At 40.3% G+C, this 72,089-nt stretch overlaps 1 protein-coding gene and 1 long non-coding RNA gene across 2 annotated transcripts; both read right to left on the reverse strand.

Moving 5' to 3' along the window:
* Positions 1–14,997: 14,997 nt before the first annotated feature.
* On the reverse strand, positions 14,998–58,697 carry LOC131216867 (condensin-1 complex subunit CAP-D2-like). Its single transcript, XM_058211466.1, has 3 exons — positions 58,146–58,697; positions 57,859–58,050; positions 14,998–15,125 (listed from the first exon to the last, which is right to left on the reverse strand). The coding sequence occupies exons 1-3, from the start codon at positions 58,497–58,499 to the stop codon at positions 15,033–15,035; spliced, it is 639 nt and encodes a 212-aa protein (XP_058067449.1). The 5' UTR covers positions 58,500–58,697; the 3' UTR covers positions 14,998–15,032.
* Positions 17,006–18,560, reverse strand: LOC131216869 (uncharacterized). The gene is made up of 3 exons (XR_009157072.1): positions 17,689–18,560; positions 17,261–17,428; positions 17,006–17,167 (listed from the first exon to the last, which is right to left on the reverse strand). It is a non-coding gene; the product is annotated as an uncharacterized LOC131216869 (long non-coding RNA).
* Positions 58,698–72,089: the final 13,392 nt, after the last annotated feature.

The following is a 72,089-nucleotide window of genomic DNA, read 5'->3' on the forward strand; positions in this document are numbered from 1 at the left end:
TCAAACTTTGCGGGTGTGTTTGGATCAACTATTTGAATTCAGATGACAATAACTATTAGTCTAGTATAGTGTGGCTCCAGATTGCAACTATCTTACTTGAAGTTGGACTTAAGAGACCTATAACTAGTACTACAATATAAGAGTTACTTCCTCATCACTTTTTAGTAATTCATGAGGCACTGTTCATGATTGTCTTATTCTATCATATTAATTCTATATTCTTGTCTTCTCTCTCTCTCTCTTTTTTTTCCTTTTCATAAGATCAGTGAAATGAGAAGTTCTCTGTATAATTACCTTTAATAGAGGAACTGGAGGTTTGTCTTCCCTAGGTTGAGGCTACCATTCAAGCAACACCCCTTTTCCGTCTACAGCCTTGCGAATATGTGGTGGATACATATTCATTGCCATCCTTGAATGGAAATCCCCACCAGCCTTGAAGGCATTCAACATGCTCTGACAGTTTGCAAGATGCATAAAGATCTGAAGCTCCAGTTACAAGATAAAGTTTGTTTCCATAATTAAATCTAATGTGGCAATTTTAAAATACGCTAATCACCTCGCTGACTCAGCTAAGTCAGCCTAGTTTGGCTGAGCTCCAAGTACCAGCCTGAACTCAAACCTTATATGAAAATGGCTCTGTGGATCAATTTTTATTCATGATTAGCTTCCAGTTTTAAACTAAATATATTCTAAATTCAAGGGTCCATTTGGATGCACTATCAAATTTAATGAAATTGTAAGCATGATGGAGCAGAAGTAACCAAATTGAAGGATCCTTCCTCATCATTAATATTGGAGCAATAAAAATGAAAAAAAAATGTCCAATAGACTTCCACGAACAAGCCTTACATCCATCCCATATGGTTTGTACATATCCATAAAAAGTCTAATCAATTGTCGCTTTTGGTGATCCAATTAAATTTGTACAGGCTGCACTCCAGTTAGATGACTGATTTTAGTCTGATCTTCCACCGGCCAACTGTGACCTGTACAACCCATCTTAGGATCCCCTTTTGACAGATGGGTGGCTTGTATGTGTCATGAGGCCTGTGTTTCGGTTACCGAAGCTGTATATTTGATGGGTTCCAATGTGGATGGTCTATAAAACCAATATCTCGTAGATTGGAAGATCATATCCATTGGATCTCTGGTTTTGTCTTGGCTGAATGTGGATCAATGCGGCACTTATTTTCTCAACAGCACATGCTGGACACATATTGAAGGGTTAGGATTTTCCCATGGGCCATCGCAAAGTGGATCCAGGCATACCAACAGTTGGACCACTAAACCAAGGGATCCCACTTGTACAAAGTGAAAACTTAACTATACTTGAATGCTTAAACCTATTTCCTAGATGAATAATGCTAAAAGAAAATAAAACAAGGCATATTTTACAGCAATATGCATCAATGAATCCATGTGTAGAACTATTTCAGAAATATCAACCTTTTTGTTATAGGTAGGTAAGTTGGAATTGAACCCACAACCTCAAGGTCACAACATGAATAAACCCTCATTGGAGCTATGGGCCCAACCCCAATTAAACAAATGGTTTGCTGGACCTCAAATCAAACAACCAAATGGTTTGCAAAAAAAGCAAAAGAATACGAGTCATGAAATACTCAGTAATGTTATTCCTCATACCGCAACACAAATGTCCAATTCAAAAGGCTTATCGACTAGAGAAATAAAGCACAAACCTGCAAATTCGGTCTTCTGGCTGACAACCGTCTAGTCTCCGTAGAGATATTTAAAGAACAATGAACACACCCCAGAAATGTGACTTCCCAGTGGCCACAATAAATCAACATCATCGGGAGTTACCTCATAAATGTTAAGCTGAAAACATCTTTTTAAAGATCAAGCTGAAAACATCTTCTGAAAATAGAATTAAGAAATCTAATGAGAAAAGGAACACTAGAATGTCATAGCAATGTAAAATTCAAAATATGTTCATTGCATTCCGAGGACTAGTTGCAGTTAACAACTAGGCCTCATATAAGGATCTGGAATAAGAGGAAAACTAATGGCTACCACTACATACCAGCAACAACCGTCATGATGAGTAGTTCAAAGACAAACAATAGCAGAAAGAATTGCCTGAAATATCCATTCTATTCTATAACATTTAATGGGAGATATAAAATTTTCCATTATGTAGTGACCATTGTTTAAGGTGTGTTTGGTTGCACCAAATCAGAAATCTCATTATATTCAATGACTAATCAGTCTAATTTGGTGCAGAATTTCATGACATTTGATGCAAACAAACACACCCTTACGAGAAGCCATGTTTTCAATTCTGTAATGACCTCTCTCTCTCTCTATAAACTCGGGAAGGGAGAAGAAAAAAAGTTTCTGTTTCTATATCTTTTTTTTCTCTCCCTTCCCGAGTTTAGAGAGAGAGAGAGAGAGAGAGAGAGAGAGAGAGAGACAACATGGTTACATTAGAAACTTTGCAGGACACAGAAAACCAACTACAAAAACACAAACCCCCCAACCCACTTACCAAGAAAGCACACTGAGGGCCTATTTGGTTTTGTATAAAATGACCCAAATCCAACCTGTTGACAACCATTTAAAGAAAGTTCTCCAAGAGGTTTGTTATGCCCATGCATGGATAAGGCATGTCGTTTATAAGGCATTGCATGTGTATACTAATGGAATACAAAATATCTCCATCAAGTAGGTTTGATAGTCAATATATTATCAATAAAAATCAGGTTTATGAATTCACCAAGTGTGTCATGGTCATGTGCTACTTCAGATTAAAATCTCAATAGTGACAGTTCCATAAAGATCATAATCAAGGGTGAATGTCTCTCCCAAAGATTTTCTTTGGTGTGGCCCACCTGTATCACATGTTAAACTGAATTTTTTATCCCTAAGCTTAACAGAGGATTACCCATCTAATTAGATGAACTAGAGTGGATCTCGCATAGACTTCAAGATAGGACCTATAAAAAATCAAGGTCACTTTTTTATGACCTTGATTACATATTGAATGGTCAAAGCATATTTCGCAAACACATTAAGTTGGCACCCTAACAAATCAAGGGTGAGCACTGTATAGGACTAATATATTTTTTTAAAGAGAGAGAGAGAGAGAGAGAGAGAGAGAGAGAGAGAGAGAGAGAATATCTCAAGTCCAACCAGTTCGACATAACTTCTGACCTGTTTGTTAGTGCTAGCAAAATCCAATCTTCCCAGTAGGTTGGCCTCACCATGAGGATAACCTAGTGCAAACATCATTCTATCTACTTATCAAGTGACCCAAAAAATAAAAAAATTAAAAAAGAAAAGGTGTATAGCCATTGATAAATAACAAACTTGATTGGTGGATAGGAAGTTGCTTACTATGGGGGAAAGGCTTGAAGGTCGCATTGTCCGAGTCACATCAGTTTTCAAACTGAAATGAAATTAGTCAGCACACTGAGACAGGACTAAAACGGACCAAGTTGGGCAAGTCGTCAAGTTTCAGTCCCCAGGTGAATCACAATCCAAAATCGCTACTTAAATCCATTGTTGGTAGACATGGGGTCCATCTTTCAGTGAGCTGAACTGTTAATTTGATCGGCCTTTAGTCGATAGCTAATAGAACAGATTGGGAAAATCTGAACCCATCAAATGGTGGTCAGCAATGCATGGTTGAGAACAAAAATGTAGCAAAGTTCCACATTCAACCAAGAAATAGCCAAGGATATCTTACAACATGCAAATGGTGGTCGGCAATACATCCGCCACCCATTTAGAACCCCCACAGATCATCACCAATATATCAACAATACCAGGCCTCACACTATACAACACCAGATAGCCCAAAATATGCAACAGAGAAACTAGAACAACCTACCTCCAAGAAAAGAAAATGCAGCAACACCGCTACCGGGCCTCTTTTATTCATTCCATGCTATATATTAATTGGATGTTTATAATCATCCAATTGGTGTTGTTTTTGCACCATGGGTTGCCCCTATTTGTATGAAGGAATGGACAGTCCAAATGGACGATTGGTCATCCTTGTGTCATTTAATAGTGCCGAGGATGTTGCTAACCTCCCAATGAAGGTGGGACATTAGCATTTCCTATTCAGTGTTTTAAATAGCGAATCGTGTGCAGCATAGCGTTCACCCCTTTGAAGTGTGAGGTGTAAGCTACATAAGCTACACACAACTTCTAGATTTTTAATCAAGGCACTTGGTTGCACCAATGTCATGATATTCTATACTAGATTAGATTGATTAATAATGAAATTTAACAAAATTTCAAGATATTTGACACAACAAAATGCAACCAAAAGTAACAGGAAAGGGCAATGATTAAGTATAAAGGTAAAGAAAGAGCAGGCGCTTGTTTGCACTAATGTCATGATATTCTATACTAGATTAGATTGATTAATAATGAAATTTAACAAAATTTCAAGATATTTGATGCAACAAAATGCAACCAAAAGTAATAGGAAAGGGCAATGATTAAGTATAAAGGTAAAGAAAGAGCAATGAAACTAATTTAATGTTGTTATTTATATTATTTTACTAAAAGTATTACAAGGGTTAATTAATATTTATTGGAAATGGAAGAATGTAACAAATCATTGAAAACATGATGTGAGCTACATAGCGTGTAACGTAATCTACATAACGTGTAGCATATGCAAATTAAGATGTAGCATAGGCTACATGCAACTTAAGATATTTTCATGAGCTACGTATCATTGGGGCTATGCTATGCTACGTAGCGTAAACTACACACTATATAGTAGAGCTATTTAAAATACTAGAAGACATATACCAAACAAGGAGCATCAAGACAATATGGTGTTTGATCTCATAGATACCTAGGTGATACATGTTTATTGGGTGTAAGGTGTTTATGTTAGCCTGGCTAAGATGATGCTGTCTGGAATCTGGATTAAAGTCCTGTTGTACTCTGATTTTAGTTCCTTAATAAAAGTTAGTTTTAGGCGATGCTAGCTGGACTAATATCTTGTTGTACTCCTATTTTAGTTTCTTAAAAGAAGCTAGTTTATCTTTCCAAAGAAAGAAGAAGAAGAAGAAGAAGAAGAAGAAGAAGATGATGATGATGATGATGATTGCTCATATGATATTACAACAAGGAAGATAAAATTAGTCACATAATTGAATTGGAAGAGGCATTTGATACATCTGATGATCCATCATTTGTGCATGCAGCCACTGTACATGCAGCAAACATGTGCACCTCTATCCAAAGCTTCCAATCCTAGGCTTAATTCTAAATGTTGCATGATTCAAATATTACGCTGAACGAAACCATCTAATTGGTGATCGTCAAATGGACTCTAAAATGAAAATTAAGGAATGAAGAAAATTCAAAGAATAAATTTCCATTAGTAAGAGGTTAAAACTTACAATTTCCCAAACAATCTGAATTTGAGGCCCTGCCCCGTCTAAAGATGGCCCCGTGATTTGAGTTTGGATCAATACATGTATTGTAAGACCCGAGGCCCCAAAATCTGGTTTGTACACTGGATAGTTGTTGACTATAGGTCCATTGGCCCCGATAATATTTTGACTTGATCATAATGTTGTTCTATTATCGAGCCACAAGCTGTATTTCAACCTAATGTCCGAATTTTAAGATACGGACTTAAAATTAAACAATCTAAGAAATGACAATTATGTCCTTATTTTATCTGGTGGAGCCCCACCATCGAGTTTTTAAAATCCGTTAGGTTCGAGAGCCTAACCGTTGTAACCGTACTCGAGTTACGGAATTAATGACGAAAACGGTATGTCAATAGGACACCCGGATTGTAAGTTATGCATAGAGATGCACATGTATATTTTGAGAAAATATACTCAAATAACCTCGATGTTTTTAAACTCCTTGGAATACGTTACTTTAAATTACTTAAATAACATTGTTATATTGTTACTATAAGTTTAAACTTTTTAAAAATCATCACAAAATATCCAATAACTCTCCATTTTAGACAAAAGCTAATTTCAAACCATTTTCAAGTCCATACATATGAAAACCCTTTAGCAACATTCCATTTTCCAGCACTCTTTCTTGTTGAGTGTGAAGTTGAGAAGAAGAAAAGGAAGAAAAGGACATAGAAGTTGAGGTTGGGAGCCAATCCTTTGATAGTTACAGGTGAGTGCATAGATTAGGAGTACGCATATGTGTACGTTAGGGTTTCCTTCAAAACCCTTTTGCTGGATTTTCTGTTTTAGGGTTACGTTTTTGCTGGCTTTTCATTTAGGGTTAAAAGATTACTGGAATTTCTGGTTAGATAATTGCTGGATTTTCTGCTTTAGGGTTAGGTTTTCGCTGGCTTTTCATTTAGGGTTAATAGATTGCTGGAATTTCTGTTTTACGGTTAGATAATTGATGGATTTTCTATTTTAGGGTTAGGTAGTGCTGAATTTTCTGATTTCAAATTAGGTATTGCTGAATTTTCTTAAAAGCCCTATAAAAGATGAGATTTCTGATTTAGGGTTAGGTTCTTACTGGAATTTCTGATGGAGTTGGTTAATTTGTTGCTGAATTTTCTTTTAAAGCCTTAAGCAGACTAGCTTTTCTGATTTAAATTCATTAGGTTATTGCTGGATTTTCTTACAGGTATGGCTGGATTTTCTGAGTTAGGTGATTAGGTTATTAATGGAAGATTAGATGATAGAGATGATTTAGTTTTGTTTAAAGTCATACGTATTTCTAATGGTTTCTCTCTTTGTCCCTTACAACGTTCGCCCGCTACCTGTTTGACAAAATGTTTAAAAGAAATATCCTTTATCCTTTTGATGTAGTTAATTCTTGAGAAAAAGCTAGGAAATATGGAAAGTTGTGGAAACGTTGAAAGAGTATGTATGTTACAAGTGGGTAAAAGTCCCACCTCTGTAATTAAAAATGATTTGGAACATAAAAAGTGGCATAATACATTGTATCTTTAGTTTATTGTTATCAATTCAGAAAGCCTGTGCATTCCTGTGCATTATATAAGCATAACATGAAACATGCATTTTCACTGCACACACATACTCACTGGGCTTAGTAGCTCAAGCTTTCCTTTCTAATTTTTTCAGGTGAGAGTAGGGAACTGCAAGAGTAGATGCTACAGACTCCAGTTATCCTTTTTGTTTTGTACATATCAGTATATATATTTGTTTGTAATACCCTATATATGTACATCAGGTATAGTAAATATGACATGGTTTATGTTTTGGTTTTGCCTTGATGTGCTCAGTTGTACACAGTAATATATGTTGAATATGATGAAATTTTGAAAAATGATACGTGTTTGTCGTCTTTACTTTCAGAAATCCTCCTTGTGGAGCCCTGCTTATAGGACTTAGTATGTGATAGTTGGAAGTCCCACAATCTGAATTCTACGGAGGCTGTCAACCAACATTTGGTGTGTAGTAATCATGGATTACTAACACTAGATTTAGGGTCGTGACATGTATGCCACATGTCGTGCATATGGATCATCATTCGCCATCCTCATCCAAAGTATCAATGAATTTGACTCTTCACCATATGGACCAGACTAGTTTACTTTAAATGGAAGAAAATATCTTGAAAAAATAAAGAATCATTATAGTCTCATCATGAAGTTTTTTTTAGCAAGCACATATCCAGCATTTTATTTTATTTTTTGGTAATTTTACCTTTCCCATCTAAGGCCGCTCCTTCAATTTGGCAAGCCTATTCCGAATATGTTAGACATCTCCCTAGCATTTCAATGTGTTTGCAACATCATCAAACCTCAGTAGATACTTTTCTTCAGTCAACGAAAAGGATCTCTATAAAACAATGTCCATCCATAAATGCATATTCCTTCAACTGGAAAATATGAAGAGAAACATTGGAAGATCAAACAATTGCAATCAAGAAAATTGGACTGTAGAATAATCTTATATTCTTTTAGCTAGCATGGTAATCTTTCAACAAATTCGAAAGTTTTGACAGAAACCAGGTAATGTCTATTTTAATATCCTCTTGCCCTTTTAGTAAATGGGTTGGGCATGGGCTGACACTGAACAAGGCCAAACCCAACCCACTGTCACCCCTCTAAGGAGGGTGGCAAATGGACCATGCTTGAGCGGTGGCCACCACCAAATCCAAGCATATTTAGGATTATTTCATGAAATGGATTGAGTTTAAGACCTAACTAGTAAATAACCCACACCCTGACTTGAATTTTACCAATGGTTAAAAGATAAACCTATGCTCAAAAAACATAAAATTACTGAAGTGCATGTTTCTAGACTCCCAACAAATCCAAACTTGGCCAAATTTGCAATGCAAATAACTGCACAACACCATCCCTCCCAATAGGATAATTCTCCAAAATATAATTATGTTGCAACTGTCATGGGAAAAACAAAAACTCACGGGTATGAGTCAGGGTCATTCATCCCTCAGCTTTTCATCGACGGGCAACTGCCCAAACTTCAAACCAATCATCTGATTCTGATGGTCCAACAGAACTTTCCATAACAGTGAATGCTCCAAAACTCATGCATCTTACTGGGGGAAATGCTCGTAAAAAATAGACTGAGAAGCTCTGAGCTACAAAGTTAAGGAAGACGGCTTCAACTTGAAATTCAAGATATCAATATCATGGTTGATCAACCCATTTAGAAAAAAAAAAAAAAGGACATTCAGTTGTGTTAAAATCAACAATCCACTCAAGGAGAGGGGAAACCTCTTTTTTTTTAAAAAATAATAATAATAAGAAAAAGAAAAAATAGAAATGGTTGAGGCATACTGGAGCTGCTCACCGTTGTGCTCATCAAGCAATGATCCAAACTTTTTATCTGGAGGCTTTCGCTATAGGGGGGCTGTTTGGAAAAAAAATCTCATTCATCAGAGATCCCACTGTCCATATAGAGGTCATCTAGAAACAGTAGCCAAGAGGATCAGTTCCTAAATTTCCTTTATCATGGAAGTTGTATGGACATAGAGGATCTCTAGTTCGGGTGGGGTTTAGGTCAGTTGTCGATGCACATCTAGATGTGCAGTTGGAAATAGCACTTTTCGTGTAGGGAGGGATAGACGATAGAGATTAATTGGAAAGATATTGGGGTCATCCTGCATTGTGGTTGCAAAGGTCCTTGTCTCATTTATTGGACCTAGGATATCAGGTTGTATACCCGAGTTCATGTGGGGTCACGTTGGCAGACCTGGTTATAGTGGGTCAGGTCTAGTCAGGTAAATTTAATAGCAAAATTGTACATATCGACCATTCTAATAAAAGAACTAAGGGGTTTTATACCATATGCATATACAAGAGGCCATTTAAGAGCCTGTTTACACATCATGTGTCTCATCCGTTGGGTGGGCCCAACCATTTAAATGCTCTTAAAAACTAACTTGAGCCTATATCCGAAGACCCACTGGGTACTCGTTGAGTGCTTGAGAACCTAATTGGATCTGGTTTGAGTATTAAGAACTAGACTTGGACGATGGGTCTAACGAGTCCTTAAATGTCAATTGATTTAAAATGTCCCATACAATAAGTAGGGCTATCAAATGGTGTTGGGTTCTAAACTGTACCAAGGCTAACCAGGTTAGAGCCTTGTTGGGTTTGAATCCCGTTCAGGCCTAAGTCTAGTTCTTGAGGATCAAAACCTGAATTCAATTCAGGTACCCATGGGATCATGGGATCGTGGGATCTTTAGATCTAGGTTTTGAGTTAAGTTTGGGACAAATTAAGCATTTACGATGGTTGGGCCCATCAAATGCATGGATTACATTGCGCATCTGTTGCATGGTTTATAAACATTAAACAGGCTCTCTTACATGTCAGTGGTGTTGGAAACCTCAGTTCTTTAAGTTGAGAATTGTGTCCATACCAAACAAGACCTAACCCACCCAGGCTCAGTATCATTGGGCCTAGAGTCAGTGAAAGCGGACCAATGACTTCCTGTTGGAAGATACAATATGAAGTGGGGCACAACTTTGGTGGACCGTATCTTTAAGGGTGGACGATCCTATCCAATTGGTGCAACTTTTGATTCAGGTGCGTCACCCATGCTAGGTCTAAGGTGCACAAATCAGCCTCATCCATGATTCAGGCAGACCATACAATTTGAAACAGTGTACAAGGCAATGCACACCCTCTTCCTTTTGTGTGGCCCACCAGAATCACTGTTAGAGTGGTTTTTATATAATCATGATGGTGGGCCCATAAAAATCATGGGGATGTCTTTATTCCAACAATTTCCTTTAGTGTGGCCCACCTAAATCACATGTCAGCCTGATTTTTTTGACCTTGGTACTAAAGTGATGAGATTACATGTCTAATTGTCAGAGTAGATCTCATGCACACATCCAGGAGAGCCCCATAAAAAATCAAGGGTGGGCGGAAAGTGTTTTTAACAAGTCCAACCAGTGAGTTATGGTCCACACATTGGATAACTTTCAACCTATTAATCTAATGCAACATCCCACCCTTCCAAATAGGTTGGCCCCACAGCAAGGATAATCCTATTGAAAAATCTGCCCCATCTAATCATACAGTTGGCCAGACCATCAAAAACAACTTTTACTACTGATAAATAGCAAGATACAAGTGAGGTCCAATAAATTTGTAAATGCCACTGATTTTTGCATGAAGAATCATATGGTGATTACAGCCTATTTGGAGGGCTCCTTAAGATTAAAAGAAATCAACTTGACTTGTGATTTCTAGTGGGCTACACCAAAGGAAACATTTGGGATGGAGACGTCCATGCTTGTAATGTATAAAACCACTCCAATTCTATAAAAAAAAAAAAAAAAGAAGAAGAGGCATAGGGCACAAAAAAATAAGACCTATCTGGGATTTCGGTGGGCCACATAAAGGGAAGGGTAAGGATTGCTTGTACACTGTTTCCAATCATTTGATTTTGTACCTTGGATTTTACAAAGCACATGCCGGCCTTTCATTAGGGTTGTTAACAGGTAAGGCTCAAGGCAAACACATTTAAAATTTTGAATAAGTCTAACCGTCAGGCCTGGTCCAACAGCTAACCCCAGGCCTTGCTCATTAATAGTGCTACCTTTGATCATCAAACTAACTAGCACTACCTTCAATCATCAAACTGCCTATGGACCCCACATGAGCCTAGCACTACCTTCAATCATCAAACTTCATGTGGACCCCACACAATTAAGTGGCTTTGCCAAAATTGCCTGTGGCACCCTGTTGTAGAAAGTTCCCTACACGAAGCTAGGTGGGACCGTGGTGTTTATAAGAATTCATCTAGACTGATTATCCATTTTTCTAGATCATGTTAAGAAATGAACCAAAACGAGGTAGATTCAAAACTCTAAGTGGGCTACATGACAGGAAACTACGGGGATTGAATATCCACCATTGAAATATTCGTGGGGCGTTAAAACATTCACAGGGCCACAAAAGTTTTCGATTGGACTAATATATTTTTATGTTTTCAGTTCATCCCAATAGCAATGACCTTATGAACGATTTGGATGGGCACATAAGGTCATTCCTATTAAAAACTTTTTGTGAGGCCACAAGTTTTGGATATATGTGTTTTCTCTTCATCCAGGTGCGACTTTATCAACAGGTTGTTCGCAGGTAAACATTACACTGAACCCCAGTAAGATTTTAATCGACCATTGTTTCCTGTGATGTGGTCCCAGTCTTGTTGGTCCTCAGTCAGGGTATACCAACTACGTCTCTAGTTCCGAGTCTCAAATAAACCAAAACGAGGCAGATTCAAAACCTCTAACTGGGCTACATGACAGGAAACTGCGGGGATTGAATATCCACCATTGAAATATTCGTGGGGCGTTAAAACATTATAGGGCCACAAAAGTTTTGGATTGGACTAATATATTTTTATGTTTTCAGTTCATCCCAATAGCAATGACCTTATGAACGATTTGGATGGGCACATAAGGTCATTGCTATTAAAAACTTTTTGTGAGGCCACAAAAGTTTTGGATATATTTGTGTTTTCTCTTCATTCAGGTGTGACTTTATCAACAGGTTGTTCGCGGGTAAACATTACAGTGAGCCCTAGTATGATTTTAATCGACCATTGTTTCCTGTGATGTGGTCCCAGTCTTGTTGGCCCTCGGTCAGGGTATACCAACTACATCTCTAGTTCTGGGTCTCAGCCAAGCCGTGCCCATCAGCATCCACCCGTGGTGTGGGTAGGGATGTCAACCGACTAGGGCTGGGCCGCCAAGCTCTTTTCAAGCCCAAGGCCTCATTGTTAAACGAAGGCCCGGGCCCCACCAACTTCATACGTGTATATGGGTGTCCCCCAAAAAGATCTCAAAATGGGTGATTTTGATTTATGACCCTTTTATATCGGGTTGAGGGGTGCCTGTATTGGACCCATTGAAGAATCCAGTTAGAGTTTTGGATGTATACCTGACCCATTAAAATTAGGGTCCGGTCTACGTTGGGTTGAAATCTAAAGCGGCTGACCCATTTAATCGGTTGATACTAGCCCCCAACCCAAATATGATCTGTTTATCACATGGATCATGTTAGGGTGGGTTGGTAGGGTTGTCAATGGGCAGCCGATGAACCCGACCCGATTTTAACAAGTTCAAGTTCAATAAATTGGACCCATTAAGATTTCAAGGACAAGAGTACCCGATGAACCCAACCCAATTTTAACAAGTTCAAGTTCAATAAATTGGACCCATTAAGAAATCTTCAGGTCTAGACAATGGACTTACCAATACTTTTCTTTATTTTGTTTCGGATTTTGAGTCGGGTCATCTAGCCCAACTCATTAATAACCTATGCGAGTGGGTAGGGTTCAAGTCAAGCTTGACCCATTTAAGTAAATGGCCATGTCTAGCCAGAACCCAACCTCCTACTCAATAGAATAGTCTGAATCTACGTCAAAAGCAGGTTGGGTCAATTGACCCGAAGGCCAGCCCGACCTAGCGTACATCTGGCCTAGGCCCATCAGCGGGTCTAGTTAAGGTCCAAGCCCAACTCATTCAAGTTGGGAACTCGAAACCCACAGGCCAATCTGGCCTCTTCATTGCCCTAATATAAGGTAAGTAGTAAGCAAAGTTCAAAAGAAAATGCTTTCCTTATCTTCATGGATTATTTCATACCTCGTTGTCTTCATGCTCTTTAGTAACCCCACACTAGAAAAAAGAAAAGAAAACAAAAGAAAGTTAAGTATGCAATAATAAGAACAAGAACATATGTTGGTAACTCAGCAAGTTGGCATGTAGTGCATTAACAAAGAAAAAAAATGCCCTCATTATTGTGTTTTGACTTAGCAACTCCAACTGACTCATTTGGTCCTGATTCCAGATGAAACTTGGATGAGTGACTTGGGTAAGTCATCAATCCCTGGTCCCCATCCCTCATCAATCAAAAGTAAAAATCACATTTAGTAGTAAAAATGAACATATGTTACCATTATTCCCTTGGATGAAAGCATCGCCATGTTTATTTTTCAGCCGTCCATTGGCATATTCTTTAGTTTGCTCATATGTCCATACCGACAAGCTAGAATACCTGCACAATGATAAAGGCACACCAAAAGGACCACTCTTGGCAAGTGATACCAAGAACATACATTGGTAATTTGGCAAGCTAGCATGTTTCTGATGTAGAGAACTACATCAACAGAGAAAAAAAAAAAATCCCCTCATCATTGTATTTTGACTTAGCAACTCCAATTGACTCATTTGGTCCTGATTCTAGACAAGACTTGGATGAGTCGCATGTGAATTGGGCAAGTCATCAATCATATTATTTTTTGGTACACTACCTGATGAATGAGCCAAATTTTTTACCTTGGTTGTTCAATAGTTATTACACTTTTTGAATGTCCACATAAGAAAAAAGGGAAAAAAAAAGGGTTGTGCACTCCGGTGTGGGTGGATCCGCATGCATCATACACATAGTAACACTGACAATCTCAGTCATGGAGTGATCCGGGGTTTTATAATTTATTCTCTCTCTCTGTGTCAGGTTCCAAGCTTGACAGGAAGACTCTTAGGAGGGAGTAGAAAGTCTCTCTCTCTCTCTGTTAGGTTCCAAGCTTGACATGAAGACTGTTAGGTTCCAAGCATAATCCATATGGTCTATCAGGCTCTACCTCAAATCAACATGTGATCTATCACACTCTGTCCTAAAATCGGTGGTGGGATACATGACTAGCTCAAGCATAATCCATATGGTCTATCAGGCTCTACCTCAAATCAACATGTGACCTATCACACTCTGTCCTAAAATCGGTGGTGGGATACATGACTAGCTCGACTTGCCTTTGAGTTGTGCATAGAACTACTAGCTTGGCCCGAAGTTTCTTTTGGCCAGGCTTTGCTTTGCCCATGGGTAGGGTAGAGATTCGTAACGACACCGATTGCGTCAGGATCGAAGAAAGCACAACATTTTCCACAGCACGGATCTTATGTGAGCCCCATAATGTATGTGTTAGATTCACACCGCCCATCCATGTTTCCAAATCATTTTATTGCATGGCATAAAAAATGAGACAAATTTGTAGGTCAAGTGGACCACACCCCTTTGAAAACTTCTTGGGACCACAAAAAGGCTCAGATCAATTGTTTCTTTGGTGTGGCCCACCTTAATCACAAGTTAGCTTGAAAGGCCTATGAAGGACGATGTGTATCTAACACGTACATTATGGGGCTCACTTAATGAAAGGTTTCGATGATGTATACAATATATAGTACAATGGGTCTCTTATAGAAACCAAGGACAAGCTAAATGACAACCATACAAGGTGATCCAATTGTTTTCTTTGGAGTGGCCCACCTGAATCACAAGTCAGCCTGATTTTTTGGCCCTGGGCCTAAACTAGGATTAGGCATCTAATGATGGGAGTGGATTTTGCATACACATCATGGTGGACCCTACCAAAATTCAAGTCTCCAACCATAAAGATTGTTTAGAAAGAAGGGAATTGTACGCACAACTCTTGATTTTGATGGGTCCCACCATGATGGTCATGTAAGATCCACTCAGACCATTAGATATTTAGTCCCATATTAAAAACTCACAACAATTGGATGGTCGAAGCCTTGAATCACTGGGATTTTTGGCAGAGTTGAGCCACACCATGGCCCACTAGATGAACAGTCTTGATCAGCCCATGTTTGCCACTTGCACCATGCAGTCCCTGTGCATCGCACCACATACAAGCATTCTTCAAGGAAAATATGACTGAACTCGGATCATGTGTTGCATGCGTGCAACCAAATTGGTTTCAAAAATGGGTGGTTGCAGGCACGACACATGCATGCCTCTATTGTGCATGTGCAGGCACATGCATGCCTGTGACGGAATGTGGTTGTGCATACCTCTCTTGTGCATGTTAGAAGTGTTCCATAGCAAAGGAGAAAAGATCACCATTTTCTTCCCCACACTGTTAAAAACAAAGTTGAGCAGAATCTATGACTCTAAAGGAACACTACAATCCAAGGATAAAAATTAAGCAGAATCTATGGCTCTAAAGGAAGACTGGTAATACTGTTAAAAACAAAGTTGATAAGGGAATAAAACCAAACTGCATTGTATCCGTAGAATATTACTGAAAGGCCTCTTTTGTGTCATGCTTGCAATTCAAGATGAAAATATCCTTCACATTCTCAAGTTCAAAGTACTCGAGAAGAATTGTAAAAAGAAAAACCATTCTATCCACGTCTATTTGCCAGAGAACCTCTTCACTGTCAGTGTGCATTATGGACAAAATAAACTACTCACCAGGGTAGGACATCCATACCAAAGTTGCATAAAGATCAGCTACACACGTTAATCTTAAAAGTTTCATAACCAGAAATGCCTGTATTGATTGATCTACAAACAAGCATACTGACCATAAAACTGAAAATAAAATCAGTTTACCCAAAATAAAATATACATTAGTTACCATTATTGTGTCAGTTTATGTTAGAGACTCAATTTACATCAAACAGAATCAGCATAATAGATCATCACAATCCATACAATTGAAAGCTTAACCAAGTAATACAACTGTTAATAAATTTCAGTGTGTCTATCTTTTGAATCTATCTTTTGATTTTGAAAATATAATTATGTATCGCCATGTCTATTTTTCAGCCGTCCATTGACATATTCTTTATTTGCTCATATATCCATACCGACAAGCTAGAATACTTGCACAATGATAAAGGCACACCAAAAGCACAACTCTTTGCAAGTGATACCAAGAACATACATTGGTAATTTGGCAAGCTAGCATGTTTCTGATGTAGTGAACTGCATGCATATCTAAGCACTAGTTCTTTTATTTATAGTTCTTGCATTAAACATCGCGGTGGACCCTAGGGAGGTTTCAAGAGTAGGCAGTTCCCTACCCACTATTTCATTTCGTGCAGCCCACTTGAGTTTCGGATATGCTTCATTTTTTGTCTCATGTCCTAAATATGGAAAAACGAGTGGACAGGGTGGATTTCTCATAAACATCATGTTGGGCCCCATCTAGCTTCCCATTGCAGGAGCTTCCTGTAAAGGCTTTCGAAAGAAATCCATTTGCAAGGTGGATTTCCTAACAGGACACCTCCGTGGGTACCGTGTTGATGTAACAAAGTTCTGTGGGCCCCACCATAATGTATGTGTTAGATCCATACCGTTCATATTTTTTTAGGTCATGAGCCCAAAAATGTAGTAGACCCAAAGTTAAAGTAGACATCACCACAGAAATCATTGGAGATTGATCGCATATAATTGAAAACTTCTAGGGGGCCATGAAAGTAATGGATCAAGCTGATATCTGTGTTTTCCCTTCATCCTGGTCGGTGTGACCTTATGAACAGGTTGGATGGCAAGAAAACATCATGATGTGCCCTAGGAAGGTATTGTCCCCACACTTTATGTGGTGTGGAACCCAGCCTGAAACAACTTATTCACATTAATAAAAGCATAAGGTGTAGAAAAACTATTGAAATGAACAAAATTATGTTAGAGGTACATAACTAGTACGTATAAAATGTAAAAACAAAGGCGTTTTTAAATGGGTCTAAGGATGAAACCTGGTAATCACAGATACCAACAGAAACGGAGATGACAACAAAAATAGAGAGTGTAGGATCTGACACCTTGCCTCTCTGAGTTCTCTGGACCTCATAACCCTTTTCCCATTCTCTATTGACTTGTGAAAAGAAATGACCCAAAGACGACCACAATGCCATAGGAGGTAACCTGTATAAGTTGTTCAATTTTGTTAGGCATGTAGTGACTGGAATATGAAGAAGAAAGATTTATAACTACAATGAAGAGAGTAAAGAAGCTAACATGGTGTCAACTTGAAAGAGTGAGAACAGTCTCAACTGCTGACTTCCTTAAATGTGGGTGGACAACTGCAGCTCTGGCAACAAAACCACCCATAGAATAGCAGATAGAAGCTACACTTCAGGCAAGTTTCCAACACTTAGCACCTTCCATGGATCAAGAATCACATGACTCTTGATATTGATCCAAAATCTTCACACATACAAGCAGGATCAGACAACATACTTACAGTATGCATCAGAAGTGCAGAGAAAGAGAACAAAATACATGAACAGATTAGTGGAAGAAAATCTGCAACATGTACACGAGTAGATATTGATGTGGAGTGCATGCCTCCAATAATATAAGAGTCCAATACTTATACGCAAAATTGTGCTCCAATAACATAAGATATTGATAGGCAAGTAAATTTCTTGTCCATGTTTAATAACATATATAATGCCATTACATTCCTCATGTAGCGTATTCATATGATAATCCAAACCGTTCTTACATCGTGGACAATCATGAACTGATCATGGGACTAGATTTTAGGTGATTGGACAATCGTAGTTATTAAAAATGATCTGCACATCATCATATACCTCACATATGGTGTAAACAAGGATAAATTTTCCATCCACCCAAGTGTGGACTAGATCTCCTTCCTGTATAGGTGCATGCTCGTGATATAGTAGTGGCAGTTTCTGACAGTTTCCTAGATTCACAGCAGAGCTTGCATATATCATAACAGTCCATGTTAGCCAGGATACCACCAGCCAGTGCAAATACTACAAGAGTTGTGCTAAGAAGGAAGACTTCTCTCTAAGAAAATTCAGTCCCTTGCTTACAAATACAAATGGATAGCTGACATGATAGAGCCTCTGGAAGTAGATATTGCAGAGTAGATAAAATTATGTAGAAAGATGAATCCAAATAAGCTACAAGAAGTTCATGACATATTGGAATAAGAAACAGTTTGGATAAAGAAGTTGAAGAAAAAAATTCCTTTTTAATTAAATCATATGAGCATGATGCTACATTAGGGTGCAATTCGGGCGGATTGAGTTGGGTCGAACGCAAGCTGGGCCCATTCATACTTGAAAGGATCCAATCCGCAACCTGACCCGACCAGAATTCTAACCCAAGGTGCCCAGCCTGAACCCAACTCAATTCGGCCTAATTGAATGCGAAATTCAACCCTTCCAATGGGTTGGCCTCACCATAAGGATCAACTAGTGCAAAATATTAAACCAGAAGGGCTACAACATAGAACAATGGATTAAAACTCACAACAATTAGATGGTCGAAGCCTTGACTCACTGAGATTTTTGGCAGAGCTGGATCTCAACGGCAGAGTTGATCCACACCATGCCCCACTAGATGAACAGTCTTGATTAGCCCATATTTGCCACTTGCCCCATGCAGTCCCTGTGCATTACACCACATACAAGCATTCTTCAAGGAAAATACGACTGAACTCGGATCATGTGTTGTGTGTGTACAACCAAATTGGTTTAAAAAATCGGTGGTTGCAGGCACGACACATGCATGCCTCTCTTGTGCATGTGCAGGCATGTGCATGCCTGTGACGGAATGTGGTTGTGCATACCTCTCTTATGCATGTTAGGAAGTGTTCCATAGCAAAGGAGAAAAGATCACCATTTTCTTCCCCACACTGCTTGTTAAAAACAAAGTTGAGTAGAATCTATGACTCTAAAGGACGACTGGAATACAAGAATAAAAATTAAGCAGAATCTATGACTCTAAAGGAAGACTGGAAATACTGTTAAAAACAAAGTCAATAAGGGAATACAACCAAACTGCATTGTATCCGTAGAATATTACTGAAAGGCCAATTTCATTGTGCTGGAAACAGCCACATTGGTTGTAAAAATCAAAACAACTTATTAGGAAAGATCTGAAAACATAATCATGCACTCACCGGTAAACATATTAAGCTCTTTTTGCGTCATGCTTGCAATTCAAGATGCAAATATCATTCACATTCTCAAGTTCAAAGTACTGGAGAAGATTTGTAAAAAGAAAAACCAACCTAAAGAAAATATGATAATTCATTCTTAACTTGCACCAAACAAGCCTTGGACTTTCCCTAAACAAAATTTTTAGGGATTGAAATAACCAAAATAGCCTTTACCTATTTTATCTAAATAGGTGGAGTCAATCATTGTGAGGCATACCATATGTCATTCAACCCATCCACCATGTTGATTAGACGCCAAAAAAAAGGCATTTTTTTATGAGTGACTTCTTAATCCAACTAGTGTCCTTATCCAAGCCTAACTTCATCTTCAAGTAAGAGTCCGACTGTTCTTATTTGTCTTGATCCTAATTAAAGATCGATGGTTATTACTTTGATTCCACGGCTAATCAACCCTTGTGTAAAGTGGTGTGTGATTTTGCCTATTGAAGATAGTCCAATAAAAGTAAGTTGTGTGCACATTCATGTGACCTTACCCCATCGTCTAGGACAAAGCAAAACCTGAAAATGATCACGGGAAGGAGTGAAGTGATAAGAGGCAAGGCAGGATTTCAAATTTGAATAGGGGATGTAGACTGACTTTTTGGTCGAGAGAACATATTATAGGCAATAAGAGCCGGTCAACCAACACCAGATGTTAAGCCACTTCGAGGGGTTGGGCAAGCTTGGCCCCTAATAAATCCACTTTGAAGAAAAAAAAAAAGATCTATATATTGAAGTTCGGGCCGAAGGCTTTGACTGGAAAAGCCATGTTGTTTATGTAATTTTGTTGGTTTAGGAGTAGCTCCCATGCTTCGGTTGTCACCACTGCAAAATACGACGACCTAATGAAGAGAGCTATAAGCCAGGGCCGCCCGAATTGCACTATAGTGCACCCTACTAGATTAGGGCTCCATTTTTCAGCAGATATGACATCCTCTTATTAGTGATAGCGTGCATCGGAACTCGCTAATAGGAAAGGAGAGAAAAACAAAGTAATGCCAACAACGGAGTCAATCCGTTATTCATTAACAGACGAAGCTCTCGTTCAGTCATTAAGCATCACTAGCTTACCCCTATAAGGGCGGGATGAATATTGAAAGGAATGGTTGGGCGTGGGCTTAATAGTGAACATAGAATTGAGGGTTTCAGGAGTCTCCAGATGAGAGGATTAAAAATAAAATAAAATTCTCCTATTACACCACGTGCATCGAGTAATCCACGGGAAGGGGAATCAAACTTGTGTATGTGGGGAGCAAACCCACAACCAAAGTCGTTCACCCAAACTCAAGAAGGGTAATCCACGGGAAGAGGAATCGAACTCGTGTCTATGTGGAGGAAACCTACGACCAAAGCCATTCTCCCAAACTCATGTCTATGGGGAGGAAACCCACGACTAAAGCCATTCTCCCGAACTCATGTCTGTGGAGAGCAAACTCACGACCAAAGACGTTCTCCCGAACTCGTGACCGGTAACCTACGGAGAGGGGAAATGAACTCGTGTCTGTGGGGAGCAAACCCAAGACCAGAGCCATCCACCCAAACTCGTGACGGGTTTTGGGAAAGTTTTTTTTTTTTTTTTTTAATTTTTAAAGATAGGGTGTCCCCGACCATTCCCTGCAGATGCACGCAATCACTCGCTAACCACGAGCATCTAAAAATCCACAGGGAGGAAATTGAACTCAGTCGTTAAGCATCATGAGCATACACCTATAAGGGTGGGATTAAGCTTGAAAGGAATGGACAGGCGTAAACTTAATAGTGAACACTGAAATTAAAAGTTTAAATTTCAGGAATATCCAAATGTGAGGATTAAAAACAAAAACTTTCCCTAATTCACAGCGTGTAGAACAGGGTAACGAGTCGAGTCAGACCAAGTAAGGGTTGAAGGGCTGATCCGACTCGACCTGATTTTGAAAGACCTGACCTGAACTTGACCCAACTAGGTACCAAGTCCAGCATGCTTGACCCGATCTGAGTCCGAGTCTGGCCTGGACTAACCCAGACTAAGGCCGACCCGGTCATAGGTACGAAGTTGGGTCGAGTCAACACCAAGTCGGGTCAGGTGTGGCGGGTCTCCACATGTGAGGATTATGTAAATTGAAAAAAAAAAAACTTCCCCATTTACACCACGTGCATCGAATAATCTACAGGGAGGGGAATCGAACTCATGTCTGTGGGGAGCAAACCCACGACCAAAGTCGTTCGCACTAACTCGTGATAGGTAATCCACGAGGAAGGGAATCACACTCGCCTCTATGGGGAGCTAACCCACAACCAAAGTCATTTGCCCAAACTCATAACCGGTTTTGGGAAGGATTTTTTTTATAAAGACAGGGTGTCCCTGTCCATTTAAGGCAAGACCATTCTATGCAGATGCACGCATTCACCAGCCAACCATGTGCATATAAAAATCCACGGAGAGGGAATCGAACTTAGTCGTTAAGCGTCATGAGCATACGCCTATTGAATGTTAAAATTTCAGGAATATTCAAACGTGAGGATTAAAAATAAAAACTTTCCCTGATACACAACGTGTAGAACATGGCAATGAGTCGAGTCGGACCAAGTTAGGGTTGAACCGACTCGACCCAGTTTTGAAATAGTCCTGACCCAAACTTGACCCAACTCGGTACCAAGCCCAGCATGCTTGACCCAATCTAAGTCCGGGTCTGGCCTGGACAAACCCAAACTTAGTCCGACTCGGTCGCAAGTACCGAGTTGGGTCGAGTCAGCCCCGAGTCGAGTCGTGTGGGGTGAGTTTACAGACGTGAGGATTATAAAATAAATAAATAAATAAAAACTTCCCCTGTTACACCACGTGCATCGAGTAATCCACGGGGAGGGGAATCGAACTTGTGTCTGTGGGGAGTAAACCCATGACCAAAGTCGTTCACCCAAACTCATAACAGGTAATCCACATGGAGGGGAATAAAACTCATGTTTGTGGGGAGCAAACCCACGACCAAAGTCATTCACCCCAACTCCTGATAGGTAATCCACGAGGAGGGGAATCACACTCGCATCTATGGGAAGAAAACCCACGACCAAATCCATTCGCCTAAACTCGTGATGAGTTTTGGGAAGTGAAACCTAACATCTATCTAAGATCCAAGTAAAATGAAAAAAAAAGGATTGGGGTAGGCTCATCCTTGAGCATGTATTTGACTATCCTTCTATTGGAGGTGAATGATATTTAGAATATAGTGAAGTTGTGTATTGTGTGCTTAGGGTGTAATTAGTTATATGTGTAAACTGTCAAACCCTATTAAGATCAAGAGTATCCCAAAATAAGAAAGACCCTTAACATGAAGATTAGTTTGCCTCGAACAAAAATATCATTCATAAGTGGTACCCTTAACATGAAGATTAGTTTGCCTTAAACAAAAATATCATTCATAAGTGGTATTTTCAAATAATCTATTTTTTAGAGATCAAGAAGTTAATCTATATATAGAGTTTCATTAATTGATAAAAGGTGGTTCCAACAAAAATTTTGGGGCATTTACTTTTCACATACAAGGAGATCTTGCTCAAAAAACATCTTTAGTTTAGATTCTTCATACTTTTTTACTTTTTTACATTTCTTCTTTTTTATGTCCTTCCAACTTGTTTTTCCTTTTGTATTTTTTGTCTAAGTAAAGCTTAAAACCAACAACAGAATTTAGCTATGGCTCATTTCAAATTGCCTTCTTTCTTTTTTTCTTTTTTTCTTTTTTTTTTTCTCTTTTTAAGAGAGCTTCATTAAAAGCCCACAAAATGAGCAAAAGAAAACAACCCACCTATACAATTGAAAAACATATGAGAGATTAGCGGGATTAACTAACTTTACATAAGAAGCCCAACCCAAAAAAATACATTTAATTTCCCTAACAACCACATCCTATTTTGAAAACATCTCCTATGAAAAATCAATCTCCACAAAGCTTTCCCCACTTTTCCCACCCCTCCTAAATGCCAAGAGCACAGAAGGTCCACAACAGAATTCAGCTTTGCCTAATCTTGTATGGAAAGCATTGAGAAAGTAGTCTCACATCTTTCAAGCTAACATGGAATGAAGGAAGAGGTGATTAATTGACTCTGCATCTCCCATACACATTATAGATATGTTAGGAAGGACAAGGGATCTTTCTTTGCAAATTATTGATTGTCAATACCCTCTTTCTTCCCACAAGTCAACCGAACCTCATCGCCCATGGTGGAGCTCTGTATGACCATATGAATAAGAATAGATGTGGTAAATGATCATCTTCCCCATAGTTTCTTTCCCATTAACAATTAAAGGGCATTATCATTGTACATATTGTATCACCTATTGGAATTTTTGGTAGACCTCGTTGATATATTCATGTATATCTTCATACATCACATTCATTGAAATTAACCTCCATTTAAAAACATCCAACACAATGAACAATTAAAAGGCACTATCATTGTACATCATGCATCACCGAAAATGACCTCAATGATGTTTACAACATAGATCACTAAAAGCAACCCCAATCATATGAAGCATTGGGTCACTAAGTATAAGCCCAATCATATTAACGGTTCAAATCAATTGAAATGGCCCAAGCATGTCAAAGGTCTGCATCACCGGAAACCAGCAAATCATATGAAGGGTTTGGATCAACCGTGGTAGGGTTTATTAACAATTTGGATCATCAAATATAGACTAGCTAGATGAACAATGAGTCAAGAAAAGTAACTACGCTCCACACTTAACTATAAAAGATCAAAATATTATATGTCATGATTGCTTCACTAACAATTTTTGTCCTTACCACATCCAATGAGAGCTATCAATAATCAATGGAATTGATTGGTGAACACAAGCCTCAACATATATTGGTTCATATCATTAAAATGGCCTCAATCAGATGAAGGGCTTAGATGACAAAAAATGCCACAATAATATAAAGGGTTCCGGTCATCGAATGAGCTGAATCATATGAATAGTTCGGATCCATTGAAATGACCCAAGCACGTCAAAGGTTTCGATCCATTGAAATGGCGCAGGCATGTCAAAGGTTTGGATCACTAGAAATGGGCCAAACCATATGAACAGTTTGGATCACTAGAAATTAATGGTTTGGATAACTATGAACCAACCTCAATAATATGAATAAGATGGATCAACTAGACATATTAGCATGTGTCATGGAAGGCAACTTCAATCATATAATGGGTTTGCATCACTAAAAGCAGCCCAAATCATATGGTGTATTTGGATCATCGAATGAACCTAATCATATGAGCAGCTTGGATCCGCAAAAATGGCCAAAGCAGGTCAAAGGTTTCAATCCATTGAAATGGCCCAAGTGCGTAAAAGGTTTGGATCACTAGAAATGGGCCAAATCATATGAACAGTTTGGATCATTTGTACAACTACAAAGGGTCCTACAAATTTTACAGCATGGATCAACTTAGCATATCCATTGCCATGTATCATGAAAACCAACTTTAATCATATGATGAGTTTGGATCATGAAACGAAGCTTCAATCGTATGAGTTTGGATCGCCGAATGAGCCAAATCATATGAACAATTTGGATCCACTTAATGGCCCAAGCATGTAAATGTTTTTTATTTATCGAAATGGCCCATGTCATAGGTTTGGATCACTAGAAATGGGCCAAATCATATGAATTTGGATCGTTGTAAAAAGAAACATGACCATTTGAATTGTGTGTAGAGCTTAAGAGGATCCTACTAAATTAATGATGGGGATCACTGAGAACTAACTTCAAATATTATGACTAGATGGATCAACTTAAACATATCCATTGGGATGGGTCATGGAAAGAAGCTTCAATCAGATGATGAGTTTAGATCACTAGCAGTAGCACTAATCATATGATGCATTTGGATAGCTGAATGGGCCAAATCATATATCAAGTTCAAATCCACTGAAATTGCCCAAGTACGTAAAAGGTTTTGATCCATTGAAATGGCCCAACCATGTCAAAGGTTTGGATCACTAGAAATGGGCCGAATCATATGAACAGTTTAGATCATTTGTAAACCTAAAGAGGGTCCCAAAAAATTTAGCGCATGGATCAACTTAACATATCAATTACCATGTATCATGAAAAGAAGCTCTAATCATATGATGAGTTTGGATCATGAAAAGGAGCTTTATCGTATGATGAGTTTGGATCGCCGAATGAGCCGAATCCTATGGACAATTTGGATCCACTAATGGCTCAAGCATGTCAAAGTTTTTTACCCATCGTAATTGCCCACGTAAAAGGTTTCGATCAACTATAAATGGGCCAAATCATATGAATTCGGATCACTGTAAAAAGAAACATGATTCTTTGAATTGTGTATAGAACTGAAGAGGGTCCTACCAAATTAACGATGTGGATCATCGAGAACCAAACTCAAATATTATGAATAGATGGATCAACTTAACATATCCATTGGAATGGGTCATGGAAAGAGGCTTCAATCATATGACGATTTTAGATTACTAACAGCAGCACGAATCATATAAGAATTTCAAATCCTTTGAAATAGCCTAAGCACATCAAAGGTTCGGATCACTAGAAATGGGTCAAATCATATTAACAGTTTGGATCATTTGTAAAGCTGAAGAGGGACTTATAAAATTTAGGGCATGGATCAACTTAGCATATCCTTTGCCATAGATCAAGAAAAGCAACTTCAATCATATGATGAGTTTGGATCATGAAAAGCAGCTTCAATTGTATAATGAGTTCGGATCACTGAATAATCTGAATAATATGAGCAATTTGGATCCACTAAATGGCCCAAGCATGTCAATGTTTTTTTATCCATCGAAATGGCCCATGTCAAAGGCTTGGATCACTAAAAATGGGCATAATCATATAAATTTGGATCGTTGCAAAAAGAAACCTAACTGTTGGAATTGTGTACAAAATTGAACAAGATCCTACAAAATTAACAGTATGGATCACTGAGAACCAACCTCAAATATTATGAATAGATGGATCAACTTAACATATCCATTGGGACGGGTGATGGAAAAAGGCTTCAATCATATGATGAGTTTAGATTAGGAAGAGTAGCACGAATCACATGATGTATTTGGATTACTGAATGGGACAAATCATATAAGAAATTCAAATCCGCTGAAATGGCCAAATCACGTCAAAGGATTTGACCCAATGAAATGACCCAAGCATGTCAAAGGTTTGGATCCATGAAATTGGTCAAATCATATAAATAATTTGGATCATTTGTAAAGATGAAGAGGTTCCCACAAAATTTAGGGCATGGATCAACTTAGCATATCCATTGACATGGATCATTAAAAGCAACTTCAGACATATGATGAGTTTGAATCGCCGAATGAGCCTATTCATATGAACAATTTGGATCCACTGAATGACCCATGCATGTCATTGTTCTTTATACATTGAAATGGCCCATGTCAAAGGTTTGGATCACTAGAAATGGGCCAAGTTATATGAATTTGGATCACTGTAAAAAGAAACATGATTGTTTGAATTGTGTATAGAACGAAAAAGGATCCTTCAAATTAATGGTGTGGATCACTAGTAACCAACCTCAAATATTATGAACAGATGGATCAACATAACATATCCATTGGAATGGGTAATGGAAAGAGGCTTCAACCATATGATGAGTTTTGATCACTAACAGCACCATGAATCATAAGATGCATTTGGATCACTAAATGGACTGAATGGGCCAAATCATTTCAGAAGTTCAAATCCGTTGAAAAGGCCTAAGCACGTCAAAGCTTTTGATCCATTGAAAGGGCCCAAGCATGTCAAAGGTTTGGATCACTAAAAATGGTCCAAATCATACTAACAATTTAGATCATATGAAAAGTTGCAGAGGGCCCTATAAAATTTACAGCATGGATCAACTTAACATAAAAATTGTCATGGTTCATGAAAAGCAGCTTCAATCATAGGATGAGGTTGGATCATGAAAAGCAGCTTCAATCGTATGATGAGTTTCGATCGCTGAATGAGGCGAATCATATGAACAATTTGGATCCACTGAATGGCCCAAGCATGTCGATGTTTTTTATCCAAGGAAATGGTCCATGTCAAAGGTTTGGATCACTAGAAATGGGCCAAATAATATGAATTTGGATCGTTGTAAAAAGAAACATGATTGTTTGAATTGTGTATAGAACTCAAGAGGGTCCTACAAAATTAACGCTCTGGATAACTAAGAACTAACCTCAGATATAATGAATAGATGGATTAACTTAACATATCCATTGGCATGGGTCATGGAAAGAGGCTTCAATCATATGATGAGTTTATATCACACTAACAGCAGCACAAATCATATGATGCATTTGGATTGCAGAATGGGCCGAATCATATAAGAAGTTCAAATCCATTGAAATTGACCAAGCAAGTCAAAGGTTTTGATCCATTGAAATAGCACAAGCATGCCAATGGTTTGGATCACTGAAAATGGGCCAAATCATATTAACAGTTTGGATCATTTGTAAAGCTGCAGAGGGTCCTATAAAATTTGGGGCATGGAATAAAATTTGGGGCATGGAATAACTTAACATATCCATCCTCATGGATCATGAAAAGGAACTTTAATCATATGATGAGTTTGGATCATGAAAAGCAGCTTCAATCGAATGATGAGTATAGATCACCAAATGAGTTGAATCATATGAACAATTTGGATCCACTTAATGGCCCAAGCATGACAATGTTTTTTATCCATCGAAATGGCCCTTGTCAAAGGTTTGGATCACTAGAAATGGGCCAAATAATATGAATTTGGATCATTGTAAAAAGAAACATGATTGTTTGAATTGTGTATAGAACTGAAGAGGGTCCTACAAAATTAACGTTATGGATAACTGAGAACGAACCCCAGATATTATGAACAGATGGATCAACTTAACATATCCATTGGGATGGGTCATGGAAAGAGGCTTCAATCATATGATGAGTTTATATCACACTAACAGCAGCACAAATCATATGATGCATTTGGATTGCGAAATGGGCTAAATCATATAAGAAGTTCAAATCCATTGAAATGGACCAAGCAAGTCAAAGGTTTTGATCCAATGAAATAGCCCAAGCAAGTCAAAGGTTTGGATCACTAAAAATGGGCCAAATCATATTAACAGTTTGGATCATTTGTAAAGCTGCAGAGGGTCCCATAAAATTTAGGGCATGGAATAACTTAACATACCCATTCTCATGGATCATGAAAAGCAGCTTCAATCATATGATGAGTTTGGAACAAGAAAAGCAGCTTCAATCACATGAAGAGTTTAAATCACCGAATGCACCGAATCATATGAACAATTTGGATCCACTTAATGGCCCAAGCATGTCAACGTTTTTTATCCAAGGAAATGGCCCATGTCAAGGGTTTGGATCACTAGAAATGGGCCAAATCATATGAATTTGTATCGTTGTAAAAAGAAACCTGATTATCTGAAGTGTGTATAGAACTGAAGAGGGTCCTACAAAATTCACGAAGTGGATAACTGAGAACCAACCTCATATTATGAATAGATGGATCAACCAAACATATCCATTGGGATGGGTCATGGAAAGAGGCTTCAATAATATGATGAATTTAGATCACTAACAGTAACACTCATCATATGAAGTATTTGGATTGCTGAACGGGCCGAATCATAAAAGAAGTTCAAATACTTTGAAATGGCCCAAGCACGTCAAAGGTTTTCATCCATTGAAATGGCCTAAGCATGTCAAAGGTTTGGATCACTAGAAATGGGCCAAATCATATCAACAGTTTGGATCATTTGTAAATATGAAGAGGGATCTGCAAAATTTAGGCCATGGATGAACTTATCATATCCATTGCCATGGATCATGAAAAGCAGCTTTAATCATATGATGAGTTTGGATCATGAAAAGTAGCTTTAATCATATGATGAGTTTGGATCATGAAAAACAACATCAATCGTATGATGAGTTTGGATCATGAAAACCAGCATCAATCGTATGATGAGTGTCGATCGCCAAATTAGCAGAATCATAGGAACGACTTAGATACACTGAATGGCCCAAGCATGTCAATGTTTTTTATCCATCGAAATGGCCCATGTCAAAGATTTGGATCACTATTAATGGCCAAATCATATGAATTTGGATCGTTGTAAAAAGAAACCTGATTATTTGAATAGCATATCTAACTGAAAGGGGGTCCTACAAAATTAACGATGTGGATCACTGAGAACCAACCTCAAATATTATGAATAGACGGATCTAACTTAACATATCCATTGAGATGGGTCATGGAAAGAGGCTTCAATCACATGATGAGTTTAGATCACTAACAACAACACAAATCATATGATGCATTTGGAACGTTGAATAGGGCTGAATTATATAAGAAGCTCAAATCCGCTGAAATGGCCCAAGCACGTCAAAGGTTTTGATCGATTGAAATGGCCCAAGCATGACAAAGGGGTGGATCACTAGAAATAGGCCATATCATATGAACAGTTTGGATCACTTGTAAAGATGAAGAGGGTCCTACAAAATTTAGCACATGGATCAACTTAACATATCCATTGCCATGTATCATGAAAAGCAGCTTTAATCATATGATAAGTTTGGATCATGAAAAGGAGCTTTAATCGTATGATGAGTTTGGATCGCCGAATGTGCCGAATCATATGAATAATTTGTATCCACTGAATGGCCCAACCATGTCAATGTTTTTTATTCATCGAAATGGCCCATGTTAAAGGTTTGGATCACTAGAAATGGGCCAAATGATATGAATTTGGATCATTGTAAAAAGAAACATCATTGTTTGAATTGTGTGTAGAACTGAAGAGGGTCCAACAAAATTAACGATGTGGATAACTAAGAACCAACCTAAGATATTATGAATAGATGGATCGACTTAACATATCCATTGGGATGGGTCATGGAAAGAGGCTTCAATCATATGATGAGTTAGGATCACGAAAAGCAGCTTCAATCGTATGATGAGTTTGGATCGCCGAATGAGACGAATCATATTAAAAATTCGGATCCACTTAATGGCCCAAGCATGTCAATGTTTTTTATCCATCAAAATGGCCCATGTCAAAGGTTTGGATCACTAGAAAGTGACCAAATCATATGAGTTTAGATAGTTGTAAAAAGAAACATGATTGCTTGAATTGTGTATAGAACTGAAGAGGGTCCTACAAAATTAACGATGTGGATAACTAAGAACCAACCTCATATATTATGAATAGATGGATCAACTTAACATATCCATTGGGATGGGTCATGGAAAGAGTCTTCAATCATATGATTAGTTTAGATCACTAACAGCAGCATAATCATATGATGCATTTGGATCGCTGAATGGGCCGAATGGGCCAAATCATATAAGAAGTTCAAATCCATTGAAATGGCCCAAGCACATCAAAGGCTTTGATCCATTGAAATGGCCCAAGCATGTCAAAGGTTTGGATCACTAGAAATAGGTGAAATCGTATCAACAGTTTGTATCATTTGAAAAGCTGAAGAGGGTCTTACAAAATTTCGTGCATGGATCAAGTTACATATCTCCATTACCATGTATCATGAAAAGTAGCTTTATTATGATAAGTTTGGATCATGAAAAGGAGCTTTAATTGTATGATGAGCTTGGATCGCCGAATGTGCCAAATCATATGAACAATTTGGATCCACTTAATGGCCCAAGCATAGCAATGTTTTTTATTCATCGAAATAGCCCATGTTAAAGGTTTGGATCACTAGAAATGGGCTAAAATGATATGAATTTGGATCGTTGTAAAATGAAACATCATTGTTTGAATTGTGTGTAGAACTAAAGAGGGTTCTACAAAATTAACAATGTGGATAACTAAGAACCAATCTAAGATATTATGAATAGATGGAACAACTTAACATATCCACTGGGATGGGTCATGGAAAGAGGCTTCAATCATATAATTAGTTTAGATCACTAATAGCAGCACTAATCATATAATGCATTTCCATCGCTGAATGGGACGAATCATATTAGAAGTTCAAATCCGTTTAAATGGCCCAAGCACATCAAAGGTTTTGATCCATTGAAATGGCCCAAGCTTGTCAAAGGTTTGGATCAATAGAAATGGGCCAAATCATATGAATAGTTGGATTATTTGTAAAGCTGAAGAGGGTCATACAAATTTTAGGGCATGGATCAACTTAACATATCCATTGCCATGGATCATGAAAAGCAGCTTCAATCATATGATGAGTTAGGATCATGAAAAGCAGCTTTAATCGTATGATGAGTTTGGATCGCCGACTAAGCAGAATCATATGAACAATTTGGATCCACTTAATGGCCCAAGCATGTCAATGTTTTTTATCCATCAAAATGGCCCATGTCAAAGGTTTGGATCACTAGAAATTGACCAAATCATATGAATTTGGATAGTTGTAAAAAGAAACATGATTGTTTAAATTATGTATAGAACTGAAGAGGGTCCTACAAAATTAACGATGTGGATAACTAAGAACCAACCTCATCTATTATGAATAGATGGATCAACTTAACATATCCATTGGGATGGGTCATGGAAAGAGGCTTCAATCATATGATTAGTTTAGATCACTAACAGTAGCACAAATCATATTATGCATTTGGATCGCTCAATGGCCCGAATCATATAAGAAGTTCAAATCCGCTGAAATGGCCCAAGCACGTCAAAGCTTTTGATCCATTGAAATGGCCAAGCATGTCAAAGGTTTAGATCACTAAAAATGGGCCAAATCATATGAAGAGTTTAGATCATTGAAAAAAGAAACCCAACCATATTAAGAATTTAGCTTACTCAATACAGTTCAAACATTTGAAACAGTTTGAATTTTATAAAATGAGCTCCCACATTGACAATTTCAGATTAGACCAAATTATAAAAGTAGATTGGATCACTAGAAATGGTCCTACTGATACTTTATGTTTTAGACAACAAGAAAAAAACCATTGTAGCCAACTCTTGTACCAAAGTCTCTAAAAAGAGAAAAGTCACCATTGTACCTCCCAAGGGCCAAATCAGTTCAACTAACTAGATTAATGAATATGGGCCTGAACATATTGATGGTTTGGCATTAAAAAATTGAAATGCTATAATCCTTCAACCCAAAGGGGCTATGGGTCATTCAAAACAAGCCACACATATGAATGGCTCGGATCACTTAAAATGGCCCAAGAACATCAATGGCTTTTCTCACTAAAACTGAAAATGAGCCTAACCACTAGTACTACTTGAATCACTAACGACTTTGGGGCATGCAATGCACTAATTGATTTGCTAAGCACATGCCTCACTATATCAATGGTTTGGATCATGGTAACGAAGCAATCTTGTCAATGGTTTGGATCATGGTAACGAAGCAATCTTATCAATGGTTTGGATAATAGAAAACAAGTGCAATCATTTGAATGGTTTATAAAATTGATAGGGCCTTGAAATGTTAATAACGTAGATCATTGAGAACCACCCTCGATCATATGAATAACATGGATCAACTTAATAAATCAATCGGCTTGGTCACCAAAAATAGCCTTAATCATAAGATGAGTCGGGATCACTAACTCATATGAACGGTTCATATCCACTAAAATGGTCCCCGTGAAACAGAATTTTGGATCACAAAAAAAATAGACCCATTGTAGCTGACTCTTGTATCGATGTCTCTAAAAAGAAAAAAGAATTTAAAAAATAAATAAATAAAACTCACCATTGTACATCCCCCAAGGGTCAAATCACCTCTAACTAATTTGACCATTGAATACATACTTAAACATATCAATAGTATGGCATCCAAAATTCAACATCTAGATTCCTCTTACCTCAGTGAATTTTAGTGCATTTTGCATCCAATTACAACTACAAAACATCTATATATTTGATTGTCAAGCACGTATCTCAATATATCAATTTGTCCAACTTACTAAAAATTGCTTCTAGATCCAATCAACATATCTGATTATATCAAACTGATCTAGATCCAATCAAATGAAGGGTTTAGATCACTGAAAACAACCCCAAAATATTAAGTGTTGTATTAATGAATAGAGGCCTAAGTATCAAAAGATGAACTTAATGGATTGGTGAAAAGATGCATAAGTATACCAACCGGTTTGGATCACTAAAAAAGGCCTCAACTAATGAAAGGTTTACATCACTGAAAATACTCAAATCATATGAAGGGTATGGATCACATAAAACAAGACTAAGCATATGAACCGTTGAGATCACTTGATATGGTTCAAGCACATCAAAGGTTCTTGCCACTGAAAATGAGCCCAATCATTAGCAAAATTTGAATCATTAATAACTTTTGGTTCTTGCGACATTCACTGATGGATTCATTAAGTGTATGCCTTAATATGAATGGTGTGGATCACTAAAATAGCTTGAATTATAAAATGGACCAACTATAGCCGACTCTTGAACCAAAGTCTCTAAAAATGGAAAATTCATCAGTGTACATCCCCCAAGAGTCGAATCACCTCAACCAACTAAGTTGGATCCAATAAGATGAAGGATTGACGAAATCAGGCCCAATCATTTAAATTGTTTGTAAAGTTAAAGAGGGCTCTACAACATTAACGGTATGGATCACTGAGAACTGATCTCTATAATATGTATAATATATTAATATAGATCAACTTAACATATCTATTGGCATGGGTCATTGAAAATAGCCTCAATCATATGATGATTTTGGATAAATAAAGAAGCGAAAGTAAGATAAAGGACTGAATCAACTCAATTAACTAAACTAGAAGCAATAATGAAGGATTAACAACAGTAGGCCCGATCATTAAAATTGTTTGTAAAGTTAAAGAGGGCTCTACAAAATTAGCAATGTTGATCACTGAGAATTGATCTCAATAATATGAACAATATAGATTAACTTAACATATCCATCAACATCAATCATTGAAAGTAGCCTTAATCATATGATGAGTTTGGATCACTTAAAAAGCACAAAGAATTTGGATCACCAAATGAGCCAAATCATATGAACGGTTCGGATCCACTGAAATGGCCCAATCATGTCAAAGGTTTCTATCCATTGAAATGATCCCAATCAATATGTAATTACTGTAAAATTTTCAAATCCAAACAGCAACATCAGTGTATTTTGGTGGCGATTTAACATTCAGGCAATGTAAAAATGCCATCATTTCAATTTACCATAGCAATCAATGGTCAAATGCAGATGTTGTCAGGAGGCAGGTAAAGTAATTTGTAATTATTGCACATTTTCTTTACATTACCATGGCAATTGGTGAAAAAAACAGACCCTTAAGTGTGCAGAAATCAACACTCTTAGTTCTTAGTCGAAGTGTCTAACTGTGCTTGTCAAAGAATGCCAAAAGAACACCAATGCATAACTTCTATAGCAAAGTGAGTGAATCATATTAATGGAAGCAGCACCTGAAATTATGACAATCAAATAAACATACCATGCTTGTAGAAATATCCCCCTTAGATACCAAGGAACTAACTATAAATTTTAGAGCTGCTAGATCGCCGATACTAGATTCTATAACAATGCTCAATAGATTTGCAGCAATTTCTGAAGGGTTTCTACTGAAATAAATTCTGATGAATGCATCCTCAATAACTGCATGGATAGACTTGTCCTGCGAAAATACCTATAGAAATCCAATGCAAACACACCCTTAAATGATTGCCAAGATTGTAAGACCCGTGTCCTAATCCGTACTGTTCCGTTGGCTTCCGCGGTCCTTCCGGTCAAATTCCGACAACCTTCGCACCATATTCGGTGTTTGCGCACGATCCTAGGCCAGGTCTCGCGCACCGACGTCGGCTTGATCCGAAAGTTGTATCATAGCGACCGCGTTGTCGCCGCGGTTCCAACGCCGTGACTTGCGTACCGAACCGATACCCAGGCAAGAAGATGCCGATCAGCGTTTATTCCGAAGAAACACCGCGCGTTGCGGATTTCGAGGGAATCTCTACGCAATAAGTCCCATCAATCAACATTTAATGCATCCCATACATCAAGTACATCACCCCATCCCCTCTTTTTTCAAAGAATCTACCCTCTTTCCACTCACCACTCCTCTTTTTCCCATTTTCAACATCCACCATACCCCTTTTTCAACTTTTCAACCCAAACCATCACCCATCACACCTCACCCATCCATATCTCCTCTCTCTCTCTCTCTCATTTCTCAAATCTCCAAGCAACTCAACCCCAAGCCTCATACGTCCAAGCTCCCATCTCCCTCTCAAGTGTGGTCCACCTTCCATCATCCATCTACACCCTCCCATCTCTCATCCACACCATTAATCCCCCATCATCCACCATCCAAGGCATAGGCAAGGTGCATTTGAAGCCAAGGGAGCAAGGAGAAGGAAGATAAGGTGGGTGATCCACCGTCATTTCTCCTTTTTTTTTTGGGCCACATGTGGTGGGACCCGTTTGATGTATGCATGTATGAAATGGAGGGCCCATAGTGGCGGGGTCCCTCCTCTATCTCACCGTGTATCTCTCTCTATTTCTCTCTTTCCCTCTCTTTCTCTCTTCCTTAGAATGAAGTGGGCCCCACCAATATATTAAATCTACTCCATCCATCAAATAGGGTGGCCCACCTCATTTTAGGAGAGATCCACCCCCTATTTAGAGTAAATGATATATTATAATATTTTATTAATATTTATATATATGGTAGGCCATGATCATGTGGGACCTACCTTGATGAACATGGGCCACTCACGCGTGGGACCCACCATGAGGCAGTGTTTATCCAAACCGTCCAGCGTCCAGAGACGCTGGACGTAGGCGTACGGCATGGCTAACAAAAAAAAAAGAAGAAAAAGTTACTTTTTAGTGGACTGCTCATGCAGGCCCCACCTTGATGTATGTATGTGATCCACACCGTCCAATCTATTCTCCAGTCTTCTTTAGGCGTTGAGCCAAAATTTTAAGGCGATCTGATCATCAGATGGGCCATACCATCTAAAACTATGTAAAGACATGCCAGATCATAAAAGTACTCGGTGAGACTCACCTGAAGTTTGGATGCAGGTGAAACTAGTTCTGGACGGGTAGAACAGTGGGATACACATAATGGGTGGGCTGGATTGTGAATCACATCTCGGTGGGCCCCAAAAAAAAAAATAATAATAATAATAAAAATTTTAAAGCAGCAGCGCTGCTGCTGCTGCAGTGACGAGCGGACGGTCGCTGGGGCCTCACGGCTCCAGCTGTGGGCCCCCACGGTGATGAGTTTCGATCATCAACACCGAGCATTTGATGGGTCCCCTTTGATTATGGTCTGTCCCCAAAAATCGGCCGTATACTGATCTCAAGTGGGCCACACCATCCAAAAATCATGTGAATATATGCCTAAAACATATAAAATTATTTGGTAGGGCCGACCTGAAATTTGGATGCGGTTGAAACTTGGTTTGGATGGTCAACCAGGTGGGACACACATGATGGGTGGACTGGATTTGCAAATCACATTACAGTGGACCCCCAGGTCCACGTGACCTTACAAACAGGTTGGCTGGCAAATAAATATTACCGTGGGCTAGGCCCACGTGACCCTATCCACGGGTTGCATGGCAAATAAACATCCTGGTGGGCCCCCTGGTCCCGTGACCTTATGAATAAGTTGGATTTCAAATAAACATTTCAGTGGGCCTTACCCAAGGTCCAAGTGACCTTATGAATAGGTTGGATTTCAAATAAATATTATGGTGGGCCCTAGGCCCATGTGATGGAGCCATATTGATGTATTTCTGGCCGTTGGGGAGGCCCACCTTGATATATATATATAAGGCCCATGAGATTAGGCCCATTCGACGTATTGGTGGCCCGTTGTCGAGGCCCACTTTGATATATTAAGGCCCATGTTACGAGACCCATTGTGATGTTTTCAAAGGCCCATGGAGTATGACCCATTGCAATGTACATGAGGCCATTGATGCGGCCCACTTGACTTATATAAGGCCCATATGAGGCAGCCCACTTAATGAACCTAAGGCCGTGGGGACGAGGCCCAATAAGATGTAAATAGGTCCATTACAATATGTGATTCATGGAAGGCCATTCCTTAGGAGCGATGTTGGTTTGACGTCCACATTGATAATGTTGGTTAAATGTCCGCATTATAGCTCTCCCTAAGGCCCACTGATAGGCCCATAATTATGGTAAGTAGGCCGTCTAGGGCCATCTCCATTATACCTAAAGCCCATCTCTTTATACATGTTTAGTATAGATCCATGATTCATGATCATTCGCACCATATGTATGCCTGATATGAGGAGTGACCAATCATAGCATATGCCTTGGGCAGATTGTTATGGGCTCCCCGATAGGCGGAGTTACCCCATATAAGTGCATGGTACACGCGAGACTTGAATGGAGAGTGTGATTCATGCACTTGCATTTGTGTGATTGTAGTCACTGTATGCCCTAGCGACATCAGGGCCATAGCCTTCACAGACACATCGTGGATGGCAGGATTGGATACTGGAAATACTTGGTTCTAGCATACGGGCGCCATAGATGTCCCTGGGTGAAAATCCCTAAACCCGATGGTACCAGAGGATGACTCAAACGTCGAGACCGAGTGGATATACGAGTGCATGAGGGCCGAATACCAGGAGGCCGCGTCTCCCACTGTGTCGTGGTCGGTTGGAAAGGAGTGTGGCCTTACTCACCCGAGGGTAGGGGGCAATACTAGGCTGAGTTTGACCAGCTCGCGAATGGGTCCGCTATCGACGTGCCGGATAGGTATTGGTAGACTATTGGTCAGGCGGATAGCGAGGTTTCTTACGCTCACTTGGACTGTGCGGCTAGGAGAGCGACAGTGCCATTTGGAGTGTATTGAACCCCGGTGATTATCCTGAATGAAAACTGAACTGATACATGTTGAGGATTGGCATGCTTGAGTTGCATTCATATCTTGCACCGCATAGCCTTGGTACGGCTGATTGCATTCATGTACTCATCACCATGATTCCGCATTACTCTGACCTTGCATTTTGAGCACGCTTATATTGCGCACATACTTACACCACCCTCTAAGCTTTCTATAGGCTTATGCACGATTGATGCGTGCAGGTGACGTCAGGACGCAGTCGCAGCCATAGTCTCGCCTTAGTTGGAGCGTGCAGCCGAGCTTCTGGAGTTTTGTTTCTTTTGTTGCATTGTATTTCCCCTTTCTGCCGCATTGTACTCAAAAGTTTTTTATCATAGTGGATTTTGTGGTGGTGTTCTTGTGGTTATTGTTTGTGGGTTATGCTTTTGTTATGCTCATTATGAATCAGACTGATGACTTGAAATCCTCCTTGTAGTATCTTAGGATCGGAACCTGGTGAATGGGTGTCGGGATCCGAAAATGGGGTTCTACGGAGGCTGTCGGCGCCGGATTCGGCGATCGGGAATTTTGTGAGCCCGGTTTCCAAGTTCGGGGCGTGACAGAAGTTGGTATCAGAGCATAACTCGGGAATAACGAAGAACAACATTACATGTCTGCTATGAATGATTAAGTCCTAAGTTCGGATAGCCTAGCAATCTTTTATTACCGACCCTTAACGAGCGTGCCTTCGAGAGTTTTCAAAGTTGATAGGCGCCTTCGCTCTTTTCTGTAGGACATGACGCGCAGGAGAGTGACCCGATCGACTCCCGTACCACCACCGGATACTTCAGCTCCACCACCTGCGGCTCCCGCATTACCACCTACGACCCCTGCTCCACCACCAGAGATTCCTATTGCCCAGCCTGAGGATGTCGCTCCTCTACTAGAGATTCATACCACCCATCCTGAGGATGCTGCACCTCCACCAGATACCAGTGCGGATCCGACCGTATCCGTGAGTGCTTCCTTGCGGCGAATCGCGGCGGCCGCCTCGGGCGAGCAACACCGGTTGTTTCCGGCCCGGGAAGAGCAGGCGCGCGAGTGCCCTACTTCGAGAGTTCCGAGTTTGATCCTCCACGATTCGGGCGAGCGGATCGCGGATCGAGAGGTGGCGCTCCTGTGGAGAAGATTTTGATACCATGTCATGTACTATCGAGAAGCGAGTTCGGTTGACGGTGTTTCTTTTCGGGTGAGGCCGAACCGGTGGACCTCGGTTACCGCGTCGCAGACGACTATTCGGACATGGGATGATTTTGTAGATCGATTCGAGGAAGCGTTTCCACCATATTCGACGTCGAGAAACTAGAGTTCGAGACTCGTGCGGGGAGACATGCCGTGGCTTAGTACGCGGCTCGTTTCGTGGCGCTATCGAGGTTTGCGCCATATATGGTTGATGATGAGGCGGAAGGCCCGCCGTTTCGAGAGAGGCTTATGTTACGGTCTTGAGGCCGTGTGATTGGGCACGAGCTTGACCTTTGTTGTAGTGCGGAGGCTCGGATCTATGAGGCCCGAGTGGGGGGGGCCAGAGATCGGAGGAGGTGAAGAGGCGGGACCCCCTCCGGTAGCTCCCGCGGCGGCGACCACGAGAGGTATTGGAGCCCCACCGCAGAGCCCACCGGCACCTCCGGCGCCACCCGCGCCATTTCGGGGACTTGTTTTGGATGCGGTGGGACAAGGCACCGCTTGTTTGAGTGCCCTCGCCCTCATCTGCGGCCGAGAGCACCACGGGCGGCCTCATTTACGGCCGAGAGCCCCGCGGCCTCGGCCACCGGGCGCCTCGGCCCCGGCCCGGCGGCCCCATCGGGGCGACCACGCCACCTCGGCCGCCGAGAAGAGGCAGCATAGGCCGCCGGAGCGGCAGCGGCACTAGGGACCCAGAGGGCGGCACCTCCCGGCCCGGCTCAGCTGTTTTCGCGGCTCGCGGGACCCTCGATCATGGAGGAGTTCGAGGGTATACTTCTGTCTCTTCATGCATCGCCCGAGTATTTGATTTTGGTGCTTCTCACTCATTCATGTCAGGGATTTCGCGATCGGCGGATTGCGAAGAGTCTACTAGTGAGGATTGGCCGTTCGCGCCCTTGGGGAGGACCACGTATTGGGCCGTTTTCCATCTTGCCGGTTCTTGTCGGTGATATCTTTTTGCCCGTGGATTTATTTGGCCGATGTCAGATTTTGGCGTTATCTTGGGCATGGATTGGCTTGCCGAGTACCACGCTATCTTGGATTGCGAGGACAGTCACATTCTACATACCAGCTTGGCGATTCGATTCATCCCGGCCAGGGAGCTTGTCTTGCTTGATGTCATACGCAGTCGAGGACCTATTGCCTTGTGTATTGATCGGTGGCGGTTGTTTGGACTTCCCACGTGTTTGGGAGATTCCGGATTGCCTCCTCGGTCATATCGAGTTCGATAGACCTTGTGCCTAGTGCGCCTATCTCGAAGGCCCGTCCCGTATGGCACCGATGGAGTTGCGTGAGTTGCAGCGTCAGTTGGGCGAGTTGCGTGAGTTGGATTCATTCATCCGAGTCATCTTGGGGAGGCCGGTACTCTTCGTCGGGAAGAAGGATGGCTCGTTGAGGCTTGTGTGGATTACCGCGAGCTCAACCGGGTCACAATTAAGAACAAATACCCGCTCCCGAGGATAGACGATTTATTTGATCAGTAGCAGGGCACGGTTCTTTTCGAAGATTGACCTACGTTTCGGTTATCATGATTTGTGTTCGAGAGGAGGACATCCAGAACTTTAGGATGCGTTATGGTCATTTTGAGTTTGGTCATGTCCTTTGGATTGACCAGTGCACCCGCGGTCTTCATGCGATTGATGAACAAGGTCTTTCGTCCATATCTCGATCGGTTTGTTGTGGTCTTCATCGCAACATTCGATATATTCGAGGACCCGTGAGGACCATATGCGACATCTGGGATGCTTGAGACCCTCCGTGCCCACCGCTACATGCGAAGCCGAAGAAGTGAGAGTTCTGGCAAGAGGAGGTGAGATTCCTCGGTCACGTGGTGACGAGGGAGGGTGTCGCATGGACCCCTCGAAGGTTGAGGCGGTACGTCAGTGGGGCCCATGACTCCATCCGAGATCCCAGTTTCCTTGGTTTAGCGGGATATTATCGGCGTTTCATTAAGGGCTTCTCCGGTATTGCAGCCCCGTTGACCAGTTGACTCGGAAGGGCGCGAGTTTATTTGGAGTGACGCCCGTGAGCGAGCATTTATGGAGGTGAAGGACACTCACGGCCGCTCCTATCCTCACTCTTCCCTCCGGGAGTGATGGATTCGTGGTATTTACCGATGCTTCGGTATTGGATTGGGTGCTGTCCTGATGGACGGTAGACCTGTAGCATTTGCGTCTCGTCAGCTCAGGTCCATGAGTGAACTACCCCACGCACGATTTGGAGCGGGCAGCGCACAGAAGGTGTGGAGACACTATCTCTATGGGGTTAGGTTCGAGCTCTTCTCACCATAAGAGCTTGAAGTATCTATTTTCTCGGTCTGAACTGAACAAGAGGATGGAGCTCTTGAAGGATTATGATTTTGACCTCCGGTACCACCCGGGTAAGGCGAATGTGGTGGCGGATGCCCTTAGCCGTCGGCCACGAGGCCGGTGGCACATATGATGATTCGAGTGGAAGATGCTCGAGGATATAGCGAGTACGACTTTGATTTTGGTCTGCAGTCTTCGAGTTATCGAGCCTTTCGATTCAACCCTCTCTTGTCGCAAGGGTGGTCGAGACAAATGAGTCGTTACAGGATTACCGAGCGGATCGGCATCAGTCAGATTGGCAGATTGGTGCTGAAGGTGGACTTCACTTTAGAGGCCGATTGTGTGTCCGGAATTCTCGAGTTGCGAAGAGATCTTATGACCGAGGCGCATTGATCGCGGTTTTCTATCCACCCGGCTCGATGAAGATGTATCACATGAGGAGACAGTATTATTGGGCGGAATGAAGCGCCAAATTCCAGTTTTGTGGCGAGTGTGACACATGCCAGCGTGTCACGATCATCAGAGACCCCTAGTCTATTGCAGCCATTGAGTGTCCGATGTGGAAGTGGGAGCACGTATCTACAGATTTTATTATGGGTTTGCCAAGGACTCGGCGCGGTCATGACGCCATTTGGGTTGTCGTGGACCGTCTGACGAAGTCGGCACATTTTCTTGCGATTCGTGCGACTTGGCCTTTGGACCGGCTTGTGAGGTTATTCCTTGAGGAGATTGTGAGGCTGCACGGCGTACCAGTCTCGATCGTTTGACCGAGATCCGAGATTCACGTCTCGATTTTGGAGGAGCTTTGAGAGCTATGGGCAGATTTGCGGCTCGGCGTATCATCCATAGACCGATGGACAGAACAAAAAGGGTCAACTAGATCCTTGAGGATATGCTTCGAACTGCGTGATTGACTTCGGTGGTAGGTGGGATGAGCTTACATGGAGTTCGCATACAACAATAGCTATCGGACCATTGGCATGGCTCCTTTTGAGGCATTATATGGCGGCCGTGCAGATCTCCAAGTTGTTGGACCGAGGTTGGAGAGCGGCGTCTCTTAGGTCCCGAGCTTGTGCAGGAGACATCAGAGGTTATTGATATCATCAGGTAGAGGAGACGAGTTTTGCTGATCATCGGGGTCGCCCCTTAGAGTTTGATGTAGGGGACCATGTGTATCTCAAGGTCTCGCCCATGAAGGGCATAGTTAGATTTGGAGCGAAGGGCAAGCTTGCCCCGAGATTCATAGGACCTTTCGAGATCACCGAGCGCATTGGGCGTGGCCTATCGGCTTGCCTTACCATCTCGGTTGTCTGGCGTCCACAACGTTTTCCACGTCTCTATTTTGAGGAAGTGTGGGTGACATAGTTCCCGTTATTGATTGGCCCGTTGGAGGTTCGTGAGGACGCTTCTTACATCGAGCGCACCGACGTATCCTTGATCGGAAGGAGCAGGTCCTCCGGACCAAGGTCATCCCCTTGGTGAAGGTTCAGTGGGGTCACCATTCTGTGGATGAGGCATCTTGGGAGCGCGAGGCTGAGATTCGAGAGCACTATCCTCATCTCTTTGATGATTGATTGTATGTTGTATGTTGTCTCTAATATTTATATGGCGATGCCTTGCTTCCTCTTCTATTATGATTTATGTTTTCTTGTGTTGATTGTTTAAATTTCGAGGACGAAATTTTTATTTGGAGGGGAGAGCTGTAAGACCCGTGTCCTAATCTGTACTGTTCCGTTGGCTTTCGCGGTCCTTTCGGTCAAATTCCGACAACCTTCGCACCATATCCGGTGTTTGCGCACGATCCTAGGCTAGGTCCCGCGCACCGACGTCGGCTTGATCCGAAAGTTGTATCATAGCGACCGCGTCGTCGCCGCAGTTCCAACGCCGTGACTTGCGCACCGAACTGATACCCAGGCAAGAAGATGCCGATCAGCGTTTATTCCGAAGAAACACCGCGCGTTGCGGATTTCGAGGGAATCTCTACGCAATAAGTCCCATCAATCAACATTTAATGCATCCCATACATCAAGTACATCACCCCATCCCCTCTTTTTTCAAAGAATCTACCCTCTTTCCACTCACCACTCCTCTTTTTCCCATTTTCAACATCCACCATACCCCTTTTTCAACTTTTCAACCCAAACCATCACCCATCACACCTCACCCATCCATATCTCCTCTCTCTCTCTCTCATTTCTCAAATCTCCAAGCAACTCAACCCCAAGCCTCATACGTCCAAGCTCCCATCTCCCTCTCAAGTGTGGTCCACCTTCCATCATCCATCTACACCCTCCCATCTCTCATCCACACCATTAATCCCCCATCATCCACCATCCAAGGCATAGGCAAGGTGCATTTGAAGCCAAGGGAGCAAGGAGAAGGAAGATAAGGTGGGTGATCCACCGTCATTTCTCCTTCTTTTTTTGGGCCACATGTGGTGGGACCCGTTTGATGTATGCATGTATGAAATGGAGGGCCCAGAGTGGCGGGGTCCCTCCTCTATCTCACCGTGTATCTCTCTCTATTTCTCTCTTTCCCTCTCTTTCTCTCTTCCTTAGAATGAAGTGGGCCCCACCAATATATTAAATCTACTCCATCCATCAAATAGGGTGGCCCACCTCATTTTAGGAGAGATCCACCCCCCTATTTAGAGTAAATGATAAATTATAATATTTTATTAATATTTATATATATGGTAGGCCATGATCATGTGGGACCTACCTTGATGAACATGGGCCACTCACGCGTGGGACCCACCATGAGGCAATTCTGAGGCAATTCTGGAGGGCATGGCCACAAAAAAAAAAGAAGAAAAAGTTACTTTTTAGTGGATTTGTGAGCCCCACCTTGATGTATGTATGTGATCCACACCGTCCAATCTATTCTCCGTCTTCTTTAGGCGTTGAGCCAAAATTTTAAGGCGATCGGATCTTCGATGGGCCATACCATCTAAAACTATGTAAAGACATGCCGAGATCATAAAAGTACTCGGTGGGACTCACCTGAAGTTTGGATGCGGGTGAAACTAGTTCTGGACGGGTAGAACAGTGGGATACACATAATGGGTGGGTGGATTGTGAATCACATCTCGATGGGCCCCAAAACAAAAAAAAATAATAATAATAATAAAATTTTTAAAGCAGCAGCGTTGGGTGGACACGGTCCTGGCAGCGGCTCAGTGGGCCCCACGGTGATGAGTTTCGATCATCAACACCGAGCATTTGATGGGTCCCCTTTGATTATGGTCTGTCCCCAAAAATCGGCCGTATATTGATCTCAAGTGGGCCACACCATCCAAAAATCATGTGAATATATGCCTAAAACATATAAAATTATTTGGTCGGGCCGACCTGAAATTTGGATGCGGTTGAAACTTGGTTTGGATGGTCAACCAGGTGGGACACACATGATGGGTGGACTGGATTTGCAAATCACATTACAGTGGACCCCCAGGTCCACGTGACCTTACAAACAGGTTGGCTGGCAAATAAATATTACCGTGGGCTAGGCCCACGTGACCCTATCCACGGGTTGCATGGCAAATAAACATCCTGGTGGGCCCCCTGGTCCCGTGACCTTATGAATAAGTTGGATTTCAAATAAACATTTCAGTGGGCCTTACCCAAGGTCCAAGTGACCTTATGAATAGGTTGGATTTCAAATAAATATTATGGTGGGCCCTAGGCCCATGTGATGGAGCCATATTGATGTATTTCTGGCCGTTGGGGAGGCCCACCTTGATATATATATATAAGGCCCATGAGATTAGGCCCATTCGACGTATTGGTGGCCCGTTGTCGAGGCCCACTTTGATATATTAAGGCCCATGTTACGAGACCCATTGTGATGTTTTCAAAGGCCCATGGAGTATGACCCATTGCAATGTACATGAGGCCATTGATGCGGCCCACTTGACTTATATAAGGCCCATATGAGGCAGCCCACTTAATGAACCTAAGGCCGTGGGGACGAGGCCCAATAAGATGTAAATAGGTCCATTACAATATGTGATTCATGGAAGGCCATTCCTTGGGAGCGATGTTGGTTTGACGTCCACATTGATAATGTTGGTTAAATGTCCGCATTATAGCTCTCCCTAAGGCCCACTGATAGGCCCATAATTATAGTAAGTAGGCCGTTTAGGGCCATCTCCATTATACCTAAAGCCCATCTCTTTATACATGTTTAGTATAGATCCATGATTCATGATCATTCGCACCATATGTATGCCTGATATGAGGAGTGACCAATCATAGCATATGCCTTTGTTTATGGGCTCCCCGATAGGCGGAGTTACCCCATATAAGTGCATGGTAAATAGCATGACTGAGAGTGTGATTCATGCACTTGCATTTGTGTGATTGTAGTCACCGTATGCCCTAGCGACATCGGGGCCATAGCCTTCACGGACACATCGTGGATGGCGGGATTGAATACTGAATATTTGTTTCTAGCATACGGGCGCCATAGATGTCCCCGGTGAAAATCCCTAAACCCGATGGTACCAGAGGATGACTCAAACGTCGAGACCGAGTGGATATACGAGTGCATGAGGGCCGAATACCAGGAGGCCGCGTCTCCCACTGTGTCGTGGTCGGTTGGAAAGGAGTGTGGCCTTACTCGCCCGAGGGTAGGGGGCAATACTAGGCTGAGTTGAGCTCGCGAATGGGTCCGCTATCGACGTCCGGATAGGTATTGGTAGACTATTGGTCAGGATAATGAGGTTTCTTACGCTCACTTGGGCTGCGCGCAGGAGAGCCGCAGTGCCATTTGGAGTGTATTGAACCCCGGTGATTATCCCGAATGAAAACTATACCGATACATGTTGAGGATTGGCATGCTTGAGTTGCATTCATATCTTGCACCGCATAGCCTTGAATGCTGATTGCATTCATGTACTCATCACCATGATTCCGCATTACTCTGACCTTGCATTTTGAGCACGCTTATATTGCGCACATACTTACACCACCCTCTAAGCTTTCTATAGGCTTATGCACGATTGATGCGTGCAGGTGACGTCAGGACGCAGTCGCAGCCATAGTCTCGCCTTAGTTGGAGCGTGCAGCCGAGCTTCTGGAGTTTTGTTTCTTTTGTTGCATTGTATTTCCCCTTTCTGCCGCATTGTACTCAAAAGTTTTTTATCATAGTGGATTTTGTGGTGGTGTTCTTGTGGTTATTGTTTGTGGGTTATGCTTTTGTTATGCTCATTATGAATCAGACTGATGACTTGAAATCCTCCTTGTAGTATCCCAGGATCGGAACCTGGTGAATGGGTGCCGGGATTCGAAAATGGGGTTCTACGGAGGCTGTCGGCGCCGGATTCGGCGATCGGGAATTTTGTGAGCCCGGTTTCCAAGTTCGGGGCGTGACAAAGATTCCTTTGGAAGTCTAGAAGAATTGTAACACAAATCTAAGAGGATGCTTACAAGTGGCAACATTTTCCAGAGACAGGACTCAGAGCCATCAATTGGGAATTGTCTGCACCTCATCAACAAAAGAATCGTGTTCTCAACATCAGTGGCAGAAGATGAAGCTAGCAGTTGGGCCAGAGTCAGCATTGTGGAGGATATGCACTTTGAGAACCTCAAACATGTCTCAAGTGATGCAACTAAGGCCCTGGTTTGCTCCAGGTTCCCAAAATCCAGCGTGGAAGAATCCTTGTTGACCCCATCTTCCACACTAGGCAAACAACTATCAGTAAGACTGTCTTGCTGCTCTGACTTCAGCCTGATAAACCTTTCCATCTGCTTCACACATCTCATTGTCTGAAGGTATCCCGTCCAAAAAGGCTCTCAAAAGGTGCATTGGGTTCCATCTCTTCTAGTTTCTCCTTGTATTTCTCCAAAGGCACTTCAAATGATGCAATGAGAAGTTGTGGACCAAACGGGTTATGCTGTAACATCGTGATGAGTAGATTCAATGCCGCTTTCCTCAGGAATGCGCTCTTATCCTCCAATCTCCCAGAAGCAACCGAAGCAACCTCGTTCCATAGACCAATTGAAACAGCATGTTCATCGCATAGTTCTGCCCACACCTGAAGAACCTTACTGCTCGAATAGGCTGAAACATCCCGACACCGCTCTACCAAGATGTCCAGCATAACTTGCTTTCCGCGCAATCGGGTGGACCTGACACTCGAATCACCATCTACATCCTTAAATGCCCTTGAAACCAACTTCCCCAAAACCCTAAGAATTGATGGAGAATACAGGTGGAGAGATGACCTGGTGGAGAATACAAATGGAGATTCGATTTCCCAGAGACCAATCAATAGATCAAATCAAAAGAATAGAGACAAAATACATCTATCTACCCTAGAAATCCCTGAATCGCACATCAAAGAACAAGAGATTAAAGGACATTCGACCAGAGAGAGAGAGAGAGACGACCTAGTGGTTGTTGTCGGGGTTTGGCTGCCATGAAAATGCAGACTAACGGACCAGATCATATCATCATCTTCTCACCATCATCGCCATTATAGATAGGAGAGAGATCGAGGGTTTCATGGGGCGAGAGGAGACCAGTGAGAGGGAGGAGGGGGGTTGGGTTAGCAACATGAGTTGAAACAAAAATGAATTTGTGGATTAGTTGTATTGCATCATTTGGGGAGAAGGAGGAGATGGAAATTGAAGATTCGACGGAGAGGCGGATGATGTCGTCACATCCGTCGAATTCGAGATAGTGGAGGTTAGATGGGAAGGTGAGAGGTGGGCCATCGACCGATATCGATCGAGAGAGCTCTAAAGCCCTAGAAAAAAGCAGAGAGAGAGAGATGGAAATTGAGGATTCGACAGAGAGGCGGATGATGTCGTCACATCCGTCGAATTCGAGGTCGTGGAGGTTAGATGGGAAGGTGAGAGATGGGCCATCGACCGATATCGATTGAGAGAGCTCTGAAACCCTAGAAAAAAGCAGAGAGAGAGAGAGAGGAGAGGCTTCTTGGGACCGAGTCGGGAGAACGAAAAAAGAAAGTGGAATGTAATCGGTGGAGAGATCGACCGTTACAGGCCTATTTCTTGCGTATTAAGCAAGATTACTTAATAACTAAGATTACGTGGGCAACCGTGATTTTTGAAATCGGATTGCGTACTGAGTAAACTCAGTTGGGCCCACCCTGAATGTATATAGGCTATCCACACTGGCCATACGTTTTTCCAAATAATTTAAGGGGTTGATCCCAAAATTGAAGCCTATCCAAAGATCAAGCAGATCATACCACATGAAACGGTGAGAACAATGATTTCCACCGTTGAAACCTTTCTATGCCCCACAGTGATGTTTATTTGTCATCCAACCTATTCATAAGATCATACAGACATGGATGAATGAAAAACATAAAAATAAGCTTGATCTAAAACTTATGTGGCCCCAGGAATTTTTCAACGATAGATATTCAATTCACACAGTTTCTTGTTGTGTGATTCATTTGAGTGTTGGATATGCTTAATTTTTGGATTCAAGTGCTAAAATTATCTAATAAATTGGATAGACAGAGTGGATTAAATATATAATCATGGTCTTCCACATAGAGTTTACTCCTGTGTTACTCAGTATGCAATCGGCTTCTGTGATTTCTTTGTGAGAATCCTTTCGACGCGGATAATCCTGCCACAGCTTTTTGCCGAAAGTTCCTACTAAAGAATGTTGGTAGCCCACCATCATGTCCGTGAGAAATCCGTACAAAGACCCGAGTACCACCTCAGGTAGAAATCACTAAGGACCGAATCCTTTAGAAATTAGATGAAAATTAATTAAGTACTAAAATGAATTGATTGGCGAATGGCTCGAATCACTTTCTATATGAACTACAAGACTCAAAACCAGTAGAATCGCTAATTCTACGTTACCTAAAAACCTAGGATCAATCTAAAAACCCATTTGCTCTTGGGAGCATCTTGAAACTCCGTATCGGATCTGGACCACGCGTCGAAAGTCCGATTACCGCGAAACTATACGATTATGACTGCCTTATTGGGCTTGACAACCATCTCGGAAATCAAGTCCAAATAGCATCCAGAAACGCACAACTTGAGCCCAGAGCGAAGTGTGTGAGAAACACGAATATCTTTAGAAAATGAACTCAAACTTAAGTAATTTGGGCCGTTCACTTGCAGGTCAAATTTAAGGTTTCAAACCATCAGATTCTAACCCAACTACATCCTCGGATCAGGGAAATTTCCATATACATGTCAATGCACTTGTGGCCCTGATCGAGAGACGATGACCATTGAACTGAAACTGGTCCTCCGCAGTCGATCTACAAACTTAATCGGACCAAAAACTTAACCTGACATAGATTCATTGTTATGGAACTTTCACCAGACCGTATGCAGGAAATGGACCTCTAGATGAGCTCCATTGGCCCGAAACAGCTACTCTTTAGCTATAACCTAAGTATACCATGGCCTTAGGGCCATTGACATCAGTTCTGGGCCTATATAAGGGCCTTAACCCACCTCTCTCTCATTCCATACGAATTCCCTAAACCCTAGGAGAGGGAAGAGAGAAAAGAGAAGGAAAGAGTGAGGATAAGTGAGAGAAAGTGAGGGATAGTTGTCGGGATTCGACCCCATCGCTCCACGTGCCGAATTATCCTACCTGTATCGCTATACCGGCGATTTCGACTCCGTTCTTGGATAAGAAATCCTAACCCTAATCTATGTTAGGTATCCAAATAGAGTAAATGGTGAAATAGTTAACCTATTTCATGCTATAGGTTGTCGTTGTGTCATAGACAAAGACGTAGTGTTCAAATTGAGTATAATATGAGTTTATGACGAAAGGTGCGAACTATAAACGTTTAGGTTATGGTTTTCAAGGCTTTCAATGTTAATTAATGATTTATGACTGACTTGATTGCTATCACATATGCTTAGATGTGATGTTTTCCACGTATTACATATATATACGAACTATGTTGAAATTAATGTGTTCCATGTGTTTGTTGAAATGTTTGTATGAATATGGAATTATGATTTGTGCTTGTCATGATTGTTGTTTGGGAATACATGATTGTTGTACGTGTGACAACTCCCTTGTGAAAGGATTTGCTATAATATACATTATAACTAATTTATTACATGTATGTTGATATGTGTAGTCTAAGTGTTTGATAAAATGCCCGAATGAGAAAATGCTTATTGAAATGTATTTAATGAGGGTGTTAAGATAGGATTCTCAATTACCTTATCTATAGCTACAGTTTCCTTCATGTAACCTAACTTACTACTACGTGATTTATGGATGAAATGCCTATGTATAATAACATGTGCACTATGTGTTTGTTGAAATGCTTAAATGTGGTTTATGTTTAATTTGGTTGTCATATGCTGCTTGGACTATCACATTTGGATGCCTATTGTGTTTGAGTATAATTGGGACTAGTACGTAGTCCATGCAATCGGTAACGGCTTACGATAAGTGGCCGAACTAGTTTCGTTACGACGGATACGTTCGATGAATTTGAGTCGTACGTAGATTATTGACAGTGGTTAGGCCACGAGGAGTGCGTATGCACTCCATGTCGATTAATTTAATGTGCGCTCGTACCAGTCAAGCTTGTCAAGTAACCCGATTGACCTAATGTATGTTCACCATATACGGACGCTACTATTTGAATCTAAGGTACCACTTACTAGTGAGAAACTCATTTAACCTTGGTACCACGATCCGCTAAGACTCATGAGCGGGGCATGATAGTGTATGGGACACCGTGGTCGAGCTGTTAGCCTATGTTGGGATGACGAGCCACCCCGTAGTGACCGGTGAGCAACCCAAACTCATGAGCCAAATATGGTGGTGTATGGGATACCGTATTCGAGCTGTCGGCCTATACTAAGGTGATGAGCCTCTCCCGTAGTGACCTTGAGTATAAAATAGGCCTATGATTAGGTGACGAGCCTCTCATAGTGGCTCGAGTGTGAATTAATCCTACGCCGAGGTGACGAACCTCCCATAGCGACCTATAGTGTAAACTTACGAACTTGCCTATCGTATGTGATTAACTAGGATTGACAACCCTAGATGGATCATTGTTTGGGTCAATGATATAAAGGAAAGTACCTTAGCTTCCCAAACTTGTTGTATGAATAGGTCTAATTAAGAACTTGGCTAATCACGCACATGCACCGCATTGCATGTGCCTTTGGCATTGGAGTTGAGTACAGTGGGAGTGTTACATGCACGACCGTGAGATGATATCGCAGAGGGAGTGTAGGTGAGGGTATACATCATTATCACATCTCATCCTTGCATTAACCAGAGTACTTAGGAATACTTGTTGTATTGCTTTATCATTACTGCTTGACTAAATTCATAACACGTTAACCTTTGCCTTATAACTCCACTGAGCCGATCACCCACTCCCACTCTGGGACGGTGTTTTAAAACACCAACCAGACTCTGTTGTGGTTTCAGGTGATTTTGAGGCTTACGAGGTGGAGCCTGACTTCTATGACGATGACGAGGAGTTCTCCTACCTGCAACTCTCTGGCGGGTCTATGTAGACTTGAAGTTACATCACCGAGGCTACAGGGATATGGATTAGATGACATTATACTTTATCATTTTGTATATTTTGGAACTAAACATGTAATTATTTAACCTGGTAACAAGTTCACACTCTGCAGACTTACAACAACTTATGTGTTTTATATATCTATCACAGTCTTCTGCTTGCGTAATCTAATTGTCTCTGGAGTATGATATGTTGATCTAGGGTAATCTCATTCATGTTTAATGCACTAATATGGATAACATTTAATCATCATTATGTTGCATAAGTGATGCGTTGGAACTCGGGAGCCGAGCTTCTGCTCGACCCCTGATTTTCAGGGCGTTACAAATGTAAAAAAAGGTGTTTTTTTTTTTCTTTTTCTTCCATTTCGTGGCTAAACACCTATACTGCAAATTGTGGTAGAGGTGCGTGGAGGTTATCAGTTCTCCTTTTCAATTCAATGCGGGTCATTTGATTCTCCTACTATAGGACACAAATGGAAAGGTTTACATTGTCTCATAGTAGATTTTTTTTTTGCTAGTTATGTTGTTTGTTGAAGATCCTGAAATTTGATATCGGTTACAGGGATTTGATTGAGCTAGACATACAGGAGAATGGGGTTGATGATCTTGGGGGCAGCTGGCTAAGTTGCTTCCCTGAAAGCTTCACATCTATGGATGCTTTCAAATTGTGGAATCAGATTCCAAAATAATTACTGATGTTATTTCAAATCCTTAGAACCAGCCCATACACCGTTCCAAAATTAAAAGCCTACCTACCGATTTGCAGCCCCAAAGAAATCACTAAAGAATAAACTGATGTATCGACTCACCAATAGAAAGTTTCCCTATGCAAGTAAGTTGTGTACTAATATCCCTTTTTATATTCAAGCCATTCCCTTGATTTATGCAAAACTAGGCTACTCAAAATTTATGGACAACTTCCATAGCCTTTGAACTGTTAGAACTAACATGTGTGGATTGGCAAAAGTGCAAATGCACTTGCCCTAAATAGTAGTGGTGAGGATCTACCACAGTATTGATAAAACTCTATAAAATAGGAAATAACTCAAATTATTCTCATAATATGTTGTGTACTCTCTTGGGGCTCAATACATAGTCATATGGTTGTGTATATAGCTGAACATGTATATACCCTTACCATTGTGTATATTCTGCCATATGAGGAATTTCCTGCATATACCCTTACCATTTGTATATTCTGCCATATAAGGAATATCCTGCATATATACCATCAACATGATTGTTTTATTTGTACACAGAGATAGACATGCTCTAGGGAGTAACATGAAGAAAATGTAGAATCAGTATATAAAGGACTTGGTGGTTTGATCCATCATTAGATTCCATTGGAGGGTTTACATTATTAGAGTTGCCCTTTGTGATTAACTGATAAAGTGACTAGTTTTGGCTCTTTCATGTTTCTAATATATACGCTCTTTTACCTGACATGGTTTAGGGTGTCTCTAATAGGGATGTATTGGAATGGGCTTCTTGTATATTCCTTTCTTTGGGTTGTAGCTTTTGCCCCATCTTGGCTTTTTTCTTTTTTCTTTTTTCCCCAATAAAATTACCATTGCCTTTATGCTTTAGGGGGTTTCATTGCAGAGTTTCAATTCTTTAATTCTGATTGTGGTTTATGTTGTCAGTTGTTTGTGAAATCTGTGTGTGTTTGTCTTTTCAGATTGGTGTGCAATTATTTGTCGACTTTAAAGCTTTATCCTAGTAAACAGAAGATGCCAACTCCCAAATCAGCATAGGGTAGTCATAGAACATGGAATGGTTGAGGATCGAGCTTGTGGGGCATGATATTTATTCATGAATTGTTTCATGCTTTTTAGGGAACTATATGGTCATGATCTATCATTTTTGGTTCTTTCATGGTTCCATATAGATATACCTGCAAGATGCTTGTCATTTGGTTCTTGATCGCCTCAGAGAATGAGATGGCGATGATCTGTCAATGCTAATATGGATTGTTATTTGTCTAAATTCACAACTTCGACTCTGTTCCTTTACTGCAATTATTGTGATCATTGTCTTTAGCTCCTCCCTGTCTGTGATGCAGACTTGTCTGTATCTTGTGATCGCCCATTGCACACCATGGACGGTCTAAATTTGTTGGGTCATAAAAGGAACTTGAGACTATGTCCCACCAACATGATCATGCCCCCCTTTAACTTGCATCCATACAATCTTGACCCATTTCCTTATGCTGCATGATAGCACAGAAAAGATAGCTGAATGGGATGAATCTTATAAGAAGTTCAAATCCATTGAAATGGCCAAAGCACGTCAAAGGTTTTGATCCATTGAAATGGCCCAAGCACGTCAAAGGTTTTGATCCATTGAAATGGCCCAAGCATGTCAAAGGTTTGGATCGATAGAAATGGGCCAAATAATATGAACAATTTGGATTATTTGTAAAGCTGAAGAGGGTCATACAAATTTTAGGGCATGGATAAACTTAACATATCCATTGCCATGGATCATGAAAAGCAACTTCAATCATATGATGAGTTAGGATCATGAAAAGCAGCTTCAATCGTATGATGAGTTTGGATCGCCGAATCATATGAACAATTTGGATCCACTTAATGGCCCATGCATGTCGATGTTTTTTATCCATCGAAATGGCCCATGTCAAAGGTTTGGATCACTAGAAATGGGCCAAATCATATGAATTTGGATTGTGGTAAAAAGAAACATGATTGTTTGAATTGTGTATAGAACTGAAGAGGGTCCTACAAAATTAACGATGTGGATAACTGAGAACCAACCTCATATATTATGAATAGATGGATCAACTTAACATATCCATTGGGATGGGTCATGGAAAGAGGCTTCAATCATATGATTAGTTTAGATCACTAACAGTAGCACAAATCATATGATGCATTTGGATCGTTGAATGGCCCGAATCATATAAGAAGTTCAAATCCGCTGAAATGGCCCAAGCACGTCAAAGGTTTTGATCCATTGAAATGGCCAAGCATGTCAAAGGTTTGGATCACTGGAAATGGGCCAAATCATATGAAGAGTTTAGATCATTAAAAAAAGAAACCCAACCTTATCGAGAATTTAGCTTACTCAATACAGTTCAAACATTTGAAACAGTTTGAAATTTATAAAATGAGCCCCCACATTGACAATTTCAAATTAGACCAAATTATAAAAATAGATTGGATCACTAGAAATGGCCCCCACATTGAAATTTAGCTTACTTTATGTTTTAGACAACAAGAAAAAAACCACTGTAGCCAACTCTTGTGCAAAGTCTCTAAAAGGAGAAAAGTCGCCATTGTACCTCCCAAGGGCCAAATCAATTCAACTAACTAGATTAATGAATATGGGCCAGAACATATTGATGGTTTGGGATAAAAAAAATTGAAATGCTATAATCCTCCAACCCAAAGGGTATGGGTCATTCAAAACAAGCGACACATATGAATGGCTAGGATCACTTAAAATGGCCCGAGAACATCAATGGCTTTTCTCACCAAAACTGAAAATGATACCAACCACTAGTACTACTTGAATCACTAACGACTTTGGGGCATGCAATGCACTACTTGATTTGCTAAGCACATGCCTCATTATATCAATGGTTTGGATCATGGTAAGGAAGCAATCTTATCAATGGTTTGGATCATGGTAATGAAGCAATCTTATCAATGGTTTGGATAATAGAAAACAAGTGCAATCATTTGAATGGTTTATAAAATTGATAGGGCCTTGAAATGTTAATAACGTAGATCATTGAGAACCAACCTTGATCATATGAATAACATCGATCAACTTAATAAATCGATTTGCTTGGTCCCCAAAAATAGCCTTAATCATAAGATGAGCCAGGATCACTAACTCATATGAACGGTTCATATCCACTAAAATGGTCCTCGTGAAATAGAATTTTGGATCACAAAAAAACGGACCCATTGTAGCTGAATCTTGTATCAATGTCTCTAAAAAGAAAAAAGAAAAAAAAAAAAAAACTCACCATTGTACATCCCCTAAGGGTCAAATCACCTCTAAGTAATTTGACCATTGAACACATACTTAAACATATCAATAGTATGGCATCCAATATTCGACATCTAGATTCCTCTTACCTCAGGGAATTTTGATGCATTTTGCATCCAATTACAGCTACAAAACATCTACATATTTGATTGTCAAGCACGTATCTCAATTTATCAATTTGTCAAACTTAGAAAAAATGGCTTCTACATCCAATCAACATATCTAATTATATCAAACTGATCTAGATCCAATCAAATGAAGGGTTTAGATCACTGAAAACAACCCCAAAATATTAAGTGTTGTATTAATGAATAGGGACCTAAGTATCAAAAGATGAACTTAATGGATTGGTGAAAAGATGCACAAGTATACCAACTGGGTTGGATCACTAAAACAAGGCCTCAACTAATGAAGGGTTTACATCACCGAAAAAAACTCAAGTCATATGAAGGGTATGGATCACATAAAACAAGACTAAGCATATAAATCGTTGAGATCACTTGAAATGGTTCAAGCACATCAAAGGTTTGTGCCACTGAAAATGAGCCCAATCATTAGCAAAATTTGAATCATTAATAACTTTTGGCTCATGCGATATTCACTAATAGATTCGTTAAGTGTATGCCTTAATACGAATGGTGTGGATCACTAAAATAGCTTGAATTATAAAATGGACCAACTATAGCCGATTCTTGAACCAAAGTCTCTAAAAATGGAAAATTCATCAGTGTACATCCCCCAAGAGTCGAATCACCTCAACCAACTAAGTTGGATCCAATAAGATGAAGGATTGACGAAATCAGGCCCGATCATTTAAATTGTTTGTAAAGTTAAAGAGGGCTCTACAACATTAACGGTATGGATCACTGAGAACTGATCTCTATAATATGTATAGTATATTAATATAGACTTAACATATCTATTGGCATGGGTCATTGAAAATAGCCTCAATCATATGATGATTTTGGATCAATAAAGAAGCGAAAATAAGATGAAGGATTGAATGAACTCAATTAACTAAACTAGAAGCAATAATGAAGGATCAATAAAAATAGGCCAGATCATTAAAATTGTTTGTAAAGTTAAAGAGGGGCTCAACAAAATTAGCAATGTTGATCACTGAGAATTGATCTCAATAATATGAATAATATACATTAAATTAACATATCCATCGGCATTGGTCATTGAAAGTAGCCTTAATCATATGATGAGTTTGGATCACTTAAAAAGCACAACTCAAGCATTCAGATCGCCAAATGAGCCAAATCATATGAACGGCTCAGATCCACTGAAATGGCCCAATCATGTCAAAGGTTTCTATCCATTGAAATGATCCTAATCAATATGTAATTACTGTAAAAATTTCGAATCCAAACAGCAACATCAGTGTATTTTGGTGGCAATTTGACATTCAGGCCATGTAAAAATGACATCATTTCAATTTACCACAGCAATTAGTGGTCAAATGCAGATGTTGTCAGGAGGCAAGTAAAGTAATTTGTAATTATTGCACATTTTCTTTACATTACCATGGTAATTGGTGAAAAATACTGGCCCTTAAGTGTGCAGAAATCAGCACTCTTAGTTCTTAGTCTAAGTGTCTAACTGTGCATGTCAAAGAATGCCAAAAGAACACCAATGCATAACTTCTATAGCAAAGTGAGTGAATCATATTGATGGAAGCAGCACCTGAAATTATGACAATCAAATGAACATACCGTGCTTGTAGAAATATCCCCCTTAGATACCAAGGAACCAACTATAAATTCTAGAGCTGCTAGATCGCCGATACTAGATTCTATAACAATGCTCAATAGATTTGCAGCAGTTTCTGTAGGGTTTCTACTCAAATAAATTCTGATGAATGCATCCTCAATAGCTGCATGGATAGACTTGTCCTGCGAAAATACCTACAGAAATCCAATGCAAACACACCCTTAAATGCTTGCCAAGATTCCTTTAGAAGTCTAGAAGAATTGTAACACAAATCTAAGAGGATGCTTACAAGTGGCAACATTTCCCGGAGACAGGCCTCAGAGCCATCAATTGGGAACTGTCTGCACCTCATCAGCAAAAGAATCGTGTTCTCAACATCAGTGGCAGAAGATGAAGCCAGCAGTTGGACCAGAGTCGTCATTGTGGAGGATATGCACTTTGAGAACCTTAAACATGTCTCAAGTGATGCAACCAAGGCCCTGGTCTGCTCCAGGTTCCCAAAATCCAACGTGGGAGAATCCTTGTTAACCCCATCTTCCACACCAGGCAAACAACTATCAGTAGCACTGTCTTGCTGCTTTGACTTCAGCCTGATAAACCTTTCCATCTGCTTCACACATCTCATTGTCTGAAGGTATCCCATCCAAAAAGGCTCTCAGAAGGTGCATTGGGTTCCATCTCTTCCAGTTTCTCCTTGTATTTCTCCAAGGGCGCTTCAAATGATGCAATGCAAAGTTGTGGACCAAACGAGTTATGCTCCAACATCGTGATGAGTAGATTCAATGCCGCTTTCCTCAGGAATGTGCTCTTATCCTCCAATCTCTCAGAAGCAACCGAAGCAACCTCGTTCCATAGACCAATTGAAACAGCATGTTCTTCGTATAGTTCTGCCCACACCTGAAGAACCTTACTCCTCGAATAGGCTGAAACATCCCAACACCGCTCTAGCAAGATGTCCAGCATAGCTTGCTTTCCACACTATTGGGTGGACCCGGCACTGGAATCACCATCTACATCCTTAAATGCCTTTGAAACCAACTTCCCTAAAACCCCAAAAATAGATGGAGAATACAGGTGGAGAGATGACCTGGTGGAGAATCGATTTCCCAGAGACCAATCAATAGATCAAATCAAAAGAATAGAGACAAAATACATCTATCTGCCCTAGAAATCCCTGAATCGCACATCAAAGAATAGGAGATTAAAGGACATTCGACCAGAGAGAGAGATGACCTGGTGGTTGTTGCCGGGGTTTGGCTGCCATGAAAATGCAGACTAACGAACCTGATCATATCATCATCTTCTCACCATCATCGCCATTATAGATAGGAGAGAGATCGAGGGTTTCATGGGGCGAGAGGAGACCGGTGAGAGAGGGAGGAGGGGGTTGGGTTCGCAACATGAGTTGAAACAAAATCGAATTTGTGGATTAGTTGCATTGCATCATTTGGGGAGAAGGAGATGGAAATTGAGGATTCGACGGAGAGGCGGATGATGTCGTCACATTCGTCGAATTCGAGCCCGTGGAGGTTAAATGGGAAGGTGAGAGGTGGGCCATGGACCGATATCGATCGACAGAGCTCTGAAACCCTAGAAAAAAGTAGAGAGAGAGAGGGAGAGAGAGGAGAGGAGAGACTCTTCTTGGGACCGAGTCGAGAGAACGAAAAAAGAAAGTGGAATGTAATTGGTGGAGAGATCGACCATTACAGGCCTGCTTCTTGTGTATTAAGCAAGATTACTTATTAACCCAGATTAGGTATGCAACCATGATTTTTGAAATCGGATTGCGTACTGAGTAAACTCAATTGGGCCCACCCTGAATGTCTATAGTCTATCCACACTGTCCATATGTTTTTCCAAATAATTTAAGGGGTTGATCCCAAAATTGAAGCATATCCAAAGATCAAGCAGATCATACCACATGAAACAGTGAGAATAATGATTTCCACCGTTGAAACCTTTCTATGCCCCCACAGTGATGTTTATTTGTCATCCAACCTGTTCATAAGATCATACAGACATGGATGAATGGAAAACATAAAAATAAGCTTGATCTAAAACTTATGTGGCCCCAAGAATTTTCAACGGTAGATATTCAATTCACACTGTTTCTTGTTTTATGGTTCCTTTGAGCTTTGGATATGCTTAATTTTTGGACTCAAGTGCTAAAATTATCCGATAAAGTGGATGGACGGAGTGGATCAAATATATAATCATGGTCTTCCTCATAGAGTTTACTCACTAGGCTAAGCATACTGTGTTACTCAGCACGTAATCCGCTTCCGTGATTTTTGTGTGAGGATCCTTTGGATGCGGATAATTCTGCCACAACTTTTTGCCAGAAGTTCCTGTGCAAGAAATGTTGGGTGGCCCACCATCATGTCCGTGAGAAATCTATCCGCTCATCCATTTTGCGAGCTCATTTTAGGATATTGGACAAAAAATGTGGTGGTTCCAAAACTAAAGTGAGCCGCAGAGAGGATACAGTGTGGATTTAGTGAGAACCGTTAAAACATTCTTATGCCCATAAAAGCTTTTTGTCAGGCTAATTTTTTTTTATTTCCCCTTCATCCAAGTGATAATGACCTTATAAACGGTTTGGATGACGTATAAACATTAAGGTGGAGCCCAAGAAGGTTTCAACGGTAGTTATTTCATAACTTATTATCTTCATGCTCTTAGATGGCAATGCTGAAAAAATAAATAAATAAGAGTTGAGCATGAGATACCAACGACATATATTGGTTACATGGCGTGAAACTTCTTAGGCAATTGCAAGCCTTTTTTTTTTCTTCTCTTTTTTAACAACATGCACACTACAACACACTCACACCATAGTGGGATTTCGCCACCTATGGGTACTCGAACCCTTGACTAGGTGTTGAAACTCTTAAGAGTCTACCACCGGAGCAAGAGCAAGGACCCAGGAAATTGCAGGGCTTAATCTCTCAACAAGTGCGGTTTACGATGCATACACTTGGAGCCTATGTTTGGGTGATCTAGAACATCAATCTGATGAACACCACCATGAATTCCAGATCGAGTAAGCAATTCTAATTATGGGTCATTTTCCAATACAAATTGCTATTTTTAATGACCCATCATCAATGTAACCTTGACCTCCCTAATTGGAAGACCTTACCCTTCAATCAATGGCCTATAAACTAGATAAGGGAAATCTACCAAATTCAATGAAAATTGGGCCAACAATCAAACATTTATGAGGCATCAGTATAGTGGCCCGATCACTATGGCTCCCATGTGTGCCTTAATCAATGGCCATACCAAAATGAAATGCATAAATAATACAAATTCAACTAAAAAAAAGGTTGAAGAATGATGTAGCAAGGATCCTTCATTCAACTATGTAGCTTAAATAACTCATGCAGCTTAAAACAATGATAGCAAACTCCTAATTGTCCAAATGAGTCTATGATTTTAAGGGTCTTCATATGTGTAATGTACGCTACATCTACCATTAATCACGAGCCTCTCTACATAGCCACCTGGCATGCATTGGATGTCCAACCTTGCATGCATCAATTGCTTCTTAGGATGCTACAGAGAGAGAGAGAGAGAGAGAGAGAGAGAGAGAGGATGCAAAGGTCCACATTCTACCTAAACACGTACCTCCCACAATAAGGTTGACGGTACCACCTTTTTGGGTTAAGTTACCTGTAGAATAGAGCCACCTAATCCACAACTTGGATGTCCCACATGTGCTTGCATAACTACATATGAACCTGATCAAATTGGTTAAGAGGGTTGGAATCTTTCTCTTTCATAAATTTTTTGGAAGTCTGCCACATATAATGTGCTTAATCAGATCAATGATCCAGATCACTGAACAATGGGGTGCCCATGTATTTGTCGAGACTAAGGACCTCCTAATTTCTCTCCATAATAAGTCCAAAAATGGAAAGTTAAAATAAATATTTCCAACAAACGAATAAAGCATTAATATCTATTTAAACACATTAAGTGGTTTTATAATTGAAGTACGAGAATAACATCTCAAACAAGTTGCCTGAGATACATTATACTTCCAAAATAACTTATTAATGGATTATGGACAACTAATTAAAGCAAAATATTCACTACACCAAAATCCCTCTTTAGGAACGGTTGAAAACCATTCCTAAACCATTTAGGAATGGTTTTCAATTGTGGCTAAATAGGGTGTTGCAAAAAGTAAGGGATGGTTTGGTTTATAAATAGGGCGTTGCAAAAAATTAGAAATGGTTGAAAACCATCGCAAATATTCAATTTCCAGCCCAATACTAAATCCTTAATTTTTGGGAATGGTATTTTTTCTTATTTAGGAATGATTTTTAACTAAAAAAAACCGTGCAACTACGAGAAAAATCCAATAAAATTGTAGCAACACATTATACAATGTTAAACACATGAGAAAAGCCCGCATCAATAGTAAAGATTCACCAAAATGCACAAAAAAAACACCAAGTTGATATAACCTCTTCTCCAAAACAGGCATGTATTTAAAGTCAAATTGACTATATACCCCAGGAGGGGACAATATTCCCAATTTCAGCCCATGGATCAAGCCATGTTTAGATGGCGGGCATCAGTTTTAATGGCATTGTAACCATCTATGGGCTCAAGATCTCGGTCCCAATATGATGTGGGCCACATGCAACATATACATAAGTTCCTCTGAAAATATTATACATTTTATGGTCTCAGATCAAGGACCATTACATTCCTCTGAAAATAACAATACCTGTGTTTTCATGGGTGTAGAACAAAGTTTAGGAGAGCAAGCTCTTTATATCCATTCAAACATCTCACCATCGAAAATATCTACAGCTTTGGATTTATTGCCAGCTTTCCCCTTCACAGAGAAAATATAGACACAGTGGGCAGCAACCCATCTTTGATGATATTAGTTTCATGGTCAGTAACTGTGACTAGGAACCCATCTATTTCCTTTGCTTTCTTTTCTTTCCTGCATTGCCCTACCAATTTAAAACTACATCATCTGCAACCACAGGGCCTTGTTGCAATTGTAGACCTTATTTAACCATCAATTGGATTATGAGCCTCAATCAATTGTTTTAAATTTCAGTTGTTCAAGGGCTCGCCATCAATTGGATGGTTGGGATTTTGGATGGTATGGTTTTAGTATTGTTGGACCACTGGAGGAATGTCTTGATTATCTGCGGTGATGGTAATTGTGGCCTTAGAAGCTCAACCATTAGAATAATTTGGCCCTTTCTAAGAAAGTGCAGTAGCATTAGGGGTGGATTGGATTATGTTACAGGCAAGCTGCAGCTTTGGTATTGTTCAAGAACATAGCATTAGCGTAATACATTATATGCAACTTGTGACTTTACTTATTGCATGTTGAATCTCAATTAGGATAAGTGATGCCCATGGATCAGTAATCCAGACCATTCATCCTTTGCATCCCAGTGGACAGATTGTGCCCCGAGAATCCCCTGGATTTGAAGATCCTTTGAGCAACAAATTTGGGACTTCTCTCAATCGGAACTGACCACCTACAGGCACCTATACTGCTATCTATAGTACAAGGCATTTTTTAGCTCCGAGATGTTGTAACATCTTGGAAAAATCCATACAAAGACCTGAGTACCACCTCAGGCAGAAATCACTAAGGACCGAATTCTTTAGAAATTAGACGAAAATTAATTAAGTACTAAACTGAATCGATCAGAGAATTGGCTCGAATCACTTTTTATATGAACTGCAAGACCCAAAACTAGTAGAATCGCTAGTTCTACATTACCTAAAAACCTAGGATCAATCTCAAAACCCAGTTGCTCTTGGGAGCATATTTAAACTCCGTATCAGACTTGGACCGCACGTTAAAAGTCCAATTACTGCGAAACTATACGATTATGACCACCTTACTGGGCTTGACAATCATCTTAGAAATCAAGACCAAATAGTATCCAGAAACGCACAACTTGAGCCCGGAGCGAAGTGTGTGAGAAACGCGAATATCTTTAGAAAATGAACTCAAACTTAAGTGATTTGGGTCGTTCACTTGCAGGCCTAATTTAAGGTTTTAGATCGTCAGATTCTGACCCAACTACACCCTCGGATCAGTAAAATTTCCCTATACATGTCAGTGCACTTGTGGCCCTAATCGAGAGATGATGACCGTTGAACTGAAACTGGTCCTCCGCGGTTGATCTACAAACCCGATCAGACTGAAAACTTAACCTGACATAAATCCTTTGTCAGGGAACTTTCACCGGACCGTATGCAGGAAATGGACCTCCAGATGAGCTGCGTTGGCCCGAAACAGCCACTCTTTGGCTATAACCTAAGTATACCATGGCCCTGGGGCCATTGACATCAGTTCTGGGCCTATATAAGGGCCTTAACCCACCCCTCTCATTTCATACGAATTCCCTAAACCCTATAAGAGGGAAGAGAGAAAAGAGAAGGAAAAAGTGAGGTGAAGTGAGAGAAAGTGAGGGATAGTTGCCGGGATTCGACCCCATTGCTCCACGTGCCGAATCATCCTACTTGTATCGCTTTACCGGCCATTTTAAATCCGTTCTTGGGTAAGAAATTCTAACCCTAATCTGTGTTAGGTATCCAAATAGAGTAAATGGTGAAATATCTAACCTATTTCATGTTATAGGTTGTCGTTATGTCGTAGACAAAGACATAGTGTTCAAACTGAGTACGATACGAGTCTACCGACGAAAGGTGCGGACTATAAACATTTAGGTTATGGCTTTCAAGGCTTTCAATGTCAGTTAATGATTTATGACTGACTTGATTGCTATCACATATGCTTAGATGCGATGTTTTCCATGTATTACATATATATACGAACTATGTTGAAATTAATGCGTTCCATGTGTTTGTTGAAATGTTTGTATGAATATGGAATTATGATTTGTGCTTGCCATGATTGTTGTTTGGGAATACATGATTGTTGTACATGTGGCAACTTCCTTGTGAAAGGATTTGCTATAATATACGTTATAACTAATTTATTACATGTATGTTGATATGTGTAGTCTAAGTGTTTGATAAAATGCCCGAATGAGAAAATGCTTGTTGAAATGTATTTAATGAGGGTGTTGAGATAGGATTCTCAATTACCTTTTCTATAGCTACGGTTTCCTTCATGTAACCTAACTTACTACTACGTGATTTATGGATAAAATGCCTATGTATAATAACATGTGCACTATGTATTTGTTGAAATGCTCAAATGAGGTTTATATTTAATTTGGTTATCACATGCTACTTGTACTATCACATTTGGATGCCTATTGTGTTTGAGTATGAATGGGACTAGTACGTAATCTAGGCAATCGGTAACGGCTTATGATTAGTGGCTGAACTAGTTTCGCCACGATGGATACGTTCGATGAATCCGTGTCGTACGCTGATTATTGACAATGGTTAGGCCACGAGGAGTGTGTATGCACTCCATGTTAATTAATTCAATGTGCACTCATACCAGTCGAGCTTTTTAAGTAACCTAATTGGCCTAATGTATGTTCACCATGTATGAACGCTACTGTTTAAATCTAGGGTACCACTTACCAGTGAAAAACCCGTTTAACCTTGGTACTACAATCTGTTAAGACTCATGAGCTAGGCATGGTAGTGTATGAGACACTGTGGTCGAGCTGTCGGCCTACGCTGGGGTGATGAACCTTCCCGTAGTGACTAATGAGCAACCCAAACTCATGAGCCGAATATGGTGGTGTATGGGACACCGTATTCGAGCTGTCGGCCTACGCTAAGGTGATGAGCCTTTCCCGTAATGACCATGAGTATAAAATAGGCCTACGATCAGGTGATAAGCCTCTCGTAGTGACCTCGAGTGTGAATTAAGCCTACGCTAAGGCGACGAGCCTCCCGTAGCGACCTATAGTGTAAACTTACGAACGTACCTATCGTATATGATTAACTAAGATTGACGACCCTAGATGGATCATTGTTTGGGTCAATGATATAAAGGGAGGTACCCGAGCTTTCCAAACCTGCTGTATGAATAGGTATAATTAAGAACTTGACTAATCACACACGCACCGCACTGCATGTGCCTTTGGTGTCGGAGTTGAGCACAGTGGGAGTGTTGCATGCGTGACCGTGAGATGATGTCGCAGAGGGAGTGTAGGCGAGGGCATACATCATTATCGCATCTCATCCTTGCATTAACCAGAGTACTTAGGAATACTTGTTGTATTGCTTTATCATTACTGCTTGACTGAATTGATAACATGTTAACCTTTACCTTTTAGCTCCACTGAGCTAATCACTCACTCCCACTCTGGGACGGTGTTTTAAAACACTAACCAGGCTCTATTGTGGTTTCAGGTGATGTCGAGGCTTACGAGGTGGAGCCTAACTTCTATGATGACGAGGAGTTCTCTTACCTACAACTCTCTAGAGGGTCTATGTAGACCTGGAGTTGCATCATCGGGGCTACAGGGATATGGATTAGATGACATTACACTTTATCATTTTATATATTTTGGAACTAAATATGTAATTATTTAACCTGGTAACATGTTCATACTCTGGAGACTTACAACAACTTATGTGTTTTATATATCTATCATAGTCTTCTGCTTGCGTAATCTAATTGTCTCTGGAGTATGATATGCTGATCTAGGGTAATCCCATTCATGTTTAATACACTAATATGAACAACATTTAATCATCATTATCTATGTTGCATAAGTGATGCGTTGGAACTCGGGAGCCGAGCTTCTGCTCGACCCCCGATTTTTAGGGCGTTACAGATGTAAAAAAGATTTTATTTTTTTATTTTCCTTTTCTTTTTCCATTTCGTGATTGAACACCTATACTACAAATTGTGGTAGAGGTGCTTGGAGGTTATCAGTTCTCTTTTTCAATTCAATGCGGGTCATTTGATTCTCCTACTATATGCCACAATGGAAAGGTTAACATTGTCTCACAGTAGATTTTTTTTGCTAGTTATGCTATTTGTCGAAGATCTTGAAATTTGATATTGGTGACAAGAATTTGACTAAGCTGGACATACAGGAGAATGGGGTTGATGATCTTGAGGGCAGCTGGCTAAGTTGCTTCCCTGAAAGCTTCACATCTATGGATGCTTTCAAATTGTGGAATCAGATTCCAAAATAATTACCGATGTTATTTCAAATCCTTAGAACCAGCCCATACACCGTTCCAAAATTGAAAGCCTACCTACCGATTTGCAGCCCCAAAGAAATCACCCAAGAATAAACTGATGTATCGACTCACCAATAGAAAGTTTCCCTATGCAGGTAAGTTATGTACAAATATCCCTTTTTATATTCAAGCCATTCCCTTGATTTATGCAAAACTAGGCTACCCAAAATTTATGGACAACTCCCATTGCCTTTAAACAGCTAGAACTAACATGTGTGGATTGGCAAAAGTGCAAATTCACTTGCCCTAAATAGTAGAGGTGAGGATCTCCCACAGTATTGATAAAACTTTATAAAATAAGAAATAACTCAAATTGTTCTCATAATATGTTGTGTACTCTCTTGGGGCTCAATACACAGTCATATGGTTGTGTATATAACTGAACATGTATATACCCTTACCATTGTGTATATTCTGCCATATGAGGAATTTCCTGCATATACCCTTACCATTTTGTATATTCTGCCATATAAGGAATATCCTGCATATATACCATCAACATGATTGTTTTATTTGTACATAGAGATAGACATACTCTAGGGAGTAACATGAAGAAAATGTAGAATCAGTATATATAGGACTTGGTGGTTTGATCCATCATTAGATTCCATTGGAGGGTTTACATTATTAGAGTTGCCCTTCGTGATTAGCTGATAAAGTGACTAGTTTTGGCTCTTTCATGTTTCCAATATATACACTGTTTTACCTAACGTGGTTTAGGGTGTCTCTAACAGGGATGTATTGGAATGGGCTTCTTGTATATTCCTTTCTTTGGGTTGTAGCTTTTGCCCCCATCTTGGCTTTTTTCTTTTTTCTAATAAAATTACCATTGCCTTTATGCTTTAGGGGGTTTCATTGCAGAGTTTCAATTCTTTAATTCTAATTGTGGTTTATGTTGTCAGTTGTTTGTGAAATCTTTGTGTGTTTGTCTTTTCAGATTGGTGTGCAATTATTTGTCAACTTTAAAGCTTTATCCCAGCAAACAGAAGATGCCAACTCCCAAATCAGCATAGGGTTGTCATAGAACATGGAATGGTTGAGGATCGAGCTTGTGGGGCATGATATTTATTCATGAATTGTTTCATGCTTTTTAGGGAACTATATGGTCATGATCTATCATTTTTGGTTCTTTCATGGTTCCATATAAATATACCTGCAAGATGCTTGTCATTTGGTTCTTGATCGCCTTAGAGAATGAGATGGCGATGATCTATCAACGCTAATATGGATGGTTATTTGTCTAAATTCACAACTTCGACTCTGTTCCTTTACTGCAATTATTGCGATCATTGTCTTTAGCTCCTCCCTGTCTGTGATGCATACTTGTTTAGGAATATGGAATTGGGAAGATTTGCACTTGGAAAGTAGGCAACAATGTCTCATTATTGTAGAAGAGGGTTTTGCAATGAATTTCTTTATGCTTGTGTTATGTTGCTCATATGGTTTATGCATTTAATATGTTGTCATAGTGGTTCTTATTTGGATCTCGAGGATGCGAGCGTGTTCCATCGACTAACGAGTGTAAGATTGGCAGCATGGCTTGCTGCTTGCTATAAGGGGGTCTCATTGCAGTGTTTTGTTTTGTTTTATTCTGTTGGTGGTTATTTCAGATGCTTGCGAAGTCTATTTATCTTTTTTTGCTTCTTTAATGGTTCCAGATGGATAAACCCGCAAGGTCCTTGTCATTTTGGTTCTTGATCGCTTCGGAGAATGAGATGGCGATGATCTATCGAATGGTAATATCGAGGGTTCTTTGTCTAGATTCACAATTTCAACTCTGTTCCTTTACTGCAATTATTGCGATCATTATGTATTCAGGTCCTCCCTGTCTGTGATGCAGACTTGTCTAGGAATATGAAATTTGGAAGATTTGCACTTGGAAAGTAGGCGGCAATTTGTCTCATTATTGGAGAAGGGAGTTTTCCAAAGAATGTTCTTTCTTTATGCATGTGTTATGTTGCTCATCTGGTGTATGCATCCAATATGTTGTCATAGTGGTTCTTATTTGGATCTCAGGGATGCAAGTGTTCCATTGAGTAAGGAGTACAAGATTGGCAGCATAGCTTATATATATATATATATAAATTTTAAAGAAAAAAAGATTACCATGGACTCAAAACTTTCAGACTGGTGTTTTTTTAATATGTTCCACAATTATGAAATCTGCTGCTCAGATTGTGCAAGAACAACATGGAAAGTGAGTCTTCATGCTTCAGTTCCTTTTCCAGTGAGTTTGATTCTTGGTGCAGTACTAAGAGAGTCCAATGTAGAATTTTTTTTGAAAGAATGTTGATATTTATGGCATGTTAAATCTCTTTTAGTGGGTGATCTACTTTCAGTTTTTACAGTATTAATTGGCTTAAATGTAATTGTAGGGGGATTAGAAGGATTGATGTTCCATATCAAGAATCTATTTACTATTTTTAGGAAGAATGATAGGACACTGCTCATTAGTGAACATACATTGTGGAGGGGCAGGATTCCCTACATGTGGGGCCATGGTTTGTTAATCCAATCTGTTTATCTAATAAGCCCCATAGCTAATGGGGGTGTGCTAAAAAAATATTCATGTTTGGAAGATCCTAACCTTTGATCAATGGACCACAAAGAGTTATCCATCATTTATTTGGCATGGATGATTGAGTGCAAATTTGTTCTTAGTTTTAAAGCCTTTCTTCCTCATCTTGAATTTAAAGTTTTTATATACCTCATTGTCCTCGTATGGATGTACTCTTCATAATTGTTTCTCTCTTTATTTGTTGCTATATCAAATATATTCTTCCATGTAGTCCTGATTTCTGCCATATACCCCGTAGTGGTTAACATGGCGGAAGAACATTTACTACATGCTCAACATGAAATTCCAATATCGGAATATGGGGTAAGTGTTATAATTTCTCTGGTTGGTTTTCTGAACTGCTGTTTCCAATATCAGAATATCAGTTTAATTCACAATATTGTTTCAGGCATCAGAAAAATCAGTACAAGCCTATAAGTGGGCTGAACCCCAATTGGAAACAGTTAAGGTTGTGAGTTAACTGCTACAGATTTGCTATTTCTCTCTTTTATTAAATATGCTCGTATTATGGTTGTAGTATAGATGTTTTTCACTTTATGAAGAAATTTAGTGCTGTAGGATTAGTTTGAAAAGATTTCAGCAGGGTCCTGGAATTTGTTGTTGTGATTCTCAACTACCAATATTTTAACAATCTCAACAAATGTTGTACCTGTGAAGTTTATATGCTCTGTCAAAAATTGGTTCAATACTTGATTTAAAAAAGTTTTAATTGTCATGGTGCATTCAGCATGAAAGTTGAGACTGCCACCAAAATAGAATTATAATTACATGATTGCCATACTTGTATCTTGTGATCGCCCATTGCACACCATGGACGGTCTAAATTTGTTGGGTCGTAAAAGGAACTTGAGACTATGTCCCACCAACATGATCATGCCCCTCTTGAACTTGCATACTTACAATCTTGACCCATTTCCTTATGTTGCATGATAACACAGAAAAGATAGTTGTATGGGTTAGTCTAGCCATTCACATGCACACACACTTATTTCGATTTGCCATAATTCACAATGAAACAACAAAAGAAAAACATGGGTATCATTGCATATCTGTATTTACATGCAACCCATGTAAAAGATAAAACCATCTGCATCTCTAAATAAGAAACATCGATGGACGTGACAAAACCACAAAACACAAAACAGAATACTACGAACACAAGAAGAATGTTTGTGGTGAATTTTTCTGCGCTCAACTGAGAGCTTTCTTGTCCATAATATAGATATTCTACAGCAATCTAGTTCCCCAATTTAGGGGTCAGTTACATCAATCTAGATCCCCAATTTAGGAGTCAGTTACATCAATCTAGATCCCCAATTTAGGGGTCAGTTACAACAATTTACAGCAACAGTAATTTACAGCAATTGGTCAGTTATAGCAATTTACAGCTATCTAGATCCTTTATGTTAGGGGTCATATCGTTGACACCCCCCCCCCCCTCAAATTGATGCTGGTGAATCAAGGAGCATCAATTTGTTTACGAAGAACTGATGCCAAGTGCGAGGGAGAGGTTTGGTGAGAATATCCGCAATTTGAAGATTTGTAGAAATGTGAGGAAGGGTAATAATGTTGTTTTCAAAAGCTTTGCGGATTGAGTGACAATCAACCTTTATATGCTTGGTACGCTCGTGAAAAATTGGATTTGCCACAATCTGAATAGCACTCGTGTTATCAGCATGCAGGGGAGTAGGGACAGTTTGTGCAAATCCCAGTTTAAAGAGTAAGCCACGCAGCCAAGTAATTTCGAAACAGGCGGAGGACATAACACGTTGTTCAGCCTCATTGGATGATTTGGAAACTCGATCTTTTTTCTTACACTTCCAGGAAATCAGTGCATTACCCAGATATATACACCATCCAGTAGTGGAGCGACGCATACCAGGGTAGCCAACCCAATCAGCATCACTATAAGCGACAAGTTGAAGAGGAGAACCCGAAGGAAAGAATAGCCCACGAGTAGGAGAACCAAGAAGATAGCAGATGATGTGTCGAACTGCAACCATATGTAAATGACGCGGTGAAGTCATGAATTGACTCACAAGATGAACAACGTATGAGATATCCGGCTGAGTAATCATTAAGTAGACGAGGCTCCCAACTAGTCGCCGATATAATGTAGGGTCAGGAAGAAGATCACCATCATCTTGGTGAAATTTCACATTAACTTCCATAGGAGTATCAACCGGAATAGAGTCTTTAAGCCAGCCAAGATAGTAATATCTCTGATGTACTTCTGCTAATTTAGGAAGAGACCTTTAGCACCTTTATGAACTTCAAGCCCTAAGAACTAGGTGAGGGACCCAAGATCTTTCATGTGAAAGGAGGAACGAAGGGAAGCTTGAAGTTGTTGAATCAATACACTATCACTGCCGGTGATAATAATATCTTCTATGTAGACAAGTAAAAGGATGATACCCAAAGATGTCTTGCGCAGGAATAGAGAATGATCATACTGGCTTTGCACAAAGGAGAGATGAA

This window comes from Magnolia sinica, chromosome 10, assembly GCF_029962835.1.
Source record: "Magnolia sinica isolate HGM2019 chromosome 10, MsV1, whole genome shotgun sequence".
Classification (NCBI taxonomy): domain Eukaryota; kingdom Viridiplantae; phylum Streptophyta; class Magnoliopsida; order Magnoliales; family Magnoliaceae; genus Magnolia; species Magnolia sinica.

Bases quoted from the DNA above. Each gene is read 5' to 3' on its own strand.
- LOC131216867 (XM_058211466.1), bottom strand. From the start codon at position 58,499: ATGGGATACCTTCAGACAATGAGATGTGTGAAGCAGATGGAAAGGTTT. The intron at 58,051-58,145 runs GTAAGCATCCTC...GGATTTCTGTAG, and splicing joins TCCGGGAAATGTTGCCACTT to GTATTTTCGCAGGACAAGTC. The intron at 15,126-57,858 runs GTATGTTCATTT...TGCGATGCACAG, and splicing joins GGGATATTTCTACAAGCACG to GGACTGCATGGTGCAAGTGG.